This window comes from Equus przewalskii, chromosome 1 (genome assembly GCF_037783145.1).
Source record: "Equus przewalskii isolate Varuska chromosome 1, EquPr2, whole genome shotgun sequence".
Lineage (NCBI taxonomy): Eukaryota > Metazoa > Chordata > Mammalia > Perissodactyla > Equidae > Equus > Equus przewalskii.
In genome coordinates this window covers 147,086,084-147,156,831 of record NC_091831.1, presented here as the reverse complement: position 1 = coordinate 147,156,831, position 70,748 = coordinate 147,086,084, and the positions used below count along the sequence as shown (strand labels likewise).

Below are 70,748 nucleotides of genomic sequence, written 5' to 3'. Positions count from 1 at the left end.
ATCTAGTACTGGCGTTACCTGTGGGCCTATTTCTTCTCTTCTGACAGGTTGTGATTTCCTGCAGGGCAGTCCACACACCAGAACTTCAGAGCCCCAGAGTCTCATAGGAATCACCTGCTTCGACCCCATGTCTCCACAGGTGAAGAGACTGAGGATTAGAGCAGGAAAGTGACATGCTGCCAGTCAAACCCACTAGTGGCCGTGCAGGACTCGGAGCTCCTCCCTCCTGGCCCGGGGTCTTTGCTTTTACACCAGGCTCAGTCCCATAGCCTTGAGGTCCCACACAGCCCCCAGCTCCTGGGACCCTAAGTAGGACCTGTCAGATACAGGAGTTAATATATGACCCTCTGAGCTGATGGCCCAGAAGAGTTTCTACGCTGGGGGACTGTGGAACTCAGACACACTTATGTCATACTGTGGGGCATGCAGGCACGTGTCATGTGCAGTGAGAGGACTAAGAACAACCAGGACACAGAGTACCCGACACGAGCAAGTGGGAATGAAGTGATGAGGTTCAAAACCAGCACCCGTAAAGGAGGAGTCTGAGTGGATCCTGAGGTGCGATGTTTGTGTAAATGGGTTACCCACACAGCCACAGGCACGAGGCTCAGCAATTGTGTTAAACATTTTTTCTTCTTTTTTGACACCTCAGAGGCTTGCCCAAAGCTATGAGTTCCAGGCACTTTGCGTTGTTATCTGCAATAACAAGAATTCAAAGGAACAAGAGGCCACAGGAAGACTACAGAAAGAATCCACTGAGGTTCAGAGCTGATTAGCCCCCCAACAGGCATCCTGTGCGTTAGACGGGGCGTTTGTCCCCGGCTCCAGCTTGCTCTCCTTTTCCTGTGTTCTCAGAGAGGGCTGCCAACTCCAGTGGTGATTGCTCCGAGTCTCCAGCCAGGCCGGCAACGTAAAAAGGCAGAGACATTTGGAGTCCAAGCAGCTGGGCGGAGGGGGGGGGTTGGGAGGATGGGAAACCACCAGGGACATCTCCTTGTCCCTGTCAGCTGAAGGCCACGATTTGCCCCACACAGATGGCTCCCGGGCACTCTGGCTGCCATGCTCAGTCTGGGCTCAAGGACCTGCTTTCAAACAAGCGTATATGTGGACAGTGTCTTTTTTCTTCCATTGCTTAGGCTAGAAACTTTTTTTAACTTCATAGAAAGTCATTTGTGACAAGGGGATGAAGAAAATCTTCCAGAAGATGAAAAGTCCCTCAACATACTCAAACACCATCTTCTCAGAGATGGGCTTAAGAATGACTAACAAACTATAAGAGGCACATTATTCAAGGACAGACACCCGAAATTGCAGCCGCAAACTTGGTCCCCCCCGAATACTCATCCATGCATGCGGTCTGGGTTTTGACGGTCACACTTGTCCTTGGAATACTGGAAAAGGCATTAATTGTTTTAGTAATACACCTAAAGTCTCAGGACTTGTTATGTGCTGAATAAATTTACTTCATCCTTAGTACCTTATGGGGTAGGTGCTATTCTTCCCCCGTTTTATAGATGAGAAAACTAAGACTCAAACACATTAAGTGGTTTATTAGAACCTAGGATTTCTTACTTGTCCTGCATTCTGTGAATCATCACAAATGCCCAAATCTAAGACTTTTTAGTAGGTATTTATTAAGTAAACACTCTAAAAAGTAAGATGACACATGTATTTGGGGTGCTTTTGAGCATTATTTTTAAATTCTCAAGCCAAAATCTAGAGAAATGGCTTGCGTAATTATAATTAGGATTTTAAAAAATATACATCTTTCTGCATACACTGTCATCTGTGCCTAGAGTTTGAGGGTTCAATTCACTGATACAGTCTGGGACTTTTTTTTTTTTTTTTGAGGACGATTCATCAGCCACCAATCCTCTTTTTGCTGAGGAAGACTGGCCCTGAGCTAACATCCTTGCCCATCTTCCTCTACTTTATTTGTGGGACGCCTGCCACAGCATGGCTTCCCAAGCACTGCCATGTCTGCACCCAGGATCCGAAGTGGGGAACCCCGGGCCGCTGAAGTGGAACGTGAGCACTTGCCCGCTGCACCACCAGGCCAGGCCCTGGCATGGGACATTTTTTTTTTTTTAAGATTTTTATTTTTCCTTTTTCTCCCCAAAGCCCCCCAGTACATAGTTGTGTATTTTTCTTAGTTGTGGGTCCTTCTAGCTGTGGCATGCGAGATGCCTCCTCACTGTGGCCTGATGAGCGGCGCCATGTCCGCGCCCAAGATCCGAACCAGCGAAACCCTGGCCCTCCAAAGCGGAGTGAGTGAACTTAACCACTCGGCCACGGGGCGGCTGCATGGGACATTTTTTAAAAGAGCTTTAAACCAACACCAACAGTCATTTTATCCCTTTGAGTGTTACTAAGGGTTTAAACCATAGAGATGTAAAAGAAATATATAAAGTACAACTTGCGAGTTCAGTTGGAGAAGCAGCTTTATTTCCTTACTTTTAAATCCAGGGCTATGAGGTTAAACACATTTCAATTCATAATGAGCGTTGGAAAGTTCTCCATAATGCAGTTTTTATTGATAATACCTGATCCACTACTTCACTAGGAGAGGGGCTGAAAACAAAAGGTTCGACTTTCAACTCCGGTTTGTCTTGAATCTGGAAATGATGTTTGTAAAGCAGTTTCTTTTGTTTCTCTTCATGTTTAATACCAAGAAGTAGAAGTGGGAGAAGAATCAAATGTTTATTATCACAAAAGTCTTATAAAATGGTCCAGAATAGACAATTATTTCCTAGCAAGTTAGTACCACCACCACCACATACAACAACTGTTATGACACCGTGCGGGACAGTTTCTAAGGCATTTCCCACCTGTTTCATCACCTCATCCTCACTGTCGCTGGAGCAGGTATTTTTACCCCTAACTTATAGAAAACTGTGCTTATGACTAGGTAAGCAGCTTGCAGGAGACCACACTATAATGACTACTTTGAACATTTTGATATATTTCCATCCAGTCATTTCTCTGTGAATATAATTTTTTCTTTATCAAATTGGGATCCAAGTGTTTAAACAATTTTGCATCTAGATTTTTCACCGTTAGTTTTTCCTCATGCCACTAAAAATTCTTTGAAGACACAACTTTTAATGGCTGCATGCTATTCCAAGGTGAATATGTATGAATTTAGTTTGCCATTTCCTTACTGTTGGGCATTAAATAGCTTCCCATTTCTTGCTTTTAAAAATAACGCTGAGATAAACATCCCTGAACAGACATCTCATCTACTTTAAAATTTTAATTTTCTTGGAGTTATTGGAAAACTGTCAGACCAAGCTTCACTTCCATTTTAAAACTATACGTCTTCTTTAAGCGTGAAATCTAGCTTTTATTTTCATTTTTGTTTTTCCTTAGTTAAATCATTGACATTATCATCAGGACTGCTTGTTCAGATAACATCATCTTTGAAACTGCTGTGCCTACCAAAGGAATGGACATTAGCCTGTTGGACCGGGAAAGTGGAACGGGCTGGGTAAAGCCTTGTCACATCTCTGTTTTTCCAGCTATCAATGGAGTTTAAAGTACACGGGGCTGAGATGTGTCTAAAGCACACTGCTGTCTAACCTAAGCCAATCCCTGAGCTATTCCACTCCACCTTCCATGCTATTCTGGAACGAGGGTGGAAGAAAGGGAAAGGAAGGAAAGGAAGAAGAAGAAAGGGAGAGGAAGTTTACGGGAATCAAAGGCAACATACTTCCCAGTTTCTTCCTGTCCTGTTTATTTTTCCAGTCATTCCTTTGCTCATGCAGTGAAGATCTATTAAGTGTTTTCTATGTTATGACTTGTAATTTATGAATCAGACAGCAGACTTCAGGCTGACCTGGGAGCACTATAAGGTTTCATGAGGAGGCTATAGGATATAGTATGTCCCAAAGGTGCTTGACTATAGAACCATTTTTTCTTGGAACACCTATTAGTAATCTCCCAGAATTGCATTCCACAGAACACAGGTTAAAGGAAAAGGTTAAAAGGCATTTAGTAAAACTCAACATTTATTCTAATTTTTTCAAATGAAATTCTTTTAAAATTAGTAATAGAAGGATAATATCTTAACGTGATTAATTTATAAAATATTAAACCAACAGCTAACATCATATCTTAAGGTGCAAAACAAAGGCATGACCATTAAAATGAGAAGCTTGAGGGGACCGACCCCATGGTGTAGCAGTTAAGTTTGGTGTACTCCGCTTTGATGGCCCAGGTTCACAGGTTCAGATGCCAGGCACGGACCTACAACACTCGTCAGCCATGCTGTGGTGGCAAACCACATATAAAGTGGAGGTAGACTGGTGCAGATGTTAGCTCAGGGCTAATCTTCCTCAGGAAAAAAAAATTAGAAGCTTGATATGAATGCTCACTTCCCAATACAATAAAATACAAAACATAAGAGGAAACAAAGTAATCCTGAATGTAACTGATACAGCTGTCAATCTAGAAAATCCAAGAGAATCTACCGAAAAGTTATCAGAATAACTTGAATCAAATGAACAGATACAAAACGAAAACACAAACAAAATCAGTAGCTATCTCACGTCCCAGTAATACCTAGTTGGCAAATATAAAGGAAAAAAAAATCTGATTCACAAAAGAGTATAAAATACCCCAAAACAACATTAATCAAAGTATATAGAACCTGTATGAGTAAATCAGGCACCTTCCTGGGATATAAAAAAGAAGGTCTGAGTAAAAGCAATGCTGGGTTCCCGCTTGGGAAGAGCAAATGCCAAGACATAAAGCAGTCAACACAAATGGATCCCAGCGGGATCATCTGGGAAGAATCTAATGAAATAATTTCAAGGTTCCTCTGAAAGAACAACAGGAAATGATGATTGACAGTATTTGGAAAGCAAAGAGAAATGAGCTCAGAAGGGTATGCACTACCACTTATTAAAGAATGTTTTAAAGTGATAATACGTAAGACAGTATGCTGCAGGTATAAGATGCCACCAACAGAATAAAAGAACGGGAGAGAAAGGTCCCAAAAGGTCCCGACATTTAATAAGTCAGCCTCTGAGGGAGCCTCATGCGACAGTGGGAAAAGATAGGATTACTCAAAAAATAGTGTTAAAAAAGAAAAAAAAAACCCAAAATGAACACTTTTGAAACAGATTTCACTTCCAAGGGTGTTAAAGAGTTAAATATTTTAAAAAGCCTACCTAATAAAAGAAAATATAGGTGACTATTTACTGAATCTTAGCATAAACAAGGATTTTCTAGGCATAAGAGTGATAAAAGACATCATGAAAGAGGAAAAAAAATGTTAGATTTGACACAAATATTAAATATATCTGCACGTCAAAAATTATCATAAAAAATTTAAAAGACAATCCTCAAACTGGAAAAATACTTATAATAGCTATGACAAAGACCTGATAGCCATTATTGAGCAAAATTTTTAAATAGCTACAAAATAAAGACATATACTCCAAATGAAAATTGGGCAAAGTTCACAGCAATTCACCAAAGAAATATACACGATGACTATATATAAGGTCAACTTCACTAGTTAAAAAAAAAAAGAGCAAAGTAAAAGAAATTTTTCCTATAAAATTTGCTTTTAATAGTAATACTTAGTTTTACTGATGGTTTGGTGAAATAATGATCCTCATAGTAAATTCCTTGGTGGGAGTCTAATTTGCAGTAACTTTTCTGAATAGGAATATGTGTATATATATTCAGGATGAAAAAATATAGAATACAGTATATATATATATAAAATCAGGAATATTATAAATTTGAAAAATATTTATACCTTTGGATACAGTAATCCATGCTTTTCTAAGCATGAGACAGCTATTCAAAGAAAAAACCTAGAAATAAAAGATTTATAGCCAAGAATGCTCACTGCAACATTATCATAACAGCGTAAAATTAGAAACAACGTTCCAGGCTGTATGACAGAATGTGAGGCCGTCTTAAAGTTATTTTTGGAGATTATTTAATGACACAAGAAAAAGTTCACTATATCATATTTAAGTGAAAAAAGGCTGTTTATTAAATTGTGTTGATTGCATAATCCCCAGTTTTGTAAGCACGGATTCCAGGTCTTCATCTAGGTCATTTGTTAAAAATGTGAACAGTTGGAGCTTGGACCACAGGCCATGGAAGGCCGGCTGAAGCGAGACTCTCTCTTCAGGCTGGATGGTTCAGTTGTCATGATTCCATCAATTGAACCTTCGTCTATCAATGGTTCCCAAATGTTTCCCGGGGGAGGCTGCCTAAGAATCACTCTGAGAGGTGGTTTATAAAAACAAAAACAGATTTCTGAGCCTCACCCACAGACAGTCCGATTCAGGAGGTGTGGGATGAGGCCCCGGCGTCCGCTTCAGAAGGTCTCCCAGTGATTCTGACCCGCAGCCAGATCCGGGGACCACGGCTTTCTAGTTCATAATTTTCCAAGGTTTTGAAAAGGATATTGAATGTCTTTTAGAAGTAAGCTTCTCCATGTGAGTTAAGGAAGTGAATTTGATAATTAACCACAGGCCCATTTCTCCGAATCCTCTGGCACTGCTGCCTTTTGTCGGGTAGATGATGTAATGAGTGGACAAGAGGCCATCCTACAGTGTCTTGCCAAGCTGACTGTCACTACTGCCACACCCCACCCACCCTGGAGCCCCCACTGCCCTTCTCAGAATCCTTGCTCTGAGTCCTGCCTCCTCTCAGGCTTCTGAAACACCAGCTGCTTCCCCTCTGCCGCCCCTTCCATCAACTTTTCACTCTGCCAAGGTGAACCAAACCTCTGGAATGCGGGGGCCCAGGGCACGCTTCCTCCCCTTCAGTGCCCAGTTGCTCAGAGTTTCTATATTTGACGCTTCACCTCCCACTCATTCCTCAACCCACCGCCACCTGGCTTCCATCACCACCACTTACTGACACGCCTCCTGCCAAGGTCACCCTGGCTGCTGATGGCTAATCCACTGGTTCCATTCCAATCCTTCTCCCAGAAGCATCTGCCACTGCTGACCGCCCGCTCTCTCCTTCCTTGGCTTTTGTGGGTGCTGTCTGCTGTCTCACCTGTCTAGCACCCGTTTCCCCTCCTTTGATAATGGTACCCTGAGGACCCACCTTTCCCCACTCCTGGTCCACATCATGGTTTGGGGGCTAAGCACCCCACTCTGGCATGGCTATTTCATTCCCCTGGCTCTAGCATTTGTTCAGGGATGGGCATATGGCTAGAGTCGAACCAATGAGACCCAAACCTGAGACTTTTGCTGAAACTGTTGGGGAAGAAGTTTCTTTTTTCTGGGGTTGCTGGGCTGGCAGAACGTGAGTCTGGAATTGGAGATGGCCACCTGCCCACCCCATGCGGGGCAACTGCCTGAGAAGGAGGCCAGCACGAGGAAGGCAGCAGACCTGAGAGACAGAGTCCTGAGGGCACCACTTGGGGTCCTAGGCTGGGCCTGAAGCCAGCACACCCCAGGCAGATCAGTTTCATGAGAAAATTTGTACCTTTGTACTTAGGCCTTTTTTAGTTGAATTTCTCTGTCACTTGCAACCAAAAGAGCCCTAAGATGGCTCTGAACCACCATCCTCCCCTGGCATTGCTTCACCTTTCGGGTGACTTTCTCCCCAGTGTCTCCATAAGCTCCTCTTCCTCTTGCTCCGGGACTCATAAGTCCAGCCCCTCGTGGACTCTACACCTGGGTATCCACTTAAACATAGGTTGAAATTGAAACTCGTAACTATGTCCCCACTCTCCTTCTTCTTGTGTCCCTATCTCAGTGGACAGTTCTACCATCCACCCGCTTATCCAAGAAACCTGGGCCTCACCATCGACACCATCTCGTCCTGACTTCCCGGTCTCCTTTGGCAGCTAACTCTGGCTCATTCCTCAGGGCTCAGCTTTTAGGTTGCATCCTCAGCGAGGCCTTTTCCAACCTCCAAGCCTGAATGAAGTGTCTCTCCTATGCGTCCATCCCATCCTGTGCTTCTAGTGTCATAGCTCTTGTCACTGTGAACACTAATGGCTTGTTGATTCCTTTCCATATTCCCCATGAAACTCTAAGTTCTATGACAGCCGGGCCCATCCCTGAAATCAATATTATTTGAATAAATGAACACTGGGGTGTATAAATATGATCTTATATTGTATATTACAAATATAGTCTATTCTTCTGTAAAAAATTAAGTATTTCAGAGATCTGCAAAGGGCACGGTATTTGACACAGATTTTCAGGGGCTCCAGCGCCTGATGAGGGTGAGAACCACCAGACCTCCCACAGTGTCTCTCTCATGGGATTTCTTTTTAATGGGTGAACCAGGCTGCCTTGTAGTGAGTGCCTTCACTTTTCTTCTCTTTAATAACTGAGTCTAGAGCTTATCAAAGGAAAGAAGTATAGCTTTGTTCTTAAACAGAATCTATTTCCCCTCTTTTTTGAAAACTGGGACATTTGCCTGTTTTCAATTTTCTGATACTTTTCATAGTCTTCATAATTTCTTAAAAATCACCAAACACAGTTCTTTGAGCACAACTGCAAGTCCATGCTATACGGTCCTCCCACCCATCTACCCACCAGGTGTTTACTGGGCCTTGCTTGAGCCAGACCCCGGAGAGCTCCTCATTCTCTGGGGTCAATTCCCCTCAGACATGGCTGGGCTCCCTTCTACCATCTCTGGATCACTTTCTTTGCCAGAAAAGGAGGAAGCAAAATAATAGCTGAGTAGTTCTGCTTTCTGTTACTGTTACCGCCAGAGGCCACAGCAGTGGGCCCATCACTTCCTGATTCTTTTTTTTTGGTTCTAATTCTGCCTAAAAAGGCTTTTGTATTGTCCGAGGCATTTTTGCCCTCTCAGCCCACTCTTTCCGGCTTCTTAATGTTTCACACTCTCCATAAACCTTGTTTCCACGCTTGCATATGGAATCGCTGCCCCTTTTTCCCTATGAACACTATATTTAAATAATATCTAAAGTTTTAAAACACAATTACCTTATCAAGTATTTTATAGGAAAACATCATACCTGATTTTACTAACTTGAGTGTTATGAAGAATGAATATGCTTACACACTGACAAAAACATACAGGGAAAAAACCATATAGGGATTGTGTGGTGGCTATTTGCACCCCCTTTTTTCTCACGTGTGCTCCATAGCTCCTTTGTCCTTAAGTTCTTTTAGCTTATTTCCACTTTTTTTGTTTGTTTTCTTCCTGGCATCCATTTTTACTTTAAATTATTGTACCCAGATGCAGAAATCACCTGGCTGCCACTAACTGCAGAATTATGAAAATTAAATAAATCACAGGATGGTTAGTGATGGAGGACTGGATTGTTTTATATTTTTTATTGAGATAAAATTCACATACCATAAAATTCACCCTTTTAAAGGATAGAATTCTGTGATTTCACAAAGCTGTGCAACTAATACCACTATTAAATTTCAGAACATTTTCATCACCCCCATAAGAAACCCTGTACCCATTAGCACTCTCCTTGCCTTTTGCAATGTGGATCTCTAATTGTCCCGCCATTATTTGTTGAAAAGAATATTCTTTCCCCCCATTGAATTGTCTTGGAATCCCTGTAAAAACAAAGTGACCACAGATGTATAGGTTTATCTCTTGACTCTCAGGTCTATTCCATTGATTTATATGTCTATCCTTATGCTAGTACTACATTGTTCTGATTACTGTAGCTTTGTAGTAAGTTTCAAAATCAGGAAGTATGAGAACTCCAACTTTGTTCTTTTCCAAGATTGTCTGGCTATTCTGGATCCCTCACATTTCCATGTGAATTTTAGGATCAGCCTGTCAATTTCTGTGGGGAAGGCAATCGGGATTTTGGTAGAGATTACACAGAATCTGTGGATCCCTTTAGTGCAGCCATTCTAAAGGTATTAAGTCTTACAATCCATAAATATAGGATGGCTTTCCTTTTTTTTCTTTTTTAGGTTTTTACTTTCAACAAAACTTTGTAGTTTTCAGTGCATAAGTTTTACACTATTTTTGTTAAATTTATTCCTAAGTATTTTATTCTTTTAGATGCTACTATAAATGGAATTGTTTTCTTAATTTCATTTTCAGATTGTTCATTGCCAGTGTATAGAAATACAATGGATTTTCTATATTGACCTTGTATCCTGACACCTCACTGAACTCGTTTATTAGTTTTATGAGTTTTTCTTTAGGATTTCCCTAAATCGTTAGGATTTTCTGTATACAAGATCATGTCCTCCGAGAACAGAGATGGTTTCACTTCTTTCTTTCCAATCTGGATGACTTCCATTCCTTTTTCTTGCCTAATTATCTTGGTCTCTACCCTTTTAAAGCCTATACACTTTCTTGGGTGACTTCCCTCTTTCTTTCTTCATTAGAAAAAATTTTCTGGAAGAAGGTGACAGAGTGTAGGAAGAATAAAGAAAGTGGAGTTATTAAAAAAACACAAGTTGGAACCATGTGAAGTGATTTTCAGTGACTCTCTCTTCCTCTCAGTGGAAATGTCTTCCTCCACAGCACCTGGGCCCAGGGATTTTCTGGAGGAATCTCTGAAACGTGTTTTCCTCAGGTTTTGGACACAAGCCGGGTAAGCCCAACATCCACCCTTCCTCGGCTCTTACAGAGTCTAAGACGACATGGCTACTCGCCCCGGGCCCATCTCTCCTCCTTCTCCGGACAATTCTCTCCTGCTGGTCAGAGGCAGAGCAACACTTCCTCTCATTGCACCCTCTGTCTTCTAAGAAATAAAACTGTCAGTGTGGCAACAGGTTTACCAGCTGTTCTGCTTCTACCCCAAAGAGACTTTGACAAATATCTCCCTCACATCTGAAGTCTCCTTCTGGGACAGTTTTGTGATCCATGTGAGGAGAGTCCACCCAGACTCTCCTATCTGTCCTCTTCCTTGCACTGGGGCCCCTCATGGTGATCTCCCATGCAGGAGTGTGTGTGTGTTTTCTTGACACTCAGGCTCTTCATCCACCCCATCTGGAAGACCTTTTCATCAGAACAAGGCCTACACTTAATTTCCTCACTCCAGATGAAAGTCCTGGTTCACCATGTTTTAGTGGGTCCTAGCTCTTCCCAGTCATGGGACAAAGGAGGGAAGAGTGAGGTTTCATGAAAGGTGTGGAAATGCACACCAAAGGCCTTGTTGAGTGGCTTTACAGTAAATAACATTTCCCTCCAAATCAGTGCAAGCTCTGTGATAGCATGTACAGGAAGCCAGGGGGATAAGAATCTATGGCTATGCAAACAGGTGCACCCTATCTCACAAGCAAGTGGGAGCTTCTGGTGCTCAGTGGCTAGACGTAAACAACCCAGGTACCACCAGCCTCAGAGAAAAGAGAGCCACGGAAGCAGGCAGGATCCAGGGCGGTCAGCACCCTGGGCCAAGACCTCTGCTCCCTGGTTCCAGTGTAGGACTCCCCAGGGGAGCTGTCCTTTTGTTTGGGGCTTTCCTCCCAGGAGCTAAATCTCTTCCTACTACCTTCCCTCTGAAACCAAACTCAGATCTTGGGTGCCTCACCAATCTTCCTGTTCACCCTGATTTGCTTGCAACCTCACAGGTTCACTTTGTGCCCTCTGCCTAACGACACTCTTAGGCCGGGAAGGTCTCAAGAGCAAGCGACTTCCTGATAAGGTGACTCCTCCCTCACTCTGGGCTTGCACATGGCTTGAGCGCCTACTGAGAAAAGGTCCATTTGGATGGAGTCACCAGGAGTCAAATCTCAAAATCTTTCTTAAAACTATGCTTAGCTATTCCACAAAGCTCCCTCTAAAGGAGGCAACAAAGAGAAGAGTGAGAAATGATATAATGAAATAGTAAACTGAAAAAAAGATCCATTCATGTGCCTGTACATTGTGCTCTCCTGCCTCAGACTTGCTTATTATCCAGGCTATGGGAACACAGACAGAGGGCCACATCACATCCAGGTTGGTTCAGCGTCAACAGGGGCTCCCTAATCACACACGGGACAATAAAACCCTCATGGTAAAGACAGACAGGAGGGACTGTCCGGGGTGCTGTGAAGATGCCACCACTGATGTCTAAGATTATTATACTTATAACAATGCTACCTTCTTATCCTTCATCTGTATATTTCAAAAGGTCCACCTCCCACTCTTGTACCACTTGGTCATAATACTTCATTATCCCATAAACTTAAAAATCAGTTAGTATTACTGAGAGCTTACATATATTGTCTGTCATCTTTCAAAGTGCCAGTTACTATAATATTTCTACAGTTCATTTTGAGTGTCTAGGGTGACATATTTAATACTATTTTCCTATTTTCAGCTTTTAAAAAGAACCAAATAAAGCAATTTTAGAATTATTTTCTTCAGTTTTCCTTCACATTCAATTTACTGCCTAGAACTATATTTCAATATAGCTTATTTGCTTTGCTAAATTCATTCATAGTGTATCTGCAGGCCTGGACTGAACATATTTCCTGTAGTGACAACTACTCTATTTGTGGGAACTATTTAGGTCACTGGAGTGGAGAAAAAGAGGCCGCTACTTAATAGAAATGGCATGTATCCAAATATAGAGGCAGTTCTCCGAACACCTGTTGGACATCAATGATGAAGAGATTGTTACAATTTCCAAAACCCTGGACCCAAACCTTAAACGATCAGTCACTTTGTTTCAACTGACACAAGGTTTAACCCAGGAAAACAAGTCTCCTAACCAGAGTCTCAAAATGCAAGATGCCTTAGCAGTAAAATAGCCTCTTCAAAAAGCAATGTTTCAATGTAAATTTTTTTCCCATCAAAAATCAGTTCGGAGGAAGCTATATTATGGGAAGTTTAGGGCACGCACAGTAATTCTTTGCTTTTGGAGACAGCGAGCATGCCAAATACTTTCAGTTGTCAAGGGTGAGCTAAGAGAGACTGACCCAACCAAGAAACGGAAACTAACGAACAGTAATATGACACTCCCCTTTAGTTCCACTGGCCACGGGTTGGTGGGCTGCTACACCCAGCTAACTTCCTAGGGCCGGATAAAGGCGAGACTGTGTAAGGGCTGAACGATGGCGGCCTCTCTCCCTGCCTCCCTCGAACACCGTGGCGGTGGTGGTGGGGTTGGGAAGGGGATGGGGTGGGGGGCTGGGGGGGTTGGGAGGAGGATGGGGTGGTGGTGGCGTGCAAGGACCTCAAGAGAAGTGGGCTTGCAAAATACTCTCTACTGTTGCCACATTCATTCATTCAATAAAAAGTTATGCGCCAGGCACTGTGCTGGGGCTTAACTCCACAACTATGACCCAATGGTCCATTCTGATACCCCACATCTCTGTCCCCATTTCCAGCCCTAGGCCTCACTCGCCCATTAGTAAGGTGCTTATAATCGCCTCGCTCTTCCTGCCTTCCCCAGGCCCCCAGGCCAGGGTGACAGGATAAAACCAGCTGGAGGAGTGCCTTTCCAAGAGCAAGAAGGAGGGCCCGGAGTACGCGGAGAAGGGGTTCCAGGTACCCTCCTGCCCGCGTGGGGAGAGCCAGTCCCTCCTCGGGAGGCCGCGTCCTGGGGCGGGGCTGCGGCACCCAGGCACCGCGCTCCGACGGGGAACCTGAGGTCACGCCGCTGCTGGAGGCGGAGGCAGCGGCGAGGGGGTCCGCGAGCGGCAGGAAGCCCGACGGCGGCGGGAGGCGGTGACAACGCGCGCGCACGTGGGGAGGATCGCTTCCACCCAGGTGGTGGGGCAGGACTCCAGCAGGGGTGAGGGCGGGGCGGGTTACCTGATGAAGGTGGTCTTGCCTGTGCTGTACTGGCCCACCAGGAGGATCATGGGCTTGTTTTCGAAGTCGGCGTCCTCCAGCGCAGGCGAGTGGAACTCGTGGAAGCGGTACGCCTCCTCCAGCGGCAGCACCTTGCGCAGGTAGAGCGAGCGCAGGCCGCCCGTCACGGTCTGCACGGCGTCCATGCCGCCTGCGCGCTCGCGCCCGCCCGCCTGCCGCCCCATCCAGCTGAACATCTCGCCGCCGGTCCGCCCGTGCGCTGCTCCGCGCCCGCCCTCTCACTGCCGCCCCGCGCTCGGATCCTGCTCCGGGTTCGGACCCTCCCCGGCTCGCACTGAGCTGTCCCCGCTGCGCTCGCCGCCGCCCGAGCGGGCCCCGCCTCGCGCCGTCGCAGCCAATCTCCGGTCGCCACGTCACGAGCGCTCGTTCACTATTCAGGAGGGCTCGCTCCTGTCCTTCCTCATTGGGCCGCTGCCAGCGCGGGCGGAGGCGTCAGCCAATGGAGAGCAGGTTCTTCATGAATTATTGATGCTGGAGTCCATCTGGAGGACGCGGCTGGGGAGAGGGTGCCTCTTCAATTGGGTGGCGCTGACTCGTCATCGGAGGGCCCCCCATTGGTCGCCGGGGCCCCACCTCTGGCCAGGTGGCGTCGGCTTCCGGGCAAATCTGAGCTGGCACAAACGAGTCTTCGGAGGCTGCTTAGCCTCCTGGATCGTTTACTCATCTCAACCCTATGGACGTCGAAACTGGGGAGGAAAGTTCAGAAAGTTGACAGGCAGGTTCTTTCTATCCCCTGGCAGGTTATTATTACCCTTACTGTATTGGTGAAGAGGTCTTGACTCACGAGCATAATTGATAGAATTTGAAGTAGGAGAAGTAGACTGCAATCTGCTTGAGGAGATGCTTCTCCTACTTCTCGAGGCTGCCTCCCCTGAATTCTGGATGGTCTGAAGGCCGTTTGCCCTTGGTTTTCTTTATTTGATTTTCTGTAAAATCGAAGATTTAGTCATCGTCCTCATTATTGCAACCTAATTTCCCCATATGGACATCTAAGAGAGCTATTGTTGACTCCTAGCTGCCTCTTTTTTCTGGTTGAAAGGACACATCTAAATTGAGATTGAGAGAAACAATCAGCCATCACTTTTGGTGTCCTAGGTTAGAGTTTTAGAATATTTCTCAGTGGTTTTAGAGCATTTCTCAAGTGTGATCCACAGGGCCACCTGCACTAGCATAACCTGGGATGCTTGTTAAAATGAAGATTTCAGGGGCCGGCCCGTGGCCGAGTGGTTAAGTTTGTGCGCTCTGCTTTGGTGGCTCAGGGTTTCGCCGGTTGGGATCCTGGGCGCCAATATGGCACCGCTCATCAGGTCATGTTGAGGCGGCATCCCATATAGCACAACCAGAGGCACTCACAGCTAGAATGTACAACTATGTACGGGGCGGGGTGGGGGGGTGCTTTGGGGAGAAGAAAAAAAACAACATCAAAAAGATTGGCAACAGATGTTAGCGCAGGTGCCAATCTTAAAAAAAAAAAAAAAAAGATTTCTGGTCATCACCCCAGACCTACTGAGTTAAAATATTGAGGAAGGATGCAGCTCAACAAGTGCCCCAGGTGATTCTGATGTACCCTAACTTTGGGGAAATGTGGTGTACAACAGTACTTCTCAAACTTGATAGAAATGCAGATTCTGATTCGGTAGGTATGGGGTGGGACCCAAGACTACAGTTCTAACAAGCTCCCAGGTGTTGCCACTGCTACTTGTCCATGGACCATACTTTGAATACCAAGGCTGTGGTGAAGAGAGAACAGGACTTGGCATCAAAAAAACCTGGGTTTGAGTCCTGACTCTATAAATTAGTGGCTACGTGACCTTAAATGCAATGAATTACTTCTCTGCCTCAGTTTCCTTGTTTGTAAAATGGGAACTTCTTTGGGGTTGTTGTGTGGATCAAATATTTAGAGGAAGCTATACGTAACTAGGGAAGTGAAAAGACAGCCAAGGGAAAATGAAGTTAGATATCTGCCTCGTGTCAAAATAAAAGATTGAAATGTAAAAATAAACTACTAGAAGAAGGTACAGTGAAGATTTATAACATTTTTGGAAGGAAAAAACCTTTCTAATCAAAACCAAAGGCAGAAATTATGAAAGAAAAGGTTAATAGATTTATCCACAAAAAAGTAAAAGCTTCAATGTGTTTTTAAAAATATATAAAAAACAAACCCATATAAACATACTCTTGCCATATCCAGAAATTGCACTTCCTGGTATTTACCCAAATGAGATGAAAACTTATGTCTACACAAAAACTGCACACAGATGTTTAGAGCAGCTTTATTCATAATTGCCAAAACTTGGAAGCAGCCAAGATGTCCTTTGCTAGGTGAATGGATAAATAAACTGTGGTACATCCAGACAATGGGATATTATTCAGTGCCAAAAAGAAATGAGCTATCAAGTCATGAAAAGACATGAAGGAACCTTAATCCATATTACTAAGTGAAAGAAGACAACCTTAAAAGGCTACATACTGTGTGATTGCAATTATATGACATTCTGGAAAAGGCAAAACTACAGAAGCAGTAAAAAGATCAGTGGTTTCCAGGGGTTAGGGAGGAGGGAGAGAGGCACAGGAGGAGCACAGAAGATTTATAGGGCAGCGAAACGATTCTGTATGATAATGTAATGGTGGATACATGTCCAAGCCCATAGAATGTGTAAAACTAAGAGTGACCTCTAAATGTAAAATACAGATTTTGGGTGATCATGATGTGTCAATATAGGTTAGGTTCATTGATTGTAACAAGTGTACCACTCTGGATGTTGGTAGTGTGGGGTGTTGATAGTGGGGAGACTGTGTGTTGAGGGTACATGGGAGCTCTCTGTACTTTATGCTCAATTTTGCTGTGAATATAAGACTGCTCTAAAAAAATTCTGTCAAAACTAGTATATATATAAAACAAATAAATCCATAAACAAAGGCAAAAGACAAATTGGGAAAAATATTGACAGACATATATGGTGGATATATTTAATTAAGGATATGAAATCTTTAAAAAGATACTATAATATTATTAAGAAATGAATACTCCATTAGAAAAGTGAGCAGAGGACATAGACAACTAATAAAACAAATACAATGGACCAATAAACATTAAATGATGCTGACATCTACTGATAAAGAAACACAAATTTAAAATAAATAGATAACATTAAGAACAGCAGACTTTTATTTTTCTGATACAATGTCTAGTGTTGGCAAGGGTGTAGAAAAAGGTACCTTCTCATATATTGGTGGAGATGGTGTAAATTGGCAGTTTTCTGGAGTCTATACTTATCAAAAATCTTCAAAATGCACATTTGAGACTTCTGCTTCTGCAACATCAAACTTAATGGTGAAATGACTGAATATTTTCCCTTTAAGATCAGGAACAAGGTAAAGATGTCTACTGTTACCACTTCTATTTAATGTCACACTAGAGATTCTAGCCAGTACAATAAGGCAAGAAAAAGAAAAGTTAATCCGGATTGGATAGAAGAAGGAAAACTGTCTTTATTTGCAGAAGATATGATCATCTATGTGGAAAATTATATGTAATCTACAAAAAAGCTATTAAGACTAATAAGTGAGTTTAGCAAGGTTGCTGGATACAAGCTACATATACAAAAACCAGCTATATTTTTATATACTAGAAATGAGCAATTGGACAGTGAAGTAAAAAATCAATATCTTTTGCAATAGCATCAAAAACATGAACCACTTAGGGATAAATCTAATAAAAAATGTACAAGTTCTATACATTGAGAACTACAAAGCATTTCTGAGAGAAATAAAGAAGATCTAAATAAACAGAGATATATACCATGCTCATGGATCAGAAGACTCCATATTGTTAAGATGTCAATTTTCTCCAAACTGATTTACAGGTTTAGTGCAATCCCAGCAGACTTTTATGTTTTTAGAAATTGACAAGCTGATTCTAAAATTCATATGTAAATGCAAAAGACCTAAAATAATCAAGACAACTTTGAAAAATAATGAAGTTGGAGAACTTACACTACCTAATTTCAAGACTTATTGTAAAGCTACAGAAATCAGGATGGTGTCGTATTGGTGCAAAGACAGACTAATATATTAATGGAGCAAATAGAGTCCAGAAATAGGCCCACACATATATAGTCAATTGATTTTTGATAAAGCGCAAAGGCACTTCAATGGATAAAGAAAAGTGTTTTCAACCCATAATGCTAGAACAATTGGATAGCCATATGTGAAAATGTGAACTTTGATCCATACCTTGCACTGTATATAAAAATTAACTCAAAAATGATTATAGACTTAAATGTAAAACTTAAAACTTCTAGGAGAAAACATAGGAGAAAATCTTTGTGACCCTGTGTAGGGAAAGGTTTCTTAGATAACACCAAAAGTATGATCCATGAAAGAAAAAATCAATAAGTTGGACTTCATCAAAATTAAGAACTTCTGACCTTTGAAAGATACTGTTAAAAGAATAAAAAGACAAGGCACAGACTAGTAGAATATATTTGCAAATCACATATCTGATAAAGGACTTGCATCCAGAATATATAAAGACCTCTTAAAACTCAATAATAAGAAAATGACAATCCAATTTAAAACATGGAAAAAATATTTGAACAGACACTTTACCAAAGAAGATGTATGAGTGGCAAATAAGCACATGAAAAGCTGTTCAGCATCACTAATTGTTAAGAAAATGCAAATTTAAATCACAATGAGATACTACTGCATACCTACTAGAATGTCTAAAATTAAGAAGACAGATGATAGCAATTGTCGGTGAGAATATGGAGCAACTGGAACTCTCTTACATTGCTAGTGGAATGTAAAATGGTACAACTACTTTGCAAAACAGTTTGGCAGTTTCTTAAAAAGTGAAGCATACACCTGCTACCCGACCGGGGAAGGGAGGAGTGGGGGGAAGGATTACAAGGGGCATGAGAAAACTTTTGGGGGTGAAGGATTTGATCATTACCTTGATTGTGGTGACGGTTGACAGCTGTATTCATCTGTCAAAACTCATCAAATTGTGTCCTTTAAATATGTGCAGTTTATTGCATGTTAATTAGACCTTTATTAGTTGTTAGAAATACTCATATTTCTTGACTCAGGGAATTTATCCTGAGGAAATAATAAATGTAAAGCTTTATCTAAAGAATGTTTATCAGCATCTCATTTATAATAGTGAAAAGCTGTAATTAGATGTTCCCCATGGAGGATTAGTTAAGCAGATGATGGATTTCTATGCAGTCTCTGAAAATTGTGTCATATAAGAATGTTAACGACCTGGGAAAATGCTCAGAATATATTTTTTAAGTGGAAAAAAGGCAGATTACAGAAGTGAATACATGCTATTGCTATTGAAAACAGTATGGCAGTTACTCAAAAAATTAAAAATAGAACTACCATAGGATCCAGCAATCCCACTTCTGGGTAAATATGCAACAGAATTGAAAGTTGGGTCTCTAAGAGACATTTGCACACCCATGTCCATAGCAGTACTATTCACTATAGTCAAGAGGTGGAAGCAACCCTAGTGTCCATTGACAGATGAATAGATAAACAAAATGTGGTATATACACACTGAATTATTCAGCCTTGAAAAGGAAGGACATCCTGTCACATGATACAACCTGGATGAACCTTGAGAATATTATGCTAAGTGAAATGAGCCAGGCACAAAAAGACAAATAGTGTGATTCCACTTATATGAGGTATCTAAAGTTGTCAGATTCACAGAAACAGAAAGTAGAATGGTGGTTGCCAGGGGCTGGGGGAGGAGGAAATGGGGAATTGCTCAATGGGTGTAGCGTTTGAGTTTTGCAAAATGAAAAAGTTCTGGAGACCTATTGTACAACAATGTGAATATAATTAACACAGCAGGACTGTACACTTAAAAATGGTTAAGATGATATACTGTATGTTATGTATTTTTTACCACAATCTAAAAAAATGAATGTATGGGATTTTTGTACTTTTGTAAAAAAAAAAAAAATGAAAGTATCCAAGGAAAGGATGAGAAGGACAAACCCCCAAATAGTAATGATCTCTGAGTTTTGGAATGATAAATGATCTTAGTTTCCTTCTTTATGTGCATTAGCAGTTTTCAATTTTACACAATAATCCTGTTCTTGTTTATAATCAGAAAAAAAATTTAAGGAAGACAAAAAATTATTGTCTTAAAAAAAAAAAGAAAATCTTGAAAGAGCCTGGTGTGGAGCATCCCCCACCATGTCTTGCTTTTCTTCCTTCTCCGTCTTCATCCAGCTGCAGCGACGGCTTTCCATTCCTGTTCCGTCCTGGGTGGAGTGCGAGAGCCACCCATGCTCCCCGGGAGGGTAATCCTGCATTTATTTGCAAGTTGTGATACTCCTGGTTTTCTTTCTTCAGACTAAACAATCTCAATTGCAGTCACCTTTTCATCTGAATCCAACTGTTTTTTCAGGTTAAATCCTATGACGGGCAGTTCTACAGGGAGTGCCATTAGTTGCCTGGAAATTTGTTGTATTGAGTAATTCAGCAGATAAGTATCTTGGTAATAAGACTCCCAACTTTTTGCTATATGGAAGTTTGAATTATAATTCTTGTGAAAAGGTTTTTCTCCTTCTTCTTGGTAATTCGATGGTCCCAAGTTTCATTCTAGATGGTGTTCAGTGTTGGCTCTGAATGTATACCAAGTCCCGCGTCTTACTCTGAGCACCTTAAGTTCCAGAGCGGTTAAAAGCCGGGGAGACACATGCTGAGGTTAGAGGAGGCACTTGGCCTGGAAAACGGCTTCTTCACTCTCAGACTCGCCTCTCCTTTCTCTGGGGCCACTTACCTGGGCCACTGCTGCCACTGCAAGATGTAGCTTGTAGGACATACAGATGGAGATATCTGGTAGGTACTCACAGCAAGACTGCCAGTTGCCTATAAATAGTCCTTCTTCAGCAACAGAACTCTGGGCACACTGCCACCCAGGTGAAAACAGAATTTTCCAGCCTCCCTGCAGTTAGGTGTGAGCATCAGACCAAGTTCTGATTGCTGATATGTGACCTAAAGGATGAGTGGGACTTGCAGGAAGTCTCCCTTAAAAAGAAAAGAGTTCAATTTTTCTCTCACCTTCTTCCCTCTTGAAGCCTGGGATATGGATATGATGGCTGGAGCTGAAGGACTCATCTTGGACAATGAGGCCAAGGACTACACAAGGGATGGTAAATCAGAGCTGGAAGGAGCAGGAACCCTGATGAATCATGGAAGTGCCATGCCAGCCTTGGACTACCTCCCTGTGGCTTCTTTTACATGACTATACTTAAGCCACTATGTGTCAGGTCTCTGTGAGTCAGAGATGAAAGTAATTCCTATCTAATACTGAATTTGTTACTAGAAATGGAGTCTGCAGTAACAGAATCCAAAACGTGACATTTGCTTAGTGGAAGAGGGAGAAGGTCAACGTTAAGGATTCAATTATCACAAGCTGGGATTTAAAACATGGCCACACATTTTTCTGGACACGTCTCCTACCAAGAGACAGGATCTTTGTCTTCTCCACTTGAATCCAGGCTGGCTTGTGAATGCTTCTGCCAGTAGAGGACTGTGCAAGCGATACCATGTGACTTCTGAGGCTAGATCATAATACGCCATGCAGCTGCCACTGTGTAACACACACCCTTGGAGCCCTGGGCTTCCATTTAAGAAGACTGACTGTCCCAAGATCACCATGCCGGGGAGGCCACATGAAGGTGCTTTGATAGACAGTTGATCAGACTGAGCCTGTCCTTCATCCCTCCCAGCCTTTCCAGCCCAGGCACCAGACATGTGAATGAAGGAGCCATCTTAGATCCTTCAGCTCCAGCTTTCTGAGTCCTCCCCAGTAGCTCAAGTCATTTGAGCTGAGGCCCCACACATGGAGCAGATAAAAGTCATTCTTGCTGTGCCCTTTCCACATGCCTGACTCACAGAATCTGTGTGCATAATCAAATGGTGCTGATTTTATGCCATTATATTTTGGGGAGTTTTGTTGTCCATTACTGGAACAGCTGGTAATTTTTATTATCTTGTTAAGATAGAAGTTCGTTTTCTTTCACAGAAAATAAGTCCAGAGCTAGGGAGACGAGGTCTGGTTTGGTGTCTTCATAGTCAGCAAGAGCTCATGATGGGTGGAGCTCCAGCAGCCATATTGAACCAGAAGGCAAACTTGAGGATAGCAGAAGCAAGTGTTAAAAGGAGCCTGGGTCTCTGATAAGAAATAGAGAAATGTCTTCTATCTGGTTTAAGCCACTGCAATTTTAAATCTTTCTGGCTATGTAGCAAAAGTAATGCTAACTGGTATAGAATTTGAATACATGAATCAAGAACTTAGGAAATTGGCGTGGCTAGAGCTAAGGGTTTGAGAGTTTTCCAAATAGAAGCAGTAGGTGAAGTCCTGGGTGTAGCTGAGATTGTTTAAGGAGCGTATAGGGTGAGAAGTGGGGAGAGCTAAGGAGAGACCCTCAAGGAATACCAGCAATTAAAGGAGAGCAGGGGCAGTGAGGACAGGGAAGGGGTTTGAAAGTGGGAGGAAATCCAGGACAGAAGGTGTCCAGCAAACATGGCCCCTTCCCTTTAGGGCTGGGTTGGCAGCCCCTTATGTGTGTGCCTTGTGTACACAGCTACCCTGGAACTTTCTCTTTGTATTGCAAGACTGTTTCCAGATTAGGCCTCCTACATGGGACCAGAAGGAAACTCCTTGAAGTGTGGGGTCAATTGTTCATCTTTTTTTATTGTCCCAGGGCCTACCACAGTGACTGGCACATAGTGGGAAGGCAATAAATTTTGCAAGTGGAACTGAATTGACAACTGCTGTTGGCAAGGAAGTCACGGGAAGGGAGGGTTTCAGGAAGGAGGGAGTGGTCAGCAGTGCCAAATGCGGAGAACAATCAAATCAGATAAGGCCTGTAAAGGCTCAGTGTTTCTGGCAATTAGGAGGCCACCGGTGACCTTGGAGAGAAGTGTGGGGAAACACCTACTGCAGGACGGGGTGACTGGGCTGTGTGGCCCCTGGTGTGCTGGCTGCCCTCTGGGGAAGGAAAGGGGAGGCAAGGAGGGAGGGCCACTGAGGGGAGAGGAATTTCATTTAATTTTTCTGTGTAATCACATTACAGGCAGAGAGCAGGGAACCTGAGGAGGGGGCCTCCCTGACCTCTGCAGCACGCTGTACCCTTGCCCTTCTCAGAGCTCATGATGCTTTGTCCTTGTACCTGCTATGGTCCTTGCTCCTCTCCTGCTCTGTGACATCACCAGCATTGTTTGAGAAGCTGTCACTAACTTCTCAAGTCCGTCTAAAGATCTTTTCATGTTCTTCTCTCCAACCCCAATGTAAGTTCCTGGAAAGCAGAGGCCGCCTACTGCCGGCTGTGTACAAGGAGGCGCTCAGCTGCCGCTGGCTGCCCTTCCTTCCTCTCCATCAAGGCTTCCTGCAAACCATCTGAGCTTCCAACGGCCTGGGTCAGCAAGATCCGGGCTCCATGGGCTGCTGACATGGCTTCATAAGAACAGAGGAGCCCCCCACCACAGGAAGGTGGGGCCCCCCCAAGAGGAAAGGGAGCCGGGGAGGAGAGGAGGGATGGGATGGAAATGGCCTTCTCACACCTCTGGCAGTGGCCTATGGGAAGCCAGGAGGGATGCAGGCAGGCGTTATGCATGTTTTGCAGCATCAGATAACGAAAGCAGCTGAGTCAACAGCATTTACCCACATGGCCATTTATTCTGTGTTCAGAAATACAATGACTTTATAAACCTCATCTTACATACTTTGATGAGCCCAAGGCAAGGCTGCCTTCACCTTACAACAAACAGGTCTTGCCGTGGCTCACTCTGATAATTTAAGGAGAGCCTGTTTGTTGCAGATGGAAAGAAAAGATGTCAAAGTGGAGGCAGCTGGATGCTCCGGTGGCGGGGAGGGGTAGCATCCCAGGTTAGCATTATCTGGGTGGGGACCAGTTTTGCAGGTCCAGAAGCCCAGGTTATAGGCGCCTCAGGGGAGTTGATAGATTCGTACTTTCCAAGCTTATGGGAGGGGGAGGCAGAAATCCACACCTCTCAAACTGTAATATGCATAGGCATCACCTGGGGGGGTCAGTGGCGAGGAGGCGGGAATCTCCTTAAGATGGAGATTTTGATTCTCTAATTGGGTATGGCTGGGGCGGGGCCTGAGGCTCTGCATTTCTAACCAGTTTCCCACCACACTTTGAGTGGTGAGGACATAAATTGGAGGTCAATTTTTCTAAACTTTGGTACCTGTCATCACTCGTCTCCTAACAACCACTGGACCGCATAGGGAGCATCATGGCCCAGAAAGAGGGCCATGTCTTCCAGGTTTGTTGGGCTTCATGTGGACCACATGCCTTTCTGATCACACCTTCCATCAGCCTGGGCATCTCAATGTCTCAGGTTACACAGCTCTGTGGTTAAGTTCCCAGACCGATGGGAGGGCTGGACGCTTTGATTAGGCTCCTCTGTGTCCCAGGGCTTTCCCAGCGATTCATCTGGAAGCCATCTTTAAGGATGAGCCTCTTTCTCAGAGCTAACCTAGTGCTTTCTGGGTCGATCCTTCCTAGTTTCATTTTCTCAGGGTGACTCCAAGAGTTGGGATGTGCTGGCTGTGGTGTTTACATGATAAATAAGAGGAATCCCATTTAGAAACAAATAATCCCATATGGAAACCAGAGAGGAGGGTCGTATGAGAACTGAGATGTGCTCCTGGAGCAGGTTGGTGAGGAGCGTCGGCCTCTTGGAGTGGGCGGCCCTGGGCAGCATCACCCACCTGATGCCTGACTCCTTTACCTGCCCAGACATCCGTGAGCTGCATCCCAGGCCTGGTGAACCTGAGCTGCAGACTCGGGCTTTGCCTGGCATTTCGCCAGAGGAGAACCTCAGGCGGGACCACAGGATCACCAGTCCTGGGCTCTGAATGGCTCAAGAGGGGTCGCTGAAGGCTGTCACCTGTTTGGCTTTGCTGTTGAAGAGATGGGGACATCTCTAATGCTCCATCTAGATCTTCTAGCATCACACTTCTTATTAACACCCTGACTCATAAAAATAAAAACCACAAAATATAATTGCCTATAAAAATCACAGGAATATAATTGCCTTAAATTTAAAGCATTTTTCCAGGGGACCCTGAGTGCTCCTCAGGTCTTCTTGTGCGTTCCCCGAGCCTCCGAGCGAGGGGGCTGAGAGGAGCACAGAGGGGAGGGCCCTGAGCTCCAGTTCTGGGTCTGAGGTTTCTGGGGAACCCGCCTCTCCCTCAGGCCAGGCTTTCATTCTCCACTTTCAGCATGTGTGCAAGCCTGCAGCTATGGAACCCCCTTCTCTCCAGGGAAAGGTTTAAAAAATTCCAGTGGGTTTAAAACCCCAATATATCTTCTTGTTATTTTCCTTTATCTCTTTCTCTCTCCCTGTCTCTCTCAACTCTTTTCAATTTTTAGATTTTGATAGAAAGCCCGGGCCAGCCAGCCTGCACCCCTTGCCAGAAAGCGGAGCCTGCTGTGCAGTCCGTCAGCCCTGAAGGGCTCGTGCCTCTGATGGTGGAAGCAGACACAGGATGGGGAGGCTCCCGGGGACTTAGGAGGGACACTGGCTCTTCAGGCGTCTCTTCTTCTCCACTGCCAGCCGCAAGGCCTGAAGGAGCCTGTCCTTGTTATTCAGGATGTTGTACTCGGAGAGCTTCACCAGCTTGTCGAAGGCGGCCTCTGTGTACGTCAGCTCCTTGGTGGCGTAGGGAGTTTTGGGGCCATAAATGTCGACCTGGCCCTGCTCCAGCTCCTCGGGGTTTCGCTCCACACCTGGGGGCAGCAGGACTCACTATAGACCCTTGTCATGTGAGGTTGCAATGACTTGTTTGTGTATCTTTCCCCGGGGCCTGCCCCTGCCCACATGGGCACACACACCTGCATGAAAACGTGCACACACATGCACACTCACACCTGCACAGGTGCACACATCCTCCAAGCTCCTCAGGGCTGGCACGCAGCTTGCCCATCTCAGGACTGCCCTGACACCAACACAGCCCCATGTGCATAGCTGGAGGTCAGGAAATGTGGACTGAAAGGGTAGAGTTGGATGTTGCCAGCACCTGGGGGCGTGGGAATCCTTTCTTTCTCGCCAAAGCCAAGGTTGGCCCAGACTGGAGCGGAGCCAGGCTCCCCCATTAGTGCTATAAGACGACGATACACGTCTAAGGACGGGAGCACTCAGTCCAAGGCCAGCGGGTGGTGGGAACGGAGCCCGGAGATGGCTTACCTGGGGCCTTGTACTTCTGGAAGGTGTCGTTGATGAGAGGGAAGAAAATCACGACGGGGACATCAGGTTCCTGCAGGTTCTCCATAAGGTAGCACTCCTTGAGCTTCTCCTCCTCCTCCTGCAGCTCATACTTGGGGAAGGGGATGTTCTGCACGGTGCAGTACTCACAGGTCTGCTTCATGGGCTGGGATAGCACAGGAGGATGGGTTTGAGGATTCGGAGGGGTAGGGGTGGATAAGAAGCGCAGCTTCCTGATTTCCCCAGCTAACCACTCAGGGCTCCCACTGCTCTGCCTATGGGTGCTATTTTTAGGACAAAGCTGGGTCAGGACAAAGGGCCTGAGGCAATAGGTTGGTGTGTGTCCAACTGCAGCCTCCTTCCCCAAGGAAAGTAGACAGAAGCCCTTTCAATGATGCTTCACTCAGACACAGACCTGGGTGGATGTGGTGGCAGCCTGAGAAGGTGATGGCTATGGCTGGCCAGGCTCCTGTGGGACATGCATGGGCTTTGGAACTGACAAAGAGCTGGAAAGGACTCTGAAAAGGCATCTTTATAAATATGATGCAACAGAAAGAGCAGTGGACTCCGAGTGTCATAACCCCTCAGTTCTACCCCGTTTCACACTCGCTAGCTGTGTGATCTTAAGCAAGCCACTTACTCTCTCTGTGTCTCAGTTTCCTCACCTATCACATGGGAATAATAGCAGTTGCACTGTCTGCCTCAAAGAGCCGGCATAAGGATCAAGTGAGATCAAATGCAAGAAAGCACGCTGTCACTCATTTACAAACAGGTCATTATCACTAGGTCATCTTTAACGGTCTACACTCCCCTTTGCCTGCTCCAGGACAGGACTATACTAAAGTTGACCAAAAAGCAATTTTCTTTCCCTTAAAACTCCAGAACTTTTCAAAAGTAAATAAATACAAATAAATGAAAATCTCTGGTCCTGGTTTTTAGTGTAATTACATGGAGAGTCATATTCCTCAGGGGGCGGGGGGACAGTGTGATTATTTTGAAAATAGGACATTACAAGCTCTTGAAGTGGTATAAAACTTTAGAATTGTCTGGGCTCCCTTAAGGTTACTTTTTAAAACTTTTTTTTTTTGCAGCTGAAGAACTGCCAAATACGGCAAATGCTCAGATGCAAGAATAAAATTGGAATTAACTCAATGAGTCTACGTAAACCCCGGGCCCCGTCGCACATGAAGGCCAGCTGGCTGCCCCTCAAGGTTTGGACGTTAACCACACATCAGGCAGGGCGGCTGGAGTTTCTCTGACGCTAAGTCCTGGAGCCCGTGGGGAGCTCATGCTCTCTTGTTTTCCAGCTTCGAGGTGCTCATTCCGTGGCCTCTCAGAAGAGGCTCAGGGCTCTGCTCAGGGACAGCCTTTCTTCGCCTCACTCACCTTTGTCTGGGATCCGGCACAGTAGTTGAGATGGATGATGAGGTCGACTTTTCTCTCAGGCCGGAGGAGGGGCGGGTAGCTGGAGTTGACGAAGAACGCGGTGTCCAGCAGGCACAGGTGGTTCACAGACGCCGTCAGCTGGTTTGGGAAACCGTCCAGCACGGTGTCTGAAAGCCAAGGCTTCCGGTTACCCTCACGCCCCACTGCCCTGCTCTCAGCGATGGTCAGAACCACCTGGTGGGCATGGAGTGCCCTGCCCGGAGCTCCTTCCCCGCAGCCTGGGCCTTCAGCCCTCCCATTCCAGCCAGGACACCGGGCCACCCTCTGGGTGGGCTCATGAAGAACAGCATTATCTTGGGGTTTTAGCAAGTCTCTCATGGAGCATGCACAGAAAACCCATTGACTCAGCCACAGAGCTTGTGGGGTGGCAGGGGTGTAAGACCACCCCGCGCCCGGAGTCCACTGCCCTTTCTGCCCCAGCTGGTGAGGATGATGATTTTTAGGCTGGGTTCAAGCAGCCTTTTGCAGGCCATGGCCAAATAAAGTACCTCAACTTGGTCAAACTTAGAGCCTTAGTGGGGGGGAGGAGGCACTGGGTTGAAGCTGCAGGACCACCTTTAAGACCCACCTCTGCCACTTACCATTTGGGGGTTCTTGAGCCAGGCCATCCCTGCCCAACTCCAGGGGCACCATTCACATTAAAAGGTGCCCCCAGAGCACAACTGAAGAAAGTTGGGGACCCCATCTCCCCATCAGGGCCCCAACTTCTACCTGCTGGGATTGCTGTACATTCTGCATAGACTTGTAGAGATTCAATTAATTAAATACACACTCCACTCCACTCGCTGCTCAATGCCTCAACAAATGTGGAATACACTCTGGGGGGAGTCTGCCACTCGACCCAATGAACATGGTCAGAGGAGCTGTCACATTCTTTCTCCATGACAACCTTGACATCCGCTTCTTCCTCCAAACAGAGGTGAGCTTCAGGGAGCAGCCAGGCAGGGTTACCTTTCCACCTGGAGAACTCTGTGTTCTGGAGGTAGTCGGTGTGCAGCTGCAGCCCCCGCAGGAAGTTGTGGAACTCAGACACGAAGGGCCGATGGGTGAGGATGCTGCGGAATGTGTTGGACAGCCACGACCCTGGGATCACCACCGTGGTGTCCAGGATGTTTTCATCACATTTGGGGATTTCAGGCAGGAGTGGCTCGTCTTCTGCAGGGGAGAGGGAGGATGGACGGCAGGTCACAAAAGCTGGGGTACCCAGATTGCACAGGTGAAGCATCCCATGCTTTCCAGGCACCCAAGCGTCAGCTTCTGCAAGTGCAGTTCACACCTTCCTTGCCTAGTTCTCAAGGCCCCAGCATTGGAGCCAGGAGGACCCAAGTGAGTGATGCAACAGGGGCAGGGTAGTGGATCGGGGATGGCGACAGGTAAGGAGGGGTTCCAGAGGGGATAGAGTCTAGAAGAGTGACCTTTAACTGGGCCTCATAGATCCCTACCCCCATCAGCTCTCCTGGGTACCATGAAGCTCTGCCGAGCCTACGGCACAGTGGATCCACTCCTCCTGACAGCCCAGAGCCGACCCCTGAGCTTGTGCCCGGGCGTAGGCATAGGTGTCTCCACCTGAATTACCCTCCCCTCCAGGCAGGGAAGACCTTCCAGCCCTAACTGCCTTCCCATCTCTGTGGGCCACAGAGACCATGTTGGAATGTGTGGCTGGTCCTCAGTTTGCGATCCACCCCCATCACCCAACCAAGAAGGGAAGCCAGTGGGTCACCCACCGATGTCGTGCACTCTCTCCCTTGTCCACCTGTAGAAAAACTCCTCCGAGGTGTGGGACAGATTCCAGGCATCAAGCAGGTTCAGGGAGAAGATGCTGCTCCACAAACCTAGGGAGCAGAGCCAGACGTGAGCAGCTCTGCCCAAGAGCCCCCAGCCCCACCCAATTACTGACTGGTTCTGCCTTGGCCTTGATGCCCCCTCCAAGTCAGGCTGCTCAGGGGGTGGGACAGACTGTGTTTTCCCTCTCCCCACAGGGCAGCTCGACACAGGAGACTGATGATCTCCAGCCCTCAGCTCTTCTCTGACCTCCTCTCAGAGCTGGGAGAGGGTGTGAAGGCATAAAAGGCACAGCCTTATGCAGGGACTTAATGCTGCCAAGTGCAGGCTTCCGGTTCAAGTCCAGACGCCACCCCTTGTACCAGTTAATACATGAGTTTAGGACAGTGGCTGGCACGTGGTGAGCACTTGATAGATGCAATGCTATCTGTCATTGTTATGATTTTAAAATGCAACACGTTAATAATACTCATATGAAATCTTTCACATACATTGACCCATTTGGATCCTTTATAAGGTTGGTTTTACTCTTAGGCCCAATTTGCAGATGAGAAAACCGAGGCTCAGAGAGGTTAGGTAATTTGGCCAACTTCACACAGCTAATAAATGAGGAGCCAGAGTTCAAGCCCAAGTGTCTCTGAGCCACATGCCCAAAAGCACAGGTGTTCAGAGGAAGGAGAGGCCATGATGGGCTGGGGGCTTCTGGGCAGCTTCAAGGAAGAGATGGGGCTTGAGTAGGACCTTCTAGGATGGGTTAGATTAGGATAGATGGAAGGGAGGGGGTGTAGACAACTAAGTTAAATAAGGGCATAACTGTTGTGGAGGCTCTAGACATGGGTCTGTTTTATGAGGTTGCTCTTTGACGAGTGTAGTTCAGACTCTGAAGGGAAGAGCTGTAGGAGTGGCCGTCACAGCCAGGCCCCTGCCCTCAGTGCACCCAGCTTCTGGAGGACCAGGGAGCGTTGCAAGTGAGCTGGGCCAGGCTTCCCCAGAGACTTTGCCTTGACCCTGTGCTCCCCTCCAGTCTCTTGGATCCCAGCGGCTCCATGGGCCCCTGGAAGCAGCCACACTGCCGCTTGGAGCCAAAGGGGGAGGAGGTGGGTGTTTCTGAAGCTTCCATCCCAGCTTGCCACTCCCAGTCTAATTCTGAACAGACCCCAGGGAGACCACTGGAGACCAGAACGTTGGGAAAGACCCCTCTCTTCCCCAGTGACTTGGGGGCCCCTGTCAGGTCCTTCTGGGCACAAAGGGTCACAGGGAGATCAGGACAGTCTGGGAGACCAATCTCAGGGTAGATTCGGGAGCCTCTCCTGGGATGAGGGGATGCTGGCAAACGCCAGGAGGGTCACATGCTCAAGGGGTACCCCAGACCAGCCCCAGCACATGGGACAAGATCCTGGGGGAACAGAGCCTGTCTCCCGGTCATTCTTTTAATTTAAAGGTGGGGCCTGCCCAGCATGGGGCGGGTGCCCAGGGGCCTCCCCTGGCCAAGTCACCTAGCATGTAGCACATCCGCGACTCTGGGATCCTCTTCATCAGCCGTCCCATGAAGAACTCGGAGCCAAAGAGCTCGGTGGGGATGAAGGCCCCGTATTTCTGCAGGCCCACCTCGTAGGGGGAGAACTCGCACCACTCTACACACGAAGCAGCGGGCAGCTTGTCAGTCTCAGGCCGGGACAGCCCCGCCCTCTCCGCTCACCACGGCCCTGGCTCCCCAGCCTTGGCAAGCCTGCGACAGCAAGGCCGCAGTTCCCCCGCAGGGTGCATGGGGGCGCCCGCGGACGGCTTCTGCTGGCCGGGCAAGATTCAGCTTTGCAACCTGCGCGGTTCATTTGCTCCTCAAAACCGGATAAACGGGGACCAAGACTGACTCCGAAGCAGGGCAGGTCTCTAGAGTCCCTCCCTCTGGGCAGCTAAGAAATATCTAGTACCTGTTCTCTTCCCAACTTTGTTACCCGTGTCCCATCAAACGCCTGCCCCGGCAAGCCATGAAACCACTGCCCGTCCACCCCACCCAGGCAGCAGGGCTGTAGAGGGTAGCAAAGTTGATTTCTTCAGCTGTCACTACAGTCTTTCGATGTGGAGGTTGGCAAAGGTGTGGTGGGGGTGTGTGCTGGGTGCCTTTGCCTGCTGAGAAGGGACCCCCTCGCAAACTGCTAGCCACCAGTGTTACCTCTGAAATCCTGGTTGCTTACATCATCCTTGACATTGATGGTGAGGTAGATGGGCAGGGGGTTCTGGCCCTGGCACAAAGCAGCACGCTGGTCTGACAGTTTGCATTCATTTCTCTGTGGGGAGACGAAATAGTTAAGGGGAAGAAGCAGACGAGCAGCCTGGGGACAGTGCGGACCTCCAGCAGCCCATTTCCTGGCTCCCGAGCCGATCAGTCACACTTGCTCTTAAAATGTACCCTTAGAATGTTCACTCTCCTTGGGCTGTTCACCACCCCAGACACGTGCACAGGGCTGGGACTGGATCTGCAGTTTGGGACCGTCCCTCAAAGTCCCAGGGTTTTCCTGGTGTCTTGGGCACCAAGGAATGAAAAGGTAGAGGTGGAAGAGGCAACACCGCGCCTCTTCATCCCCATCATCTTCCACCCCCCTCAACCTCAACTGGAGCGGCTCCATTTTTCTTATCAGCTTTGCATGTTGGGCTCCCTCATAAAATTTGTTTGTTTGGGGAAAAGAAAGCTTTTTTTTTTTTTTAAACAAAAGACTTGGAAACTTGGCACCATATGGCAGCCAAGGTCCCTCTCCATCGCTAGAGCACTGTTCATAATAATCCGAGTGGGGCCCTGCAGGTCAACCTGGGGCCACAGGCCACCTCGCAAAGTGATCTGGCCAGTGTAGACAAGGCCAACTGAGGTCTTAGAGGCCCAGGCTGGAGCCCGCCCAAGTGTGTGAAGGCCACAGAACCTGTGTGGGATGGCAAACATGTGTGTGGGCCAAACGACTCTTGGGTCTCCCTTGAAAGGCAAACAGGGCATCTGTCATAACTGGGCCCAGAGATATGGGCACCACAGAGCTGACTACCCTGGAAGTAGGGGAAGTTGCCCACTCAGGAAAGAGCCCAGTCCACACTCATGTCAAGGGGGTGTAAGGGAAATGTTCCTGCTGTGGCCAGAGGGGAAGAGCAGAGGCTCCCTAACGTCAAACCTAGTCTTGTTTTCCCAGGAACCTTGGTGCCCCTCCCCCCACCCCCCAAACCCCAGCAACACTCAGGCAACATCTTGGTGCTTTTCCCCTCATCACATGGGGCACAAACTACTGTTAGAAATATGAACTGCCACGTATTGATGTGACTCCCATTGAAGGAACAGCACGGAGCTGGGCTAGAGTTTAAACCCCGCCCCGCCTGAATCCAAAAGCCACCTGCCTCAGCCTCAGCTTGCCCTGCTTCATCACAAGGACAGATTGGCTGGGGGCTTATCAACCGGGGGAGGGTGGGGTGGGATCCATCAAGAGCTGTGAGTACCTCAAGTCTGAATCCCCATTGCCTAGAATAGTTCCTGGCATGCAGGAGGTACTTATTTTGTTGAAAGAACAAATGAGGGAATGAACGAATGTTGAAGAGGAGGTTCGGGTCATCTTTGGTTGTTCAAATTGTCGGCGTTTTCTGGAAGAGGGGACCTACTAGAAAATAATTTGCTGTCCCTCCTCCTTCTGGCAAGTTCTGATTTGAATTCAGAACTCCTCAGACACCTTTGGGAGTGGAGAAGACAGCCATACGCCTGGGTACAAGTTAGGTAGGAAGTTCTGCTTTGGGGCCAAGCAACAGCCAAAGTCAGCTCCTCCCTGGGGCCTGTGTAGCCAGAAGGGTCCAGGCGTTAGCTGAGCTCCCCTTGATGTCCAGGACCATAGCAGGCAGTGGGGATCCCAGTGCTCCTCGACGTCCCACATGGCTCTCACGGCAGCTGGGTTCCAGCAGAGGCTGGGTCTCTTCTTGGGCACATATTGCTTGGCTCACTGGATCTCAATACAGGAAGGAACCTCACTGGGCCCATCCTCTGTGTGGTGGCCATGAAAAGAAGCCCTGCAGAACTTCAACCACAGGGAGAGTGACTGACCAAGGGCCCCAGCTGCTGAGCTCTGAAATCCTTGACTGAGTTTGAGCTGAGGCCACACTTCCCATTGGGCAGCTCCCAGCCCGTGACGGAACGTGTCAGGGATACTGAGGGAGGCCCATTCTGGGGGAGAAGCCAGACTCCTCTGATGGCCATCTTGGCTAGAGGAATCTCCAAGGGCCTTGCCGAACCTTGCAGACTACACAATAGTCTAGCATGCTTCCATGAGCCTTTCTTCCCTCTCTCTTCCACTTGGGGTCAGACTTGCACCACAGTCTGATGGCTCTCCAGCCTTCTCCAGCTCCTTCCATTTTCTCTCCTGGGTGTCTTGATAGGGCTCTCAGAGAACATACGGCCTCTTTGCAGGGTTGTACCTAAGCCACTCCCAACATGAGGGTCTCAGTCATACTCTAAAGGGATGTGGGAAGATAATCCCACTGTCTTCCTCCATCATGCATTCGGGTGCCTCGTGCTTCTTAAAGCGCAAGGATGCGCCTGCGATGTAAGTCCAGACACCCCTCCCCCCATGAGGAAAGAGCTGGACATCAGCCAGGGCAGGATGGGGCCCAGGAGAAGCTGAGCGCCTACCTCGTCCCCCAGACAGGCCTCGATCAGCAAGCCCCAGAAGTCTGTAAAGGTGACCTTGTACCCTTCCTGGCTGCGCTGCCGGAGCTCCTCCTGGAATTTGGAGAGCTGGTCTGGGAACAGTGCAGGCAACTTGTCCTTGACCACGTGCCTCCGTGCCTCAAAGATGGCAGGCTCCAGGTTTTTGGAGGACCAGTCTGGGTCACGGTACAAGGTAGCCATGGTCCTGGAAAGAGATACAGGCATGGCTGACAGAGCTGAGCCGGCCCTGGTCCCATCAACCCTGAACCCTGGCAGAATAGAAGATAGGCAGGTCGTGGGAAACCCTAACCTGCCGGGTGCCAGGAGAGGAGCCTGGAGGAAAGAGGATGAGGCGGAGGCCTGGTTGGGGAGGGTGAACATCATTGCTTGCAGTCACACCTGCTACAGTTTCTTGACCCCTGCTGTGTGCCAGGGATAGCATGTTGCTTAAGAGAGAGGATTCAGGACCCAGATCTTCCTGGCTTCAAAACCAGACTCTGCCACTCATTAGCTGCGTGATCTTGGGAAATTTACTTAAGTGCTGTACACCTCAGTTTCCCCATCTGTGGAATGGGTAGGATGATGATCCTTGTACCAACCTCACAGAGTTATTGTGAAGATTACATGAGTTAATGTATATAAGGTGTTAGAACAGTACTTGGCACAAAGTAAGTGGTGGGGCCCACATTTGAACCCAGGCTTGGCTGGTTCCAAATCTTGGACTCTTTCCACTCTCCCACATTAATTCCCATAGTTATGATGCCGGCTAAAGATTGATTTCCCCTTCTGCTTCTTAACTTATATGTGGGCAGTGCGGAGGAGTAAAACAAAGATGGAGATCCCCCAGCCCAGGGTCTTTGCCTCTGTCTGCCTCTTCTTGGCTGGACCCAGCTTTTCTCAGTCCATGTCAGGACGGCCCCAGGAACCCCTCCCCAACAGTGGACCTTGTCTGCAGCTGCACGGGTGTCCGAACAGCGGCCTCTTCCTTCACAGGACTCGAGTCTGGTCTGGGAAGGTGGGGGTTGGGCAGGAGATTTCTTCAACAGAAAGCACCCTGCTCTCCATAGGGTTCACTCTGTTACTTTTACACTTTTAAAAAGCTTTACAAATGATTGATTTTAAAAGAATCCCTCCCAGTGATTTGCCAGGCCAGGAGCCTCTCCCCCATCCCGCCTCCCCCAGGCCAGCGTGAGTTCCTTCCCGGTTCCTGCCTGGCCGGGAGGATGCAGATGCCCCTCCACCCTGATGGAGGCAGACTTATCTCCTTAACCTACTACCCATGAGCAACAATTTGATGTGGAGGTTAAGAACTTGGGCCCTGGACTCAGATAGCCTGGGTTCAAATCCCAGCTCTACCACTTATTAGCTGAATGACTCTGAGCAAATCCCTTTGTTTCTCCAGCTGTCAAATGAGCACAATGACAACATCTCCCTCACAGCTTTCTTGTGAAGAAGAAATGAGATGATCCATTGGAAGCAGTCACCCCCGTGCTTGGTGCAGAGGCACCCCGATAACTGTCAGCTTTCCTCCCATCCCACCTGGGCTGAAGCCTGGGGCCCAGGATGCACCAGGAGCCCTTGGCTTTCCTAGAGCGAGTTCACAGCCACCTGCTCAAATGAACGTTACCCAGAGCTCCTCCAGGATGAGGGGCACAGCTTGGGACCTCGAGGGCTCAGAGGCCCACCAGTCCTCTACAAAATAAGACACAGTCCTGGCTGAGAGGCCTTGGGTGGTCACAGGGCCCCAGCCACCCTGGACCAGGGCTGCATTCTAACTTTGTGGGCCCCTTATTATGTTTTATGACTTGTATAAAGACAAATATAGTAATATTATTTATTAAACATTTTCTTCAACCTAGACGTTCATTTTTTTCTTCTGATCTTAAAAGAAGTTAAAACATTTTTGTGGGTTCCTACAAGCCTTGTGAGCCCTAGGCACTGAGGCTCCCGTGGAGAAGCCGACCTCACACTGGCCTCACCTTGGGGAGGAGCCACGTGCTTACTCTCCTTGTTCATGGCAGACAGTGAGGTGGTGGGAGCCCACATGGCAGAGGGAGTGGGCAGGGATGTGTGCTGGGCAGGCATGTGGGCAGGTGATCAGCTGGGCCAGTTCCACTCACCCTAGGGGACTTGGCACAGTCTGGGAGAGGGCGGCTGCATCTCCCCAGCAGGACGGGGCCGGTGGCACCAGTGGTTCACTCATGGTTGGCCACCACACTCCTGGGTCCCTACCACAGCCCCTTGGAGATAGTAACGTCAATAACGCCCAACACATGTGATGTGTATAGTGTCTCCCGTGTACGCAGTACTGGGAGAGCTTCTCACAACAACCCCATGAGGTCCATGCTATTGTTATCCCCACTTCACAGATACAGACACTGAGACTCAGAGAAGTCAAGCTGCGTGCCCAAGTCACGCAGCTGTAAGTGGTAGAGGTGCCCAGGCTTAAGGAGTCACTCTAACTTGGGGTGGGGGGAACTTCACTGGAAACCCCAGGCCAGCGCGTTTTCTGCTTGCTCCGGGCTTCACCAGACAGTGACCCCTGGCTCCTTACCAGGTGGCCCCTGACAAGCCAGTGATGTAGCTGGCACAGTTCAGGATGTTCAGCTTCTGCAGCCCCAGCAGGTGGCCGTACATGGCCGTCATGGATCTTGTTCCACCCCCGGTGGCCATGATGGCTATCAGTGGTACCTGGGGGCACACAGAGGCAGACAAGTGGGGCAATGCCAGGTAGGAGAAGACTTCGAGTGATAGACAGGAGCTTAGAACAGTGGAGGAGGGAGAGTTGGCTATAGACAGCAGAGACTGGGGTGCTGAGTGAGCTGAAAACCCCCGTTCACAGAGGGGCGTTTCGCTCGGTAGGTCAGGAGTTAGACCTTAGCTCCAAACCCAGTGGTTGGGGTCAGTAAACGGCTCTGAAGCCTTACACAGGATTGGAAATCAAAAAGTCACCGCTGGACGAGTTCTTAGCACTGTTAATCTAGCCCTCAGTTAGGATGATGAAACTGGGCTCCAGGGGGCTGGGTGGCTGGCTCAAGAACCCAGCCAGTGTGAGATTCCCTGATGGTTGCAAATTGACATCTTCTGCAGAGGGCTGACGTTAGGGCACCAGGCCCGGGCTTGGCACATGGTGTGTGCTCGGTGTGCTCCATACGTGTAAGAGCAGGAGTAAATGAATTTCTGATGTGGGAAGGAGCAGAGTTGTCACCTCTGGGTTTACACAGGTTTAAGATGCCTAAAGGTGGGACAGCAAGAGGGGCTCTTTGCCATGACTCCCTCTAACAGTTGTCATTGGAGCGGAGACTGTAAGCTCCTTCTTTCACCGAAGCCCCATCACAGCCCTCCTCAGGCATGAGGTCTCCGTCCCTGCCTACGGTCGGCCTCAGAAGGCGGGATCTCAGAGGGCTGACCTGCTGCCCAGAGGAGCGTGGGCCTCAGTCCACATCAGGATGGTGAGAGAGGGCTCTAACAGAGGCACCGTTTCTGCCCTGTGGGTGGAAGCTGCTCCTCTCCAGCTTCCAACTGCTATTCTTTCGGGGTGGTGAGTGGGTGTATGTGGGCATATTTGGGTGAAGGAGGAACTGAAGAATGAAGGGCCAAGGGCTTTTGGGGTGGAGGTATGGGGTGGGGGAGCTTCAAATGTTTTCCCGGCTGGGGAGAGGAGGTCACTTTGTCCCCACATCAGTAAGACTCCATTGGCAGCCTCAGGATCTGTTAGTGCACGGGCACGGGCAGCTGGGGCGCCTTCCTTTCTCTCTCTCCTCTGCTCTCCCCACCTTGTGAACACACAGCTGAGTCACATCCAGCACAGCCCTCACCTGGGCACCTGGAACCTCAGCAGTACAGGCACCCAGGGAGGGCAGCACCGAGGCCGCCCTGGGGCAGGGAAGGGCTTAGGAGCAGCTGGCACAGCCGTGTTGGAAGGACAAGCTCGGCTCAGGGCGGGCACCGAGCGCAGGCTGGCAGGTCCTCTGCATACCCACCTCGTCCTCCTGCAGGTCCTCCTCCAGCTGCAACACCTGCTTCAGCGCCTCAGCCACCACCAGCCTCCGCTTCTGGAGGAACTCCAGCTCTGCCGAGCACAGGCTGAAGCCCAGCCGCACGTCCAGTGTCTGGGGGCTATGGGGACAGAGGACCTTGCCTGAGCGGGCCTGGAGACTCCGCCTCCACGGAGAAGACACGGCTTTAGGGTGAGTTGGATGTAGGCTTGAAGCCTGGTTCTGCCGGGTACCACCTCTGTGACGTTGGGCCTCTCCTTTCTCATCTGTAAAATGGAGCTAATCGTGCTCAGCTCCCAGCGCGGTCTTCAGTGCTCAGTGAGATTACAAATATAAAGCCCCCCAAGCCTAGTGGGGCACTGTAAGCAGGCACTTGACAAAACTGGGGACTCTTTCAAGCCCACCTCCTCAGCAAGATCTGGAAAGTCCAGAAAGGTTTCCCCCAGGCACCTTCTATAGCCGGAGGCCAGACATGGGTGACAAGGGGCCCTGAGATCCTTTTGGCCAATCCCTCTGGACAAGGCTTTATAGTCAGGCTCTTCTGAGCTGGAATAACAAGGGCCCATTCCTGCGGCTCACGTTCCTTGGTGAGCTCTTCCTGCTTCCGGAGTAATGATTGTCCTGTGTATCTGTGCAGTTGACAATAAACCCTTCCCCTCCCTGCCCTCACCCCATCAACCCTACAGGTCTGCAGGTAGGTGGGGCTGGAGCTGCTGCAGCATGCCCAGTGCTTGCCCTCTTTTTATCACATCCCTGCCCTTAACAAGCCTAGGCTCCTGGCCTGGCATCCTAGAGCCTATCTGATCTGGCCGACCTCACCTCCCACTACTTCCAGAAGCAGTCCTGGTTCTGAGCCTTCATGCAGCCCTTGCCTTCACCAGAAGCTTCCTCCCTCTGCCTTCCCACATCCCTTGCATCCTCTGAGGCCCAGCCCCCTAGTGACTCCAGGCGAACGGACCTTGACAATTTCTGACCTGAGTCTTAGTGACCTGAGTCACTAACAAGGTCACATTTCTTTGTTTTGTTTTGTTTTGTTTTTGAGGAAGATTAGCCCTGAGCTAACATCTGCCACCAATCCTCCTCTTTGTGCTAAGGAAGACTGGCCCTGAGCTAACATCTGTGCCCATCTTCCTCTACTTTATATGTGGGATGCCTGCCACAGCATGGCTTGCCAAGCGGTGCCATGTCCGCCCCCGGGATCTGAACTGGAGAACCATGGGCCACCGAAGTGGAACGTGCACACTTAACCGCTGCACCACCCGGCCGGCCCCGGCCACATCTCTTTGAAGGCAGAGCCTGGGAGCTCTCCCCTCGTGTTTCCTCCATGTCCAACACAGGTATGCAGACACAGCTGCAAGGAAATAGCTCTTTCCTTGGGCTCAACAAGGAATGAATAGTAAAACAACAACAGTAATAACATTAGTTGATATTCACTGAACATCCCACTTGTCAGACAGATCATCGAGTACTTCACATGTGTTGTCTCACCGAATCCTCAAAGCGACTCAGTGACAGACTGTGTTCTTGGTATCGCTCCAATGTACAGATGAGAAAAACTGAGACTTAGGTTAAATAACTTGTCCAAGGACAAAGAGTGAATCAAATTGTAAATGGAAATTATGGTGACTTGATTTTTGACAAGGGTGCTAAGGCAATCCAAAGGGGAAAGACTAGTCATTTCAACAAATGATGCTGGGACAACTGGATATCCACATGCAAAAGAAATGTATATCCTAATTAGCTTGAAATCAATCATAGACCTAAATGTGAGAGCTAAAAGGATAAAATGCTTAGACGAAAACATGGGGTCACCTTCATGACCTTGGACTAGGTAATGGTTTCTTAAATATCACACCAAAAGCACAAGTGACCAAAGAAAAAAAGAAACAGAAAAGCAGGTACTTTACCAGGGTGTAGACTTCATGTGTAGTTCACAGTTCTCGCCCTGGGAAGCAGAAGATGAAAAGCTTGTCAGGGATGACCATTCGGAGCCAAGTGGTCCCAACCAAAGAATTGGAGGCTCACCACACTGCCCACTCCCTGACTGGACTCAGCACACATGTGTATGTGCGCGTGCACGCACACACATGCACGCACACACATGCTCTATCCCTACTTCCTCTTCTGGACGTGACCCTCCCCACCATCCTCACCTCAGCTTCTACGTGCTCTCTGGCTCCACACTGCAGCTCGGCAGTCCCCTACTCCACACAACTCCTCTAGCCTGCCTGAGAGACAGCCCTGAGTCACTGTCCCCTATGGGCCCCCCAGGCTTTCCCTATCTTTCTGCCACAGGAGCTCCAGGCTAAGCTGCTCAGGGGCCCCTGCCCAGCCCCAGGCCCTCACCACAGGCAGGGTCACCGTCTGGCCGTCGGGGAGGCAGTCGAGGGGCTGGCAGATGGGGCCGGTTTTCTTGTGCGCACAGCAGCAGCAAAGCTGGAAGGATGGGCGGGTTCTGTGATGGGGGGAGGGGCTCCTCCTGCAGCCCCGCCTGCTCCAGTCCCCTGTGCCGCACCCCCCCGCCACCGCCTTGTACCCCACAGCTCCATGGACTCTTGGGCCCCTCCACGTGAATCTGGGACTGGAAGTACTTGGGGTAGTGGAAGCAGGCAGGGTTTGGGCAGCAGGGCTCCGGGCAGCGCAAGATGCGCTGGGTGTGCTCAAAGGACTCCGTCACTGTCACCAGGAGGTCCTTCTCTGGAAGAGAGGACAAGAGGGCTGAGACCCCTGGGAACCCTCTCATTTCTCCACCCCCAATGGGACTCAGTAAAAAGTCTAGCTGGAGGCGCCCAGGTCAGGGTTTAGAACCACCTGGGGCACTGGTTAAAACGCCCTAGAGTCTCATTCTGTAGGGCAGTGTAGGGCCCAGGAATCTGCATTTTAACAAGACTTGCATGTGATGCTGACAAATGAAGTCCCCAGAAAGCCCTCCGAGATGCTGAGTCCCCTGGACTAGTCCTCCTCGGTTCTGCTTGCCCAGGAGGTGCCCCAGAGTCAGCCTCCCACTGCACTGAAGGGAGGTCCTCACTAAACCGCCAGTTTGAGCGTAGAGGCCTCTTCCTCTCTCCCTCCCCCGTGTGCATGGGGCTGTGCTGCTCTCCTCTTGGGACAGGGCTGGAGGCCTTGTATGGGTGGGATCCAGTGGAGCTATGAGCTCGAAGAGTCTCGTATCTGTGGATCTCTTAGGTCTCTGCCAGCTATAAAATGCTAGGACTCAATGAATTGTAATCTGCCCAGGAGACGGGGCACAGTTAGAGGGGCCCTGGGTGTTGACCACTGCACTAGACCCAGGAACCCCTGGTCTAGCAGGGGTGTGGCGCAGACCAGTGTGGGTAAAGTGGGCAGTGCTGTGCTCGTCAGGCCCAGGAAGCTCTGAGGGCCCTGTAGGTGCCTGGAAGAGCATGCCCCTTATAGGGCAGGGGGGACAACAGGGTCCACGACCCTTGAGGGTGAGGTGATCCCAAGGAGTCTGGGTCAGGATTTGGTTCCCTATGGAGCCCAGGGCAGCCTGGAAGGGCCAACTCTGGTGCCGATGGGCTGGGGAGCAGCACGGCCCTCCCCACAGGCAGAGGCAGCCCAGGCTCACGTTTGCCACACTTTCTCCGCCTCCTGGATTCTGCATGCACCTCCAGGCAGGAGACCTGTCGAGACTAAAGCAAAGCAAGGGAGGGTCATTCTGAGCACAAGCCGCCCCTTCGCTCTCCCAGGCAAAGGGAGGAGATGAAGGACCAGAGGATAAATTCAGTGCTGGTCTGATTGGGCCGACCCCAGGGAATGCCGGCTACGCTGACCGTATTTTCTGAACCCGGTCAAGGCCTATCATCTCATTCAGAGATGGAGTATTTGAAAATGAAGCTGTCCTGAAAAATCTAGGATGTGTGGTCACCATTTACTAGGGGTCGTGTTCTCAGCTACAGGTCAGGGATGAAACTGGAGTGGTTTGGTCCAAAACCAAAAGAAGGAACATTCCTCTCTGGGCTTTGGAAGTGAGAACTTCCAATGAAACAGCCTTCTAAAGAAGCAGAGGCGGGTCAAATTCCTTTACCACAAACTCCCAAAGACTGGCTTTCGGGGGGAGATCTCCCTGAATCCTGAGGCTTTTGATGCATCTAACGGAAATGGCTGCAACGACAGCTGAATGATGAAAATCTTTAACACTGAACTTGTGCTCAGAAAGACTGGACTCAGGGAGAATGGGAGGGAGACTGATGCTGAGAGGAGGCTGCCTCCTGTGGGTGCTTCTATGGGGGAAGTTCCCAAGACGATGGGTGGTTGCTCTGGGATACGGGACGCTGGGACAGGGCGACCGGATGTCCCAGGTCCTTCCTCCCAGGAGCAGGAGCCCAGCGGCTGCCTCTCCCACCCCTGACTGCCTGCGTCCCCTTGATATTGGCTTCCATCAGTCTGACTCCTGGCCGGCTCCAGGACAACTGTTCTCTCCCACAGTCCTGTTCCCCTGAGAGCAGCAGCCATATGTGGCCCCTGGAGCTATAGGAACCCAGGAGGACAATTACCACCAGCACGCCATTGGTGATGAGGGTCTCAGGTGGATCAGGACTGAAAAACAAAAGGAGAACTCCTGGTCAGTCATGTCATTCTGGACTGATTTCTCACAAAGGTGACAAAGAGCCTACACAGGACCAATAATGAGATACAGAGCCTTCTTCGTCCTTCTGAAAAATATTGGCTTAAGAAACCTTAGATCTGTAGATAGTCAAGGAGAAAACTGGCATACATTTTAAATAGAATGTTCAGGAAAAAAAAAATAGATTTCTAGGTTAGAAGGAGTAGAAGAGTTCCTTTTTTTTTCCCCCCTTAAAGGATAGCTGTTCTTTATGTCCAACCAGAAGCAACTGCATGGAGTTGTGAGGATAAACAGGTTGCAAGAAAAGGCTGGAGCCCCCACCTAGAACAGGCGTAAACAGTTCTGGTTGCAAAGCTGACCCCTTCTCCCTTCTGTGCCTTGTTTAATTTATGCGTTTGACAAACAGTTCTGACCCGGCCAGAGAGGGCCCTGGTAGATATGAAATGTCCTGTGTTATAAAGCCGGAAAGGTCACAATTAGCCCAGGGTCGTCCACAGCCTCCCTCGCCGAAGCCAAGCCTAAGATGACTGTGGCTCCAGATCTACTCTTATTACCAATTTTGACCTATTTCATTTTGCAAGCCACTTTCTAATTCAGCCAATGGATTTTTCCCCCCTAAAAGTCCTGTCAAACCAAGAACTGGCGGAGAGAGCCTGGATTTTCTTCAACGTGAAACTAATAAAGTTGACTTTAGTTCGTCCATCAGCTGTTGATGGGAAAGGAGGCACAGAGTCCCTGGCAGAGGACCCCCCAGTGGAATTTGACAAGCCTTCGTGTTCTAGCTCCCGGCTGTTGTCCTCCCCCTGTCCCTGGGCTGATCATAAGTCCAGGGGCTCAGTTGTGCCAGGGATAAGAAGAGGGGAGGCCCTGCTTCCTTCCCTCCCCGCCCCTTCCCTTCCTTCCTTCTCTCCCTGTCCTCTCTTCCCTCCATCTCTTTGACCTGGTTCCACTTGAGCCCCCAGCATAGTCATACATCTAGGACCCCGGGTCATCTTCCTAATTGAAAATGATGAGGAATAACCCCACTTGTTGGGCCTGAGCCTGACCCCGACTTCTCTCCAGTGGTGGCTCCAGGCCAGAGTTTGGAGTAGTTTGTTCTAACAGTTCTGGGTCAAGGAGGAGACCCCTTGGTCCTGACATCTTTTTGAGCCTGGCCTCAACAAGCCCCCATCACCACGGTGACAGGAATTCTTCCCAGAGGCCACTCTCAGAAATGCAGGGGAGCTGAGGAGATGATCTGGCCACAGTACTAGATCTTTAAAACAACACTGACATCAGTGGAACAGGATGAGCAGGGGTGGGGCCCAGGCACCTATAGTATTTAGAAGCTCCCAAGTGATTCTGAGGCACAGTGAGGAGGCCAGGGGTGAGCCTGGAAGATGGAAGGACAGCAAAAAGGTGGGCCAGGCTCTGAGATGCCTGTGCCCAGAAGCTACTTGGGGGTCAGGACCTTGGTGGGGCCCTGGGGGGCGGGAGGGCGGCAGGCCTACTCACCTTTTCTCCAGCAGGAACTCCACCTCTAGCTCCTCCATGCCCTGGCAGGGGGAGAAAGGAAGGCTGCTGTAGCTGTGTGACCAGGACCCTCTGCTGTTCCAGGAGCCCCTGTGCACCTGCCCCTGTCCTTCTCATGTAGCTGTCCAGCTGTCGTGGAGTAGGGGAAGCTGCTCCCCATTCTTTTCTCCGTTTTTTTTTTTTTTTGAGGAAGATTAGCCCTGAGCTAACATCTGCCACTAATCCTCCTCTTTTTGCTGAGGAAGACTGGCCCTGAGCTAACATCTGTGCCCATCTTCCTCTACTGTATATGTGGGACACCTACCACAGCATGGCTTTTTGCCAAGCGGTGCCATGTCCGCACCCGGGATCCCAACCGGTGAACCCCGGGCCGCGGAAGCGGAATGTGTGCACTTAACCGCTGCACCACCGGGCCGGCCCCAGCTGTTCCCCACTCTTGATGTCCCCTCTGCCTCTCTCTGTCCCCAAGGCTTTGATATCAGGAACATCACTGACAACCCAGGGGAAGGTCAGGGTATGGAGTTGACCCCCGGCCCCAACATGTAAGTCCCTCTGCCCCAGAACATTTCCCTTTCATCCTCTACCCCAGGCTTCCCACTGCTCTCCTGCCTTGCCAGGGGGCTCAGTGCCTCGGGCAAGGGAGAGCTGAGACCTTGCCCCCAGCAAGCTCAACTCCGAAGCCTAGGGTCCCCTGCCCTCATCTACTCCTTCACAGCTCTTGCTGTGCAACCTCAGGAAGTTGTGACCTTGCTGGACCTTCATTTCCCTACAGGAATGTAAGCCAGGCGAGGACAGGGATTCTCGTCCCCTGACATGTCTCTGGTGCCTGGAAGAGTGCCTGGCCCCTAGTAGGCATTCAGGTATTTGTTGAATGATTGAATCTATAACGTCCTGGTCCTTTCCAGCTCTGACTTTCTCTGACTTACAGATTTGCCCTTCTTTACCCTCATCTGTCCTCTGTCCCCTGGGGCCATCCCAGCAGCAGGACTCTGAGGGAAGAGAACGAACCAGCATATATTATATCTCCATTTTGTATGTGAGCAGTGCAGGGCACCTTAACTGTGTTCTCCCATTTAACCCTCACAACCACCTGTGTGGTAGGTATTATTATCACCATTGTATAGATGAGGAAACAGAACTCAGAGGAATTAAGTGAATTCCACAAGGTCACACAGCTAATAAGTGATAGTACTGGGATTTGATTCGGCAGCACTGTCTTTTCCTGACTCGGCTACACAGAGAGGAGCCCGTGGAATGGCACCATGGGAGTAACCAGCTGCTCCTCATAAGGCAGGAGGCTGAGAGCCTGGGCACCTGCACCCACCTCTGGGTTGAGTGGGAACTTCACGTGGGTTTTCTTTCGGAAGCAGAGCTTGGTGAGGTCATAGAGAACTGTCAAGAGATGGTCATCTGGTGTCACTGTGTCTTCATCGCAGACGCTCAGCTCTAGCACGTTCTAAGGGAGAAGGGAGGGTGCAAGTCTGGTTACTGAGGTTGCATTGACCCATTCCCTGGATGAGGGGCCTGACCTCAGTCCTAGCAAGGAGGTAGGTCTGAGAGATGGGGACCAGCACAGAGGTGCCTGCTCATGTGTGAGTGACATTTGTAGGGAAACAAATTAAGGGAGGAAAATATCTATTCCCTCCTCTCCAACTCTCTGAATCCTTCCTTCCTTCCTGCTCTGAATCTCCTACTGGAGAATTTTGCAAGCTTGGCAGAGGTCTGTGAAGTGTGAGGGATTTCATTTCACCCGGGGGAATGATGGAAGGGCAGAGCAAGCAAGACCCTTGCCAAGACATAGAATGTGTCCAGCCTTGGGACCCCAGGAGCTGAAGACAGCCCATTTGGTGCTAGAAAATCAAGTTCAGGGAAGCTAACATCTTAACACTCCAGGGGAGTGATGTGGCAAAGATTATAAGGGGTCTGATACTTGAAGGGGTTGGGGTGAGCTGTTTGAAGTCCATCCTTTGGCTCATCAGCTCCTAATGAGGTCTCATGGATGGTTCCAAAGCAGCATGTCAAGAGTTAAGCAGCTACCTTGTCATCTGGCTGAACTCTGAGGTCAGGGGTCTCAGGTGACATGGGTTAGCCTTTGAGGCCTCTTGTTCCAAGGAACCTGAGAGATGTGGGTTGAGGCTGGGTTTGCCTCTTTGGTCCCTATCTAGTGGACATAAGGTGGTTCTGAGGGTTCCCTACTGAATGTGTCCCAGAACTAACCCCATAGATCCATATGAGTAACCCCATAGATCTTTAGACAAAGGAAGCCCAAATTCTAATTTCAAGATGGCACATTGAGCCCACATCAAAATCTCTCTCCTTCACCAAAACCATAAATATGATAGAAGAGATATTTTACAAATAATAAATATAAAGCCCTTCTTGAAAACAAAAAGGATTCATCATGAACCAGAAATGAAGACTCCTCCCTAAAATATGGAAGCAATAAGCCGAAGTGTCAAGCCTCAAGTGCCCCAAGACTGGGACTGAGGCCTCCATGATGAGGCCAAGTTTGTCTTAAGGATGCTCTGCTGGGGATGCTTAAGGGAGAATCTTCCCACAGGAGTTGTGAACTCAACTTAGAATTGCCATATCTAAAGAAGACCAACACCATGAAACAACTCAGCAAATGAAAGAACACACACCCAAGGAAATAGAAATAATAAAGCCGGTCTAAAAAGGAGTTAAGATAGAGAAAACCCTCTGGCTGGAATTGGACTCAGTGAATAGAAAGGCTCTTCTCCTCTGTATATTCTCTTACTTGGAGCATGTTCTAGAAGCACACTCTGTTTTGGAGCAGGAGACACTCAGTTCCAGCAACAATTAGGTAGAAGGACAAGAAGTAGGAGGATGAGTAGACCTAGAGGGACGAACATGAGATAGGCTGAGGGAAGATGTGGGTGAGTGGGAAGACAGGTCGAGAGGAGGATAAGAAGCAGGTAGAAAGAAAAACAAACAGGCATAAGGAGGACACACAAACAAAGAGAAGGACCAGCAGGCAAAGAGGGGAGAGAAGGGCAGGCAGGGCAGACGGGCGCAGTCCTCCACCTCTCACCTTCACTTGGCTCTGGATCTGGAAGGTGAAGGTTTCATTCCACTCTGGGTTGGGGCAGTTGGAGATGGTCCTAGTCCTCAGCCTGTCATGAGAGGCGGTGGGCAGCCAGAGGCTCACAAAGCAGTCTGTCTGGCTCACTGTTCAAAGAAGACATGGGTGGGAGGGAAGGTGAAGAGCCAACTCGGGTCCAGAGAGGAGAGTGTGGCTTCAGAAGGGAACTTCAGACAAGTCACTTCCAGAGCAAGGCGTTGTCTCAGCTTCAGGTCCCTTCCTGACTCATGGGTCTGACTCTGCAGAGACCGTTGTCCCAGAACCCTGAGAAAGCCATAGCCTGTAGGCTAGAGGTTTCACAGAGGGGGACCCAGGTCCCACTGACCATTCTCATGCACACAGATGGCCTCTGTCTCTTATCAGAAGCACCCTAGCTCTCCCAGTAACTACCTGATGGTTTGGGACAAGGTATGACCACGTTGTTTTCCCTCTGCCAGGAGAAGATCTGGAGGATCAACCCACAGGGTCCAGTTTACCCCTTGCCTTAGCCCAAGGCACAAGGGAAACTAAAGTAGAGCCCAGCTCTTCCTCTGGGCTGAGGAGAAGCAGGGATTAGAAGGGACATAGTCTGCTGTCAGTCAGCCCACAAGGCCCTGATGGGAAAAGGCTTGGGGGAACAAGCTATTCAGCAGGATCTAGGAGTAGTGAGCACCATCTACACATGACTTAATGTCTCAGCTGCACCTGGCTGGGGTTCTGCATACCTACACTGGTCTCCCAGCGTGAAGCGTGTGACTCAAGAAACCCTCACATCTGAGAGCACGTACTTTTTTCTCATTCAAAATGAAAAACTGAAGGGTGATGATGCTGAATGTGTTCTGGAGAAGAGACAAAGTCTCTGATCCCAACAGGCCCTCCCAAGGGGGAGGAGGCCCCGAAGTCTTCCGGTTGGAGAAGCAGAAGGCGTAGGGTGAAAAATAGAAGCCTAGCCCAGTTCCTTGCCTCCATTCTACCTGGGGGAGGGAGGAAGAGGTGCATGACTGCCCTTGTCACTCTCCTGGCAATCTGCTGGGGTAATTCCCAGGGTACATATCAGATATGTAGAAAATGGTAAAAGTCAAAACAGTTTCCAGGGTCAGAAAGTCCTCCAGACGGTAATGTTGGTGTGGGGATGGGAGTTCTGTACTGGTAGGACTGATCCAAACTGATGGTAATTGTTATTAATAATGTCCCATGAGGGTGGAACTAGATGTGTCCCCCTGGACTGACTTATTCCTACACGGTCACCACACTGAGAATTTTATCGGAGTTAATAACCATGGTTTGTATCACAAGAGAACCTAGCTTCTGATTTCATCCCTGACGTCTGGTTAATCTCTGAGGGCTCACCATTCAGTGAATTGGAATTCACGGCCCTCCTTCCTTTGAAGAAAGTGAGATGACACTGTCCTTTAGATGTCATAATCATCATTTAATCCAGACACAGAGAATGTCCAAAACCCAACAGAATCAAAAGAAAATAATGACCTCTTCATCCCCACCCATCCCCTCCATGCCCAACCTGTTCCTCCTCACTGTCAACTCAGCCATCCAGGCCAGACACCAAGTATTGGCCCTGACTCTCACATGGAATCGATGTAACTCCTTAGACTTCTCGAGCCCATCCACTTCTTACTTGCACTGCCACTGCCTTGGTGCAGGCCACCATCATCTCTGCTGCCACTTTCCGACGGGGCATCCTGTCTCCTGTCTTGCCCTCCTCCAATCATTTCTCTCAAGAGAAACCAGAGGTCTCTAGAGCTGACCATATCACTCACCAGTTTAACATCCCTCATTGGCTCCCATCTGTCCTCAGGAAGGTGTCCAAAACACTCAACATGGCTGCCCCTCCTGCTATCCCAGCCTCTGTCTCATCTTCCCACCCTCCCTATCACCCTGGCCTCTGCCCCGACACTTTGCACTCCAGCCAAACCCAAACACTTGTGGGTCCTCAGAAGTTGCCATGCTGTGTTGCCGTTCTTTCTGCCTAGAGCTTTCTTCCACTTTCACCCCACCCTTTCCCTGTAGCTTCCAAGTTTCAGAGGGCACCTCCTCTGGAAGCCTTCCCTGAGCTCCCAAGTCTGAGCCAGATGCCCTCCTAGCCCAGAGCCCTCCGCTCTTCTCCTGGCAGACCGCAGGCGACAGAGTGTGTAATGGCAGGTGGGCGTGTCTGCCTCCACCTCGGCCTGAACGCTGGAGAGCCTGGGAGACCGGTGTTTCTAGCCCTGCGAACATAGTCAGCACTCATTAGATATTTGATGAATAAAGAATGAATGGAAAAATCCAACTTCCTGCTACAGGGCTGTATCAGTACCCCAGAAATTCTCAGCTGAGTCACCACAGAGACAGGTAAGCAAGTCGGCATGTCTAATCGCTCTGCCCTTAGGGAGACTCACGGGGGACCTGCTCAGTCCTCCTGGACCCTTCCCTTGCCTTTGCTTGGACACCAGCCACTCCTACTGGGCCTGGAACATTCTCCTTAGGTCTGCCTCCTGTATGTGAGGAATGTGCAGACAGGGAACCCCACCCATTCTACACTCATTTTCTTAGCATGATTTGATGGACCCTGGAAAGGCCCTTTTCCCTCTAAAATCTCTTTCTTATCATCAGTCCATGCCTAAAATTCTCCCGTTAAACCCATTAAATAAAATCTCAGTGTTTTCAGCCTAAGGCTTAAATCTCTAGTTAAGATGAAAATACTCCTGGAAGAGACAGAATTGATCAGAGACGACACTTTAAGCATGAATTTGTTTTGCAGTTCTTTCTTGGAGAGCCGTTCCCGCCTTCTCCCTCACACTGTTGGGAAAAAGGAGAGTGTAGCCCAAGGAGAGGGTAATCTTGGCGAGGGAGGGATGACGGAGGAAGGGTGCCTGGCCCAGATGATGATCTGGGCAGGCTTCATGAGCTGACTGTAAGGATGCTGACTGTCGTGTTGGCGATGAAGAATGGTTAAGCAACAATGGCCCAATTCTGAGAATTTCAGGGACTGCAGGGGATTTCCTAGGCATAGATAGGTCCCAAGCCTTGTTCCTCATAGAGTGACAGAGGGCTGGGTCATTTGAACGACATGTCTCCTTTCCTTGAGTGTGGGTGGCAAAGATGACTCAATGTTCTCTCTAGAGGATGAGGACATCGTCTCCCTGATACCTCTGGAGACACCTGTCTCACACTCCTTGGGGTGCTGGTTTGAGTTTTAATGAATTTTCCTAAGCTGGGAGGTTTCTGGACTGACTCTCTCTGAGTCCTGGCCCAGGGCTGGGTGGCACACTCCTTGATGAGGGAGTCATTCCTGGATCTCATCCCTTTCAGTCCCTTTGAAATCTTGGGAAACTCAGGCTCACATTAGAGGACTAAACCAGAGAGAAGCTTGTTTTCTCTTGATGCTAGAAGGGACTCATTTCAGGTAAGAGTAAGCCAGGGTCTCAAACCCAACCCAGGTGAGGCAGCAACAGAGCCCAGCCCGTAACCACTGTGGGCCCCAGACGCAGCGTGACCTGAGATGGCATCCCCAGACACCATGTATGCCCCCTACTCTGTTCCTCAGGGGAAATGAGGAAAATACAAAACAACAAGGGGCTTCCCAAAGGGGACCGGGTACCCCCCAGAGGCAGCCTGTGTGCCAGAGGGGCATGTGGGGAAGGGGGAGAGGGAGATGATGGAGCCAGACATTAGCCCGTTTCTCAGGCTGCCTGCTCCCCGAGCCTCATCCCCACCTCTGGGATCAGGTGGTGATGGGTGTGGCAGGGAGAAGACAAGAAATGGGAAGGTCTGAGCACGCAGGTGCGAGCATGTCGCGAGAGCGTGCAGCCAGGGTGACCCACAGGGCTGGGACAGACACACCTCCAGAGGAGGGGAGGCAGGCAAGTGCAGCTGTGGCACTGGGAGCTGCGGAAGTCCCCGAACGGAGTGGGGTGAACTCTGCCTGAGAGAGGCGAAGTGTCTTAGTGAGCCACCATGGCATGGCAAGAAAAGCAGCCAGGCCCAGGGTCCAGAGGACTCTTCCAGTCTCCTCAGCTCACTCACTGGTAGCTAGAAGGCCCTGAGGAGCCTGAGAAGTCCCTGGCCCTCTGTTTGGCCTCTTGGCAGACTCAGGCCCAAACTGGACTTTTGCTGGAACTGCTTCCCCGAACCTGGGCTCTGGACACCCCCTCCTCCACGTACCCAGTCTGAATCCTGCCCCATCACTTTGCTTTCTCTGGGGCTCCAGGGCCCTGCCTCCTCCTCCCTCCACACTCCTCCCTGCATTGCAACAACTGCTTCCTAGCAAGTTTCTCAGCCTCTCCCTGACCCTGCACAGCACAGTCTGCATAAGACCCCTCAGGAAGTCATGTGATCCCTTCCTTAAGAACTTGGGTGCCCCATCCCTTAGATCGGGACCCCTCCTCTGCCTGGCTTCCTGGCTCTCCACTGACTGGCCCCAGCCTCCCTCTTAGGGCTTTTCCACTCTACTCCCCAGCTCTCCAGACCTGGGACCAAACACTGCTTCCACTTTAGGCAATTGTTAACCTTCATGTGCAAAATGGGCCTCACAACGCTGCCCTCAGGTGGGTGGGAGGATCAAATGGTGTTTGGACGGCTGGCCCCAGGCCGGCCCCCAGCAGGTGCTTAGGGGATGTGGCTCCGCTCCCCCCATCGGGACGGGCACTCCAGCAGATTGGGATCCTGACCTCTGGATGCTCACACTCTGAGCCTCTCAGACCGCAGCCTTCCTTAGCTTCTTCCAGCTTCAGCGTCCTCCAGTTCTAAATTCTCTAGTGACAAGATTGGAATGCCATCTTCTATTTTGTAGATAAGTGCATTCCCTGTTAACACGTTCTGTCGAGATGGCGGGTCTGTGAGCTCTCAGCCCCTCTGAGGCCCTCCCCGGCCTAGTTGAATCCTGGGGTGAGGACAGTGGGAGTATAACAGAGCTTTAGGGAAACCTAGTGGCCCTTGGGCCAATGCTGTGTGGTCACCCCCTAGCTGTGGGGCCTTGACACAGAGCTGTGTCCTCCTTGAGGGCCAAGCTTCCCTTCTGGATGGAGGGAAGATGCGGGCAGCATAGAGAGGGGCTTTTGATTCTCCTGACCTCTTGAAAGGCCACCCCCAAAGACAGGTGTCAGGGGAGCCTCCTGCCCACCCAGATGCCTTCCTTTCTTCCTGAAGCCGGACACTTCTCTGGGCCCCCGTGGCCCGGGAATGCAGCAGGGGCTGGGATGAAGGTGAAGTTAAGGCTGCCAGAAAATGGCAGGAACAGCCCTGGGGAGTCAAATCACATCCATGAGGCAGAACTGCAGAACTGTGTGCTAGGGGGCTTCTACCATGGACCCCAGAACCCAGTTGGGGATCTATGTCCTGAGAAGGGGCACTGGGACCAGGCTGGCCGTTGGCTCCATGATGCCTAAGGGCCTCTCCTTCTGCTTCACCCCTAACAGCCCCCAAACTCATGCAGAAGCAAGGATTGGCCAGTGTGGAAGGGGTTGGTGCTCCTAGAAATGTATATTAGGGAGGGAAGAGTGGCGAGCGGAGAATGAGGGGAATAGTGCTCTGGAATGCAGGCAGACTGCAGGGCTGGCAGTGCCAAGGCAGTAGCTAGAGGGAGGGGCCTGGGAAAATGATATAAACCCCAAAGTCTGAAATACAACCTGAGTATAGAACACACACACACACATGCATGCATGCAAACACACATACCCCCCCACACACACACATACAGACACCCCTGACCATTTCTCAGCCAGGGTCTCTCTCCACCCAGGCCCCATAAGCAGAGAAAAATGAGGAGGTTACTCACCCACATCAGCCTGTCGCACATTTTTCATCCGGATGACCCTCACTGTCAGCAGGTGGCATGGAAACAGCCCCCTCTGTGGATTGAGAGGACAGTGGACTCACTCTTCAGGCCATGATGGCAGATGACCGTGACGGAGAGAGCAGCTCAGGCTGGCCACGGGCTCCCACCACTCGGACTCAAGAAGCTTCCTCGAGTTAGTCTGCATTCCTGGGCTCTGGAGGACGCCTCTGGTCCCCAGGGAACCCAAGGCTGCGAGGTGAGGGGCTTTCTCCTCGCCCCACTCTGAGCCTAGAGGAGGGGCAGCTTCAAGCATGTTCTGTTCATGTCTTTCCTGAACCTTTCCTGGTTTTGTTCTGCTTGGTTCGTGCCTTTCCTGTTTGAAACTTGGGATTGGATTCCCTTTCCCTGAAAGTTTACCTGGGCTTAGACGGGTCTTTTTACCATCTTCTCCTGGCCTGTGCCCTTGGCAGACACCACTGGACTTCTCCAACTGACCAATGACTGTATCTATAGGCCTCTGAGCTAGAACCCTTTCCACTCCACACAGTCCACTCTGTGTTGCTAGAATCACTTTGTACCTTTTTTTAAGAGGTTGCAATTCTTCTTTATTTAAAATAAAATTGGGGTTTGGAGAAAAACATAAAAGTATGAAGAAAAAGAATGAGTTCACATAATCTCACCACGCAGAGACAATCACTGTTACCATTTTGATGTCCGTCCTTCTAGCCTCTCCTGGGGCTTAATTCTAACCAGCAACAATAGCACAAGGACTCTGGGAAGGCTGTTACTCGGTCCCTCAGGTAGATATGTAAGTCAATTTTAGGCGCTTTTTCTCCTCTCTCCCCAACGGCTGCCTCAAAAGCCAAACGGACAGTCACACATGGGTCTGAGGATTCCTTCTGTGAGATTAACTCGGAAATAGTGAATATCTTCAAGGTCAATAACTTGCTCTAACAGCATTCTGTTTTGAGATTTGTAACTTGGGCCAAAGGCCACACACACCGCTTCTCTTCTAGTTCTGGAAATATGGCTGTGGCCTTGGGCTAGAACCCCTCTGGGCACAGCGGGCTCCTCAGTTCTCACTCCCCACCAGAGCAGAGAGGGCACCCTGGTCTGATCTGGTGAGGAGGCAGGAGTCAACTTTCATCAGGAGAGCAGTTCTGGCAAGGTCTGCTCCCACTGGCCCACTTTCTCAGAGGACAGCTACGGTTCAAGCAGGGAGCCATTGGAAGCCTCAGTCCAGGCAGGGGTCAGTCCTCATGGTGTTGAAGGTCTCTGAACCTGGGACCATGGGCTTCTTGGCCATCACAGTCCTTCTCCTGCCTCCAGGAGGGGTTGTCCTGCCCAGCTCCCTCGTGTCTTGTCTGGAAGGATGTGAGCTGCCACAGCTTCCCGCAGGACCTCACCAGGGGCCTCCCTGCCTTCCAGGAAATGCTCTCTGCTGTCACCTGACCCTGATACCTCCCAAAGAGGTTGACCCTTTCTTCCTACCCTAACTCAGCAACACTTAGAACATCAGCTACAGTCTGTTGAGTGTCTGCCATATGCTAAGGCTTGTATATAACCTCTACATTTTATCTGCTCGATCCTCACAACACCCCCATGAAGCAGTTATTATTAGCCTCACTTTACAGATAGAGAATCTGAGCCTAGGTCCGGGGACATCAGGCATTCAGCTAGAATGAGAGGAACCCAAGTTCAAACCCAGTTCTAATTCTCTGACCTGTGCTCATACCACCACAGTCCTGTCACCTTACTTGATTTTTTTTTTTTGAGGAAGATTAGCCCTGAGCTAACATCTGCTGCCAATCCTCCTCTTTTTACTGAGGAAGACTGGCCCTGAGCTAACATCTGTGCCCATCTTCCTCTTCTTTATATGTGGGACGCCTGCCACAGCATGGCTTGACAAACAGTGCGTAGGTCCACACCCGGGATCCGAACTGGCAAACCCCGGGCTGCTGAAGCGGAATGTGCGAACTTAACTGCTGCGCCACTGGGCCGGTCCCTGTCACCTTACTTGAAAGCAACCCTTGGCAAACGTGAAGACAGGTGTTGCTTGCCCTCATCTCCTCTTCCTTGGTCTTTCCCTCTTAGAATCTACTTTTCTGATAGATTCCTCTTCTTGCTCTGAGTCCCCCAACGCCCAAAAATGACCCGAAACTCTGGAGTCCTTTTACTTGCAGTCCTCTTACCAGCTGCATTTCTCTGACACATTCCACAATCTCTCTCTTTTTTAAACAGCCAGAGCACATCCGAGCCTAAGGGTTCTTAGAGACATTCCATTGTCCAGGAGCCACAGAGGGCTCCTTTGTGGTCTACCTTGAGTCTTAGCCCACATCTTCCAGCTCAGGAATTTGCAGGAGAGACCCAATTTCAAAGCACTCTACAAGATATGCTCACATCTTACCAGCAGGGAGACAGAATCTGGCAGGGGGGTTGAGAAGTAGCCTGGAGAGGCCACGCCAGGAGGAAGGCAGTGGGAACATGTGACTCAGGTCTTGGGCCCAGAGGATTCTGGGAACCAGATCTGTGAAAAATGACCTTCTTGGATTAAAATGAACATACATATTTTGCTCCTGGTATAATTGGCTCAGTTGGCATGGTGGTTGAGATAAACAAAACTTCATGGCCTTAGAGGTAATTGATACACAGTAGAAAGAGCCAATAGAACGAAGCACAGTGTCTGTGACTATGCAGATGGGAACCAGAAACCGGTGAGATTATGGAAGCCCAGTTTATGGGGTAGCTTATGATATGAAGAGGGAAAAACTTTAGGGACTTGGGCAAACCCATCCCTAGGACAGGATGCCTTGGCTGGGTATCAGGGTGCAAGTCAAAATATTTAACAACAGGCATAGCCAGGTGCTGAGCCAGCTGGGCTGCAGCCCTGGAGCAGGGATGGGCATTGATCTTTTGGTTGGTGGGGGCATAGGACCGTCCTGGGGTAAGGACCAGGGAGCACTTGGGGACTTGCAGCTCAAGGCAAGAACTGTTTAGCAAACAGTACAGAAGTGTATTTAGGCACTTTAATAACTAGTACAGCTGTTTGGGGAGGATGGGCTGGATAGCAGTTTTCTGGGAAGCCACACGGCAGAGAGGACCCCACTGCTCAAGCTGCAGACACACACGCTCCAGCCTCCTCCCTGACCTTGGTCCCTGGGGCTGGCCTTGCCAGGACTCCATTTCCCCTGGAGACCTACTCAGGGCCGGGGTATCTTGCCAGCTCATATGGAAAAGACGTAGCCCCTTGATTCTCAGGATCAGCTGTTATGCAATTCAATATTACCCCTCCCACCCCCTGACTCTACAGATAGGACCTTGGTGGGCAGGATGGGGAACACGATGCATCGCCCTTCTCTAATGTGCCTGGCCCCGACTCCGCATGGTGGGCATCGCATCTGTTCTTATCTCCCCCTCCAACCACGCTCTGAGGAAGGTCCCATTTTCCCTGCTTTGCAGAGGAAAAGACTGGGTTTACAGAGATTGCATCTCACACAGGGTCACACGGCCTGGAAATGGCAGGGCTGGGACTCAGGCACAGGTCTACCTGACTGCAGGGCAGCAAACTTCCCATCTACCTGGAGGCTGGCTCTCACTGTGAATTAACCAAACCAGCTAAAAGCTTGCTCCAGGTCATGCATTAGGCTAGTTAATAGCGGAGGCAGAAGGGAAACTCTCAGCTCCCAGTTCGGGGCTCTCCCTACACCCCAAGAGTCTAGCTGTCACCACAGATCAGTCAGAAGAATATTTATTTACAGATGGGCTCCAAGGGTCAGCCTCCCATTGGGGGTGGGAGTGGAGGGGAGGGTCTGACAACTATGTTTCAGAAGTGGTGGGTCCGATGCCCATCCCTGCACCAGGCATACCCTAACCAGACTATCCCATGCGGTCTGGGGTGCTGGAGAAGGGAAGACAGCTTCCAGGGAGCCTGTGGGAACTCCCCTCCCCAGGGCTGCTCAGGGTAGGCCCGGCTGGTGAGGCCACCTCTTCCTCCCCGGAGAGCTGGGTGTATCCATCAGTTCTTTGCAACATGTGTGTCAGAGTGCAGACCAGCCTGGTGATAGCTTCCAGGATGTGTTGGCCCTCCCTGAAAAGGAGACCATTGGGATGGGGACTTTTTGGGATCCCAGAACATTTCCCAGCTAGTCTGAGTAAGGTGCCAGACCAGGGGTCTCCTAGGAGGAGCTACCATGGCGGTTTTCCTTTTTATCACTCAAGTCTAGACGAAGTCCAAGTTCTCAGTCATGTGGACCCTCCAGGACCTGAGAGGGACAGGCACATTTCTCAGTTGCTTCACTCTCCCCTTCAAGGTCAGCTCTGTCCCTTCTCTGGAAGGTCTGTCCCTCCCCAGGTTCCGGGAGGCTCAACGAGACCGGAGAGGCAGGAGCAAGAGCTGACTGGAGGCCCTTCCTGCCCCCCGAGGGCTGTGGGGAAATGTGGGCACACCCCAGAAGGTGATGTCTATCCTGGCCAGGGCAGCAGGGCACTGGGCACCACGCAGCACGAAGCTCCCCTCCTTGGGCTCCTTGGAGACTGAGCGGGGTCTCCATCTCCCACTCCAAAGGGACAAGACACGTTCAGGGCATCACTCATCTCATACAGACATTTAGGGCTGGGGGAGGGGGTCTCAGGTGGGGGATAAGGAAGGAGTGGCTGCTGACAGTCCACGCCGTGGTGTGCCTACCAGGGCAAATTGGGAGATTGCGGTGAATGAGGAAGCCTAGGCAGAGCTGGTCCAGAGCTCTGGCACCCTGACCCATGACCCCAGGGTCCCCATGAGAGGCTGTGAGAAGTTGGATGGACCCAGGAGTCTTGACCACACACCCAGGTGGCAGGCTTCTTGGCCAATGGTGACAGATTGGCAATGCCACCAATCCTCACCATATATGACACCACAACCTCACGTAGCATGGCAGCTTAGGATGTCCACAGGGTACCTGTCCACTCTTTTTGGATCCACTCCTGGCAGTGCTGAGGACTGTCTACCTGGGTGCTGGCCTGGCCCCAGGGTGGCCCTGAGCTGCTCCACGGCACCTCGTCAAGCCCGTGGGTACCCTCAGCTGGGCCATACACCCAGGAGCCTGGGCCCCAAGTGGGCCAGACTGTGTCCCCAGGTGCTAGGTAGGGGCTGCCTGAGCCAAGGTGTTCCGTGTCTCTGGAGTCCACAATGCCCCCTGCCCTCCCTGAGCCTGTCTCCTGCCCTCAGCTCCTGGCCCACCCACCCAGCACTGCTCCCTCACCTCCAAGGTGCAGGTGGCCGACGGCCTGCCATCTTCTGTTTGGCTTGGGTCTGGCAGGGAGTGGAAGACCCAGGCGGGCATCTGCCTCTGGAGCATCGCGGCAGCTCTCCAGCTGGGTGGCGAGATTGAGAATTTATACTCTGACTCAGAGCTCCGCCCTCTGGATGCCTCTTGGCAGTGGCTGGGATTTGCCAGGGGAGTGGTTAAGGTAGGTATATAGACATGAGGGCCTGGGCCAAGCCTCTTAGTAGCAAGAGACCCTCAGGTCTTCAGATTTTGGAAATGCAAGGACCAGCAGGGGCTCTGGCCCTTGGAGTCAGTGGTCTGCTGCCCCTAGAAACTCAGACCCGCCTTGCCAACCAAGGGATGGGTGGGTGGCAAGAAGAGAATGCTGGAGCATCACGACTTTAGGATTGGCCCAGGCATGATTTGGGAAAGCCCTCTCTCTTCAGCTTATAGAGATCGTGGCTCACAGATACCCTCTGGGGGATGGTGCCTTCCCTCCTAACTCCACTTAGTCCCATGGCTTGGTGCCCCAGGAGCTGTGGGCAGGGGCTTCACGGGAAGCAGCGACCACGGTCAGGGCTCCCAAAGTCAGTGGGGGAAGAAAGAAAATAATTGCCCGAATCTTTGCTGAGGAGAAGGTCAAGGGCACATGCCCCCTCCCCTGCCTCCGGGGAGGCCAGGTGGAGAGAGGGTGTGCCCAGCCCCTGCCTGGTCCCAGGGCCCCTGAGAGGATGCTCCCGCCCTGCCCCGCTGATCCCTATCTCTGGCCTGGTGGCTGGCTCACTGCGGGCCCGGTGAGGCAACTCCACCTGCTCGCTGCCCAGCTGGGTACACTGGGAGTGTCCTGCCTGAGCTATCCCCTGGGGCCCCACAACCGGCTTTTCTGGCCCACAGATTAAACCGATTTTATGAAACTGAGGGTGAGATCTGAACACAGGGCTGACTGGGCCCTAATGCAAGAATGGAAACTCGTCGGTGGTGTCTCTGAGACCTCTTCCCACCCCAGGTAGAGGTGGCCCCGACCCTGCTCCCCGCTGCTTGCCAGGTCCTCCAGAGATGGGATGGGGTCTCAGCATGGTCTCCTCCCAGCTCGCGTCCTTCCCTGCCCCTGCCGTCTACCCCACTGCCAAGAACACAAATTCAGCACCCACACCCCTCAGCGGACTCCACGAAATTCAATTTAGTTCATGCACTTAGTGAGCACCTACTGTATACATGCTACTAAGAAAGGAAATCCCAGGCTTGAAGTTGCTGACAGTCCAGCTGGAGAGTGAAATACATCCAACCCCTCAGAGGATCAGAGGTCCAAGTCTTCTGTGGTAACAGGGGGTATTCTAGAAGGATCAATACAAATCCTTCACATTTGTAAACATCTGTGGTTTACAGAGCTCCATCACACAGCTAAGAACTGGCGAGGGAGCATAGAAGTTGGAAAATGGAGGTCAGCTGGGAAGGGAAAGAGTGGATCTGAGAAGGCTTCACGGAGGAGGTGGCATCTGAATTGGGTCTTAGAGGATGCATAGGATTTCAACAGCTAACGGTAGGTGGGAAAGGCATGATAGGAGGAAGGAACAGCACGAGCAAGAGCAGGGAGACCAGAAAGCAGGGTATGCTCAGGGACGCAAGTGGTCTGATGTTACAGCAGTGAGTCGTGTGGGATGCAGAGTGGGACACAGGGGTGGTGGAAGTTGGCAGAGAGAAGGGAGGTTTTGTGAAGGAACAAATCTGGAAAGACACATTAAGGCCCAATAGTTGTGACCCTCACGGGCCACTATTTAAATTTGGATTTATTCTCTAGGCAATGGGGAGCCATTGATCGTTTTTGAGCAGGAGAGTGACATCATCAAAGCTGAACTTTAAGAAGACAGTGCTGATTGACGTTGTGGGCAACCCAACCCACAGTACTACAGTGTCCCGAAGGTGACGAGGCGAGGGGTGTGGTGAGGGCCAGGAGACCTCCTCCCTGAGGATCCACCTGTCTCCCCACTCCCTCCACTCCCCTTCCCCATCAAATAGACCCAGGGCAAGCCCAAGACCCCAGGGCATTCCTCAAAGTCTGGTACTTGATTCTCTTCCTGCTGAAAAAGCCCATCCACAAACCCCCCAGCCCCAGCCCATCCATCCCAGGCAGGGCCTGGGAAATCTAGGTCTCCAATCCTTGTATTTCCTCACTGGCTGTGAGCTCCTGGAGAGCAGGGCCTCGTTTTAGCTGAATGGAATCAAGTTGAATAAGAGGCTAAGTGGAGTGGAAGTTTCTTCCTCCGCACCCTCTGCACAGCCTCTGACCCAGGTGAGAGCTGGTGTGAGAGCCGGTGTGAGAGCCGGTGAGAGAGCTGGTGCAATGGCAAACTGAGGGGACCAGTCTACCAGCAAGCACTTACTGACTGCCTGTTGTGTGCCTGGCTCCATGCTGACTGCCAGGGCCAGGTCTGGAAGGAAATGACAAAGGATTTATGGTCTAGTGAGGGGAGAAAAGGGGCCTGGATTCAGTGGCAAATTGTCCAGTGTGGACTCTAAGTGGGGCAGGAGGGGACAGAGGACCCCGTGGGGATGGTGGGAAGTGGGCTGGGAAGGTGAGTAAGGAGAGCCAGGCAAAGAGCAATGTCCACTGGCCTCACCTCCTCCTCTACGCCGACAGGTCTCCAAGTGAACCACCCATTTAAGCTGAAACAGTGTTCTTGGTGCACAACCGATGCTCCAAGTCTCTCCCCCACGTCCCGAGTCTCTCTCCAGCCCCCTGAGTCTCTCTCCTGCCCCCATGTTCCTCCATGTGGAAATCTGAAGCTGTCTCTGCACAAAGTGGAATGGACTGAGTTCCTTTCCACCTAGAACCCTCTCCTCCTTGATGAGCAGGGAGCCTGAGTTCTCCCCTAGAGATCCCCAGTCTGTGTCCTCTGAGGCCTCTACCTCCAGCTGTGTCCGGTAGCTTGTTAACTGACTCCCACTCATCTGGATGACCAGGACCTGCCTCTTGCCAGCAGCCTCTCGGCCTCAGGTAATCCAGCACTGAAAACTTCCTTCCTCCCAGCCACTCAGCTGACATCACTTGCCTGCGAACCCAGCAAGGACGAATTCCTCATCTTTCCTCTTTCAAGATGCCTCGGGTGCCTGTCCCTTCCCGTGCACCCTGTCAGCTGCACCTGTCTCCTAGCCTCCTCTGCCTCTCACAGTTCATCCCCCACACACCTGGCTAGCCAGTGAGCTTTGCAGCCAGCCCCTTCAACCTGTCATTCACCTGCTCAAACGCAGCTAATGCTTTTTCAGTCTTGCCAACAAATTCTGGATTCCAATACCTCCCATCGACCAAGCGGAACCCAGAAAGAGCCCTATTATAGCATATGGAATTTTAGCATATGATAAAGGAATTATTTCAAATAGTGATGCAAGGATGGACTATGCATTAGTGGAAAACCTACCTTACCATCTAGAATAAAATAAAGTTAGATCCCAAATTCTTAACTACACGAAAATAAATTCCAGACAGATTAAATATCTAACCATTAAAATACAACTATAGAAGATTTAAATTAATATTAGAGAATATTTATATGATATTAGGATGAGGAGAATCTTCCTAAACAAGGTACAAAACCTAGAAACCAATAGGGAAATGTTGCCAGATTTGAATGTACAGAATGGTAAACTTCAGTAAAGCAAAAGATGCCACAAGCACGGTTCTACCTCCAAAATATCTTCCAAATTTCCTCCTCTCAATACATACCCATCAGTTACAAAACCCCCTTAAAAAATCATGGTAAAGAGGAGAGTCTTGCCCTACCAGATACTAAATTACAAAGCCACAAGAACACAAGCACTATGTTGTTGGCACAAGAACAAGACAAGTGGAACAAAATAGAGGGGCCAGAGACAGGCCCTAATATTTAAGGGAACTTAGTATATGATAAAATTGGCACCATGAATCAATAGGAAAAGAATAGACTATTTAATAGATGACATGGGCATGAGTGGCTCACAGATGAATAAAGCAGCATCCCCACTTAGCGCCATATATGAAGATGGACTATCAATGGGATCAGCACATGAAATGGAAAACTATAAAGTTAACAGAAGACAACGTAGCAGAATCTGCTTGTGATCTGGGGGCAAGAAGAATTTCTTAAACAACGCTTTGAAACCCTGAACCATAAGGCAAAAATTTTCTAAATTTGATTACTGAAGGATTTCTGTCCACTAAGAACATACAGAAAAAGTTAAAAGATAGCTGACAGAATGACAGAAGATATTTGGAATGCATTTGCAAATCACCAAAGGACCAATATCTAGCATATACAAAGAATTCTTATGTAATCCACCCAAAAAAGATGGCCATGCCAACATAAAAATGGACCAAAGATTTGGACCTGCATTTTATAGGAGGGGAAACCCAAAAAGCTAATAGCCTTTTGAGGAGATGCTCAAAATCATTGGTAATCAGGGAAATCAACTTAAAATAACAAGGAGTTCTCACTGCAACTATTAAATTGGAAAACACAGAGGAAGTTGGATAATGGTTGCTTTTCTGGGAGGGGAGAGTGGGGGAAGGAAATAACGACCAATCAAGAAGGCAGGCATAGGAGGACAACGAGGACACCAGAACCAAGCAGGAGAATGGGCCATGTGCTCAGCCTCCAGCACTCAGGTGACATTTTTCCCCTCCAGCTTTTCCCCAGCTTTACTGCCACTGCTCTAGTCCAAGCTGTTATCGTCACTCATCTCAAGGACTGCGTTAGGCCAACTGGTCTCTCTGCTTCCACTTTTGCCTCCTGATAAGCCTCTCTCTACAGAAGAGCATGAGTGATCTCCTCAAAACAGAAGCTGGATGATGTGACTGCCTGACTCAAGCTCTCCATGGCTTCCGGGTGCTCTTCCTTCTTGCCCTGGCTCTGCGAGGTCCCTTGTGGTCTGGCTCCTACATCTGCTCTATTCCTTCCCTCACGCACGAGTTCCAGCTGCACTGGCCCTCCGTGCCCTGAACATGCCAAATTCTTCCCCCCATCAGGGAGTTTGCACTTGCCAGTTCCAGGTCTGAAGTCTTTGAACTTAACTCTGCATAGCTGCTCTTTCTCATCCATCATGGCTCTGCTCAAATGACATTTTCTCCAGCAGCCCTTCCCCGACTACCCTCCGTAACACGGATGCCTTTTGCCTACCTACTTGCTTTCATATGGCTCTGGCCACTAATTTAATCCAATTCCATGTAATGTAATGTAATGTATCATATCTTGAATTATCTTATTCATTTAATCTCTTTTCCACCAGACTGTAACCCTTTTCAGGGCAGGGACATTGCTTGTCTTGTTCATCAACTGGAAATACCTAATGCCCATCAGTAAAGAAACGGGTAGATGTCAACAGGAACCAAGTGGCTATCATTTATTGAATGTTTACAAAGTGACAAGGACTATTCTACATATTATATATTACCTGTGAAGTAGATAGTATTATTATCTCATTTCAAAGAAGAATTGAAACATGGAGAGGATAAGTAACTTGCTCAGGGTCACCATGGTGAGTGAGAGCTGTGATGCAAGTCAGTCTGGCCCAGGAACTTCCAGCTCTGACCACCACACATTCAGCCTCTCAGGAGACATTACTGTGCTGGAAAATTGGGATTCTCTGTTATATTTTTTAAAGGCTTCTTTATGCTCTTATGTTCTGTAGGAAGACAATTCCTCTACCCTCTAGGTCCTTCTGGCTTGTCTAAGAATTAAATTGACGTGAGACAGAATAACAGGAGAAAATCAAACAACTTTAATAACACATATACACAGGAAAAACCCAGGAATTCTGAGTAACTCGCCAAAATGGCCAAAGCCACCTCTTTAAATACCATCTTCAGCTAAAGACAAAGGAGGATGTTGGGGGTTATGGTTTGGATGAGGAAGAGGAGGAAGGCAATTTACATGGAGATGGAAAAGCAAATGTTTGATAAACAAGTGTTTTCTGGGCCATTTATAGACAATGAGACCCGAAAGAGAACTTTGATAAAAATGGGCTTGCTAGTGCCTTCCTGTCTGCCACACCCACTTTCTATTATGCTATAGTTATCTTATGGTACTAGCCCCTTCCCGGAACAAGGCTTCTATCTTAAATTCTTTCGGGCAGATAAGGGGAGGGTCAAAGTTTCCTTCAGAACCTTTTGTCCTTCAAAATAACCAAGCCAAAGAGACAAGTTTTGAGTGGTCAATTCTAATCCCCCACAGTTCCTTGATAAGTAAAGTTCAGTTTCCTAAAACAAACATACAATGAATAAATACAGTTTTCACCACTTAAAGTAAAACAAACATTATCCTCTCCAAGTAGTGGGAGATAAAAAATCAACCACTGAATTTAACATGTCGAGATATCTCAGAACTTCTGGCCAACAAACTAGATGTGACTCTATTTCATGATGACAAGATACAAAATAGGCATAAACATGACAAGAAAGGGCCTTCATTCCAATGTAGGTAATATTTATATTCTTAGTGTTGTCAACAGATCTGACTCATAAATATTTTCCATCCTTCTTCTTCGTCACAAGATGTTAAGGTCCAGCTCAGTGTGTTGCATTCTCAAAGCAATTGTGTCCACAGCTCAACATTTCTCCATGTCAAGAAGTTCCTGCTACTAAAACTTGTGGCCTCTGGTTTCAACTAGATGACAGGTTTTCTTTTCCTGCTTTTGACTCTCTCTCACATAGCAAGACTGCCTGGAGCCTTTTGTACACTGAGTTTACTCTTTCTCACTGGTCACTTTTGTGAGGGTGACGTTGTCATTGTCTCAGACCCTATTGAATATGGTATAGTTGGTTAAGGTCTAGACTTTGAAGTTTCATAGACCTGGATTTGAACACTGATTCTGTTCAAATTTATCCCTCTAGGGAGTACATTTATCCCTCTAAGCCTGGGTGTCTCCATCTGTAAAATGGGAAGCATAATAGTTCCTCTCTCACAGGGTGGCTGTGAAGACTAAATGAGATAAAGGTCTTAGCACATGGCTGACCCGTGGTGATGGATTCACTATGAGTGGGACACAGTACAGTGACCTCACAGACACAGAGATGTCACCCCTGCCCAAGGAGCTCACAACCAAAGTTGGGTGAGACAGGAAGGTCACGTAAATGGTGTCAGGATGATCACATCACATATGAGGAGAGGTGTGAAAGTATGCTGCTCAGACAGTATGGCTACCTCGGGTTGGGAGGCTCAGAAGAGGCTGCCTGGAGTAGGAAGAACTTGAACTTGCCCTTGAAGGAAGAGTAGAGACCCAAGGAATAAAGAAGTAGGAGAGGGCATTTTTGTCAGGCGAGCAAGGAGCATGAGCAAGGTATGAAGACTCAGAAAGGCAATTAAAGAAGTTCTCGGATATCAAGTGCAAGAATCACAATCTTCCTTTTGTTGGCAGTGGTGGCTCATGGAAGGTTTTCAAGCAGAGAGTGTTTAAGAAAGAGACCAAATCTCATTCCAATGGGTAGAACGGGTGAACATCAGACCGTGTGAGCTGGAAGGCAGGCGTGCCTCCTTCATCAGCCCATTGTGGTTCCTTGGGGCAGCTGCGGCCTGCAAAAGTCTCCTGATAAATGCCTCTCCCTCTTCACCTATGAGGAATAGCCTCTGGGTCTCATCCCATCCAAATGCCCTGCAAGCTCCCAGCGCCCCCACTGCCCTGCAGACTCTGCTTCAGATTCTCTAGCTGTCCCTCTGGGCCTGAGGGGCTGGGGCTTGAGGATAAATCCGCATGTCTGCAGAGGAGGATGAGGAATGTGGAGCAGGTGGGAGGCAGGGTTGCAGGCTCCATTCATTTCTCCACTTTGCCTCCGGCCCCACGCCAGGCCAGAGTGGAGTGTGGGCCACCTGTGTTTAGGTCAGGCTAAGTCAACACAAGCAGGCACTGCCTCTCTGTCCAGCTGCTTTGTGGGGACGGAAGAGCCTCTTGCTTGACTCGAGGCTGGATGTTGACAGAGGGCTTGTTGGGCAGAAGTCACCTGGCCGTGGAGGCCCCAGGCACCAGGTGCCCGCAGCGGATGACATTGCTAAATGGCAGCCATCGACATTACATCAGTGGAGAACATTCACTGAGTCCTCACGAGGTACCCAGCACTGGGAACCGATTCTGAACAGACACTTCTTGTAAGTAACAACTCTTTGGTCAGGAAACACGCTCTCCTGAGAATCGTGGATCTACCAAGCAGTTTAAAAACAAAGGATGAAGTGTGACCGTTTTAAACTAGGCAGTTTTGTTTTGTGTTTTTGTCCCTGAGGTCTCTATGGTCCTTTCTTCCTTCAAACTGGCCCCTGGCCTCTTCTGCCCTGAGGAAGGAGCCTGTCTTCAAAATACAGACAGAAACAGAAGTAAAATCTCCGCTTCTGAATTGCTCTAGGCCTCAGATCTCCTAGAAATAATAGACATGCGAAAATACTGGAGCAGTCATTTATCCTCCTGTGTCCCCGCCTCCAACATCCACAGCAATGGTTTAAACTATGGTGAGGACTCTCGGGATCCCAGAGCCCAGAGTAGGTTTGTCCTGCTCCCCACTGACCTCTGGGAGATGCAGCCTCACAGAGGTGCCCTTTGCCCACCTGAGAGTAGAGGGAAGATGCCTGGGCAGACTCGTGGAAACTCTCCAAGGCTGCCTGAGAGTGCCCAGAAGTTCTGAGAGCTGTGGGCCCGCGGACGGTGGTGGGGCGGAGTGAGCTGACCGTGAGATCTGTTCCGCTGGGGTTGCTGGAGCCTGAGGCCCTGGCTTTGGCAGAAGTACATCCCAGTAGGATGATTGCACTTTTGTTAAATTGATCATCTGGTCAATCAACTTCTATTTTTTCAGTTTAAAAATCAACTTTGTTGAGGTATAATTTAGTACAATAAAACGCACCCATTTGATGAGTTTTGACAAATATATACAACTATGTATCCATCACCACAAACAAGATCATTTCCGTCACCCTCAAAAGTTGTCTCATAGCCAATCTTTCCCCTGGGCCCCAGGGAACCGTTGATATGTTTTCTCTCATTGTAGATTAGATGGTCTATTCTAGAGTTTCATGTAAATGGAATCATTGTGTTCAGACTTTTGTGGCTGACTTGTTTAATGTAAGGCTTTCAAGATTTATCTATGCTGTTGTATAGAGTTCATTGTTATTCGTTGCTGTGTAGTAGTCCATTGTAAAAGTATCATAATTTGTTTATCCTTTCATCAGTTGAAGGACAAAGCTGTTTCCAATTTTTAGCATTTATGAATAAAGCTGCTATAAATATTCGCACACAGGTTTTGATGTAAATATAAGCTTTCATTTTTCTTGGGTGAATACAAGTGGAATGGCTATGTCTGCTTGATTTTTACAAAGGGACCTAGAGATAGTGTGATGTCATATCTGGTCTCATCTGACAATCCCAGCCTACTGGAGAGAGCCTCCTGTCCTCAGCACTCTCCACTCTCCCTCCTTTCTCTCGTTTTCTTCTCTTTCTTTCCCCTCACCCTCCTCTTTCTCCTGTCGGCTTCCATTTTGCCTTCCCCATCCCACAAGCCTCTCCTGCCAAGCTTGAGGGAACCCACAGGGGGAGGGTTGGGGGAATCTTCTAGCAAGTTCAGCCCTGAGGTAATTTGTCAGGACTGAGTTTGTCCTGGTGCCACTGTTTTAAGAACCGTGTCCGATGTTCTAATCTACGCCATTCACTGGTCTGTCTTGTGACTGAATTTGGTTCCAGCCAAGTTCTAGCAGAGGAACGTAATTCCCCACTGTTTCCATCTGGTTCAGCCCCCAAGCCAAGGTTGTGCAGTCGCTTCCTGAGAGTGGCTCCCCACCACCTCTCGGGGGAGATGAGGACCGGGTGATATTGGCCTGGGAGGGTCTGTGAGCAGCAGATGCCTTCATACAGTCCTGGGTTTGACAGAGACCAGCAGAGCCAAGGAAAGCTCTAGCTCCCTATTGGTTTCAATTCGTGTTCAGGAAGGCACTGTGGTGTGCTGGGCAGAGCACTGGGCTGGAAGCCAGGAGCTGTGGGCTCCAGTTCCAGTTCTGCCATAAGATAGAAAACAAATGGCTCCCCCTCTCTGGACCTCACTTTCCTCTTCTGTGAAATGGGAGGTTGGACCAGCTGAGTCCCCTGAATCCCAGGAGTGGGATCTGGCACCTGTACCTTTTCATCATCTCAGGTGAACCTGAGACACAGCCACGGAGAGACCATAGAAGCGGGTGGCCCGAGAGTCCTTTACTGCTGCTGACTTCCGGGGTCTGGCCTGCCCCGCTGCCCACTGAGGCTGCACCATGCTTGGGCATCAGCTCAGAGTGAGAATAAATGGGGGCATTCAGGGTCCTTCTGAACAAGATTTGACAGACACCAAACGGTAAGAACAGCATTTTTGATGCCAGAAAGGAGCAACAGCCAAGGATATGGTCAGGAAAGAGCTAAAACGGACTAAAACTTGGCTATTTGGTGAGGGGACGGGAGACCTTATGAGGAGAGCATTGGGAGTGTGTGAAAACAGAGCTTGTGGCCTGTTCTCAGCAGGATCCAGGCCTGGTCACTCCTCTTACCGCCACCCCAACATGGCGTATGTGGGTGCGTGTGACAGCGTGTGTGTGTGTGTGTGCGCGCCTGTGTGTGTGTGTACGTGGGAAGAGAAGGACCTGAGCCCTCCCTGGAGAATAAAGTCCTGTTGCACCAAACTGGATTAGCATCATCAGCTGCTGGGGGGTCTGGAACGTGACCCTAAAGACCCATTTCCAACTGCCCCCACAAGCCTCAGCCCCGCCGGCCCTGCCAGACTTGGGATTTGTGTAAGCCCTGTAGCAGGTTCAGGCAAAACAGCCTGAGGACTTTTTAGTGATATTCAGTTGATTTTAAAGTAGTGATCAGGGTTTGAGTGAAAGAATTCGCACTGAGGAAGTGCAGACTGGCTGAGTCGGCCTTCTGACTCAGCGGTGACTTCTAGGCGGCCCACGCCCCCCGGGGCTGCCGGCCCCCCTCTGTCCCTGCCCAGCCTCCTTACAGGTTCTGCCTGGTTGGCAGCTGGTGCAGGGCCTGGGCCTGAGAGCAAAGCTGTCAAGGAGGACGCACTGGGGCAAAGGGCATTCCGGGCCGAGAGGTGGGTGCCGCGGCCCTTGGGGCTGACTCTGCAGTTAGGATGCTGTAATCTAGGCAGCACCTGGGTGAGGCTGATGGTCCCAGTGACCCAAGCATAGCTGGCAGAAGGAGGCCTCGGGTCTGCGAGGAGCAGAGGGAGGCTGGAGCCACCGCCTGGAGCCCCTCCCTGCCTGCCTCCAAAAGTCTGGGAAAGCCGCCCTCTGCTGCTGGCTGGGTCCTCCAGCTCTGTCCAGAGTGGGCCCTGGAGGGAGCTGGAATCTGGCCTCTTACCTGATGTGTGGAGCTGGCAGCATTGTAGCCACCTTCTACCAAGGGCAAGCGATGTCTCCTTCCTCCCTCTGTGCACAGTGTTTGGAGGGGTGTGGTAGGTGGGAGTCGGGGTTCCGGACCTCTTTCCGGGGAAGCAGATCTTCAGAGGCAGGGACTCTGGGCTCTAAGAGTGCAGACCTGACTCCGTGCTGTGCCCGGCCTGGAGCCCTCAGCAACCATCTGCTGCAAACAATGACTAAGGACTCATTTGAAGGTGACCAACTGACTTGGTTGGCCCAGGACTAAGGGGTTTCCTGGGACAAGGGACTTTCAATGCTAAAACCAGAGTCCTGGGCAAATTAGGACAATTGGCTATCCTATTTCTATCTTTCCTTGGAAATGTTTTCTGAAACAGAGACACACCTGGTATGCCAGACCTGGGATTTATATTATTTGTTGTTATAAGTATGTATAATTACTTCTAGGCTTTATAATCATTCGAAGCAAAATGACTTGATTATTTCCTGATTTTATTTTGGAGTATATGAACCAAATCTCTATGGAACAATTCCAAGTATTCAGGCCAATTCTGAGGTTAAGGGGAGACTGAGTGTGTGTGTGGGATCTTGGTATGCGGACATAATGACCCCCAGCATCCCTTCCCCTTCCTTTGATAGATCTCCCTTTTCCTTTGGGATCTTATGGAGCTATCAATCATGGGGAATCTTCCTCTTCCCTCAAACGGGGGCCCTTGACCAGTCTGGGCCAGTTGGTATTCCCATCCCCTTAGACCCAGTGATTTGTTCAGGAACAATTAGATGTCCTTCTCTTCCTTCTTCTTTTTCTTTCTAGGATTAGATGGGTAAAGAGAGAAAGAGAGAGAAGGATATTATTCTTTCTTTGGATTATGAACTCTAAGGAAGATGTAAGCTTTGAGGTGCTGGGGGTCATCTAAGACTCAGCCTAAAAAGTAAAGCTTACATAGAAAAAAGCAAGTTGTAGTCTGGACAACTAGATCCAGCTATGCCTGAAGCCCACATACCCCTCGAACTTCCCAGTTATAAGAGACAATAAAGGCACTTCCCCACCCCACTTATGCTTGTTTGAATTCAGCTTTACTTACTCTGCCACTTGTGGCTGAAGGGGTTCTTACTAATACACCTGGCCACGACATTTGTGCCAGGTCTCCACTCAGGGCTCTCCAGCAGGGAGAGTGGAGGGGGGGAATTACCCAGGGTTGTGTCCTCTCCTGTCTCCTGAACTGAGTCCCTAATGCCTTTAGGTTAGGGAAAGCATATCTCTTCCAGGACAATCCTTTCTCTCATCTGCCCCAAT

At 49.2% G+C, this 70,748-nt stretch overlaps 2 protein-coding genes across 3 annotated transcripts in view; both read right to left on the bottom strand.

Moving 5' to 3' along the window:
- The window catches only part of EHD4 (EH domain containing 4), a 76,711-nt gene extending 61,569 nt beyond the window's left edge, over positions 1 to 15,142 (bottom strand). The window contains exon 1 of one of the 2 annotated variants that reach the window (XM_070583368.1): positions 13,684 to 15,142. In XM_070583368.1, coding sequence (XP_070439469.1) covers positions 13,684 to 13,919 — 236 coding nt within the window. In that variant the 5' untranslated portion in view covers positions 13,920 to 15,142. Of the gene's footprint in view, positions 1 to 18; positions 380 to 13,683 lie in introns of those variants that run through there. The other variant, XM_070583373.1, reaches the window with a different exon arrangement.
- An 8,287-nt stretch (positions 15,143 to 23,429) lies between these two features.
- On the bottom strand, positions 23,430 to 58,195 carry PLA2G4E (phospholipase A2 group IVE). The gene is made up of 20 exons (XM_008518610.2): positions 58,092 to 58,195; positions 52,852 to 52,924; positions 47,049 to 47,185; positions 45,321 to 45,452; positions 43,979 to 44,019; positions 42,414 to 42,456; positions 41,486 to 41,549; positions 40,436 to 40,596; positions 40,246 to 40,335; positions 39,807 to 39,844; positions 37,885 to 38,020; positions 36,456 to 36,592; positions 33,884 to 34,106; positions 31,406 to 31,520; positions 30,729 to 30,866; positions 29,175 to 29,282; positions 28,402 to 28,605; positions 27,391 to 27,557; positions 25,987 to 26,170; positions 23,430 to 25,529 (listed from the first exon to the last, which is right to left on the bottom strand). The coding sequence occupies exons 1-20, from the start codon at positions 58,185 to 58,187 to the stop codon at positions 25,309 to 25,311; spliced, it is 2,508 nt and encodes an 835-aa protein (XP_008516832.1). The 5' UTR covers positions 58,188 to 58,195; the 3' UTR covers positions 23,430 to 25,308.
- Between the last annotated feature and the right edge of the window lie 12,553 nt (positions 58,196 to 70,748).

What these genes read in the sequence shown, in the direction of transcription:
- PLA2G4E (XM_008518610.2), bottom strand. Translation starts at nt 58,187, where the DNA reads ATGCTCCAGAGGCAGATGCCCGCCTGGGTCTTCCACTCCCTGCCAGAC. An exon ending in GCGGAGAAAGTGTGGCAAAC is followed by an intron (nt 40,597 to 41,485) that starts GTGAGCCTGGGC and finishes CCTCTCTTCCAG; the next exon opens with AGAAGGACCTCCTGGTGACA. An exon ending in GTGCCGGATCCCAGACAAAG is followed by an intron (nt 26,171 to 27,390) that starts GTGAGTGAGGCG and finishes GTGCTATCCCAG; the next exon opens with CCCATGAAGCAGACCTGTGA.